The sequence below is a fragment of the Aedes albopictus genome, chromosome 3 (assembly GCF_035046485.1).
Source record: "Aedes albopictus strain Foshan chromosome 3, AalbF5, whole genome shotgun sequence".
Lineage (NCBI taxonomy): Eukaryota > Metazoa > Arthropoda > Insecta > Diptera > Culicidae > Aedes > Aedes albopictus.
Genome location: NC_085138.1, coordinates 387,607,085 through 387,668,051, shown reverse-complemented (window position 1 = coordinate 387,668,051; position 60,967 = coordinate 387,607,085). Strand labels below are relative to the sequence as shown.

Genomic DNA, 60,967 nt, shown 5'->3' with positions numbered 1-60,967 from the left:
TGGAGCAAGAGGGTAGATGTCTGTCTTGTTATTAGCCATCTACGGTAGAAGCTTCAGTTTTGGCCAGTCCGGAGTTTTGGCCATAGTACGGTATGCAGCATGTTGTGATCTGAATCGGCCTAAATTTATTTTTCACTAGTTGATCCTAATATAACACAGACAAACAGACATACTACTTAGAAGAAAATTGCTTCAAAAACATCGTTAGGCATCTCACTAGCACCCTCTATAATGCTCAATCCGAAGCATTAATTTGCAGGTGTTGTTTCCCTCGGCTCGATGTAACAATTTAGCAGGTGACCACTCCCCCGTGGCGTCATCCATTCATAAAATATGAATGAAGGTTCATGATTGAGTCATTTTATGTAAACATTGATCGGCGTCGCGTTCATTTCTCTCCAAAATTGAGAGGTGATGTAGGCACAGCAGCGCCACCATGACACATGCGAGCACAGTCCGAACCACACGTTATTTTCAAAATGACCGTTAAATCGTGCGATGATTTCGATTTGAGTAGTATGTCTGTTTGTCTGTGAATATAATATGATGATCACACATTTTGATCAAAAACTGAAAGAAAAACATCATTTTCCTTAAAAAATCAGCTCCCATATGTCAATTTTGGCCAGGGTGCTTCTAATTTGGCCACTCCCATAAGAAATACACGTAATTGGTTAAAATAGAAACCAAAGTTGAAAATATGGCCAAAACTGAGCTTCTATTTTCGCCAGTGGCACTTTTAATTCAAAAACCATGTATTATCTTGATTTCTGCATTTTTCCAACAAAATATAGACTGAATCCTTTCATTTGGCACATTGGTAGTTTTCATAGAATTATTAATTATTTTTATAAAAATTGTTTTCCTTAGACTGGCCAAAACCGGTGCTCGTACCCTACGATTCGCCCGATTAAAATTGAGAATCCATAGAATCGGCTAGTTGGTATGTTGTTGTAGGTCAATTTAGTTTGTGTAAATCTTATCAACCGACAAATCCGTCAACTTGACCTGGTTTCATCGGAACACCCTAGTAAATCTGGCGATTAATCGATTGATCCCTGTGTTAAGCTCCCATGAGCGTCGGTGCAAAAATCGACCAATGTTTCAACAGACTTTATCGGGAAAATGTTTAATGGGTTACTTTAATACCGAAGCAGTACCTCATTAATATTTTTTATTACAGAAAACGGCACTCGATCAACAAACAAAAATCGGCGTTTACTACGAGCCTTTTGTTGGGCAACGTGGTGTTAAAAAAGCAATAACTGTAAACGGATACATATTTCACCTCGACAAATCAGTAGGTGAAAAAAAATTTTATAAATGTGCTGATACGCCCGGATGTCGGGCAAGATTCAAAATAAGGTAAGTCTATTTTCTATAGCGTATCCGGTATAGTTTTTTTTTTATCTGTATTAACGAGATTTTTAGCCCTAGGCTAGTTCATCTCGGGACCCACGCTTTACTTCCCCTCCGAAGGAAGAACTCACATTTTGCAAGTTTGTCGGAAGTGAGATTCGATCAGGTACATTTTCTCCAGTGTCACTCAATTGCCGCATCACTCAATGAGAAAGTATTCATTTTTCAACGATGGTTCCACTCTTCACATATACATTGTCGTCGCGCAAAGTTTTCTCACGCACGACAATCAATTTTTCTCCAAATCCATAACTGAAACCTAACGTTGGACATCAGGGCAAAGTCATATACTTCTGTTCGGATAGCCAGGCAGCTATTAAAGCACTTGCTTCGGCCAACTCTAGGTCAAAGTTTTGCCATTTTTCTTTTTGAACCTGGGTTGGAACTGGATTGGCGGAAAATGTGTAAGCAAACAAACTCAAATAAACTTTAGTACAGTCCGGATTCGCTGGTTGGGTCACGACTGCGCCCCGATTAGCGAATCGTGTTCGTTCGTTGGGGCAACTGACAACTGATCAAAATGCTCTAGACACACGCAAGTGACGAGAAATACGTCACGGAACACTCACATACTTGCGTAAACGTTCTGTAATGACCTATCCAAATTCCTGTGTGGTAGTGGTTTGTGTTCAGATTTCCCGTGTTAATCTATTGTATGTTGCTTTCATAACAAAACGCGCTGCCACCTTCCAGTCGGTATTTCTGAATCATCGCAACGAATCAAGCATCATCTCTGCTGCTGTTTGTGTTAGTGAGATCGGAGAAACGTCAGACTCCCGCCTGCTGATTGGCTGCGACGACTCTGGCGACGGTTTCATCCGCGACGGATTCAAATCGTCGCGTTCGATAAGGGGGGAAACCGTCAATATCTGTAAGAACTTTGTAAACATCTTTTGTTCCCACGTATATGGATAGGCTTGCATTAGGTTTCGTGAGACATTTTTTGGACAACTCAATACTGTGATGCGACGGCGGTCAGACGTCAAACTCATTTTGACATCTATTTTGACATTAACAGTGCTTTTTAGTTGGGTTTTGCCCCAACCAGTGAACATTCAACCATCGAGACAGCCCATCTAACGAGCTCTCAACGAACGAATCGTCACTATACAAGCGAAACCGAAGTCGGGTTGGGGCTGAAACTGTGATCTCATCCAGTTCCAACCCAGGTTGGAACTGGTTCAAAAAGAAAAACGGCATTTGTTATCGCTTGTCGAACTCAAATCGAGGAGCTGAATTCAGCAAATGCTTTTCACCTTGTATGGGCACCTTGCCTTTCAGCTGGATATGAAATGGTTGATGAGTTAGCTCGCACTGGAGCATCACATGACTTCATTGGCCCTAAGCCAGCTATTCCGATATCGAAGTGTTGGGTTAAGCTTCAGATTGACACCTGGGCTGCCAATCAGCACAAACAATATTGGAATAGTTTGGAGTCATATCGTCAAAAAAAATTGTATTGTACTGAGCCATCTCCAGGGGTGGCGAAGTACAGTCCAGATTCGCTGGTTGGGTCACGACTGCGCCCCGATTAGCGAATCGTGTTCGTTCGTTGGGGCAACTGACAACTGATCAAAATGCTCTAGACACACGCAAGTGACGAGAAATACGTCACGGAACACTCACATACTTGCGTAAACGTTCTGTATACAGGAGCTGTGATGCGACGGCGGTCAGACGTCAAACTCGTTTTGACATCTATTTTGACATTGACAGTGCTTTTTAGTTGGGTTTTGCCCCAACCAGTGAACATTCAACCATCGAGACAGCCCATCTAACGAGCTCTCAACGAACGAATCGTCACTGTATCTAACAAATCTGTCCAAGCAGAATTGCAGCATGCTGGTCAATGCATTGACTGGTCCCTGCCAACTCAGCTATCACATGGCATATTCAGCAAGCTGATTCATTTGTATGCGATAGCTGTGAATCCTATTATGGAACTTACACTCAGCGAACTAAACTACCGAAATTCATCAAAATACCTTATGAAATTTAGCCATGAGTGTGAAGTATGGACATAGACTTAATACTAAGACATAAATGTCAGGAACAAATTCAGTTCGATTTCTGACGCCAGTTTTTCCCCCAGTAAAATCGCCCAATACTGGTTTTTTTAAAGCGACGCTTTCAATGTCAGTTGGCTCGGCCCGTTTTCATCAAAGCAAGACTGAGGGGCCAATGTTAACAAGAAAAGTCTGCAGCGCAATAAGCCCCAATAAAAATGTCAAATCCACACTCACACACCACACTAAGAGTTTAATAAATGTTTGAGAATATGAACCATCTTAGTAGTATGTAGGCCGAGATGCTGGCCATGAGTTCGAAAGCTCTGATGTTACTGAGCTTGCCCCGGGAGTAATTGGGAGCCGCTGTGGCTAAGAAGCAGCCTTGTAAATTTCGGGATCGATAGTGGTCTAATCATTTTGGGGCAACGGGATTTTCCTCTAGGATAAAGTGTTTCACGAGAACTTCCGGGGGTAGCGGTAGATCGGGATTGAACTTTAGGAACCAGGGTTGCCACATTTAAATCTGTATTTTGCCTTTCAAAAATCTTTTCCATCTGTATCAGCATTTTTTTCTGAAAATCTGTATGAAATCTGTATTAATTTATGGAAAATCTGTATGAAATTCTGTAAGTTTTTGGGAAAATCTGTATAATCTGTATCCTTTTTAAAAATCTGTAATATTGGTATACAGAATTCTGCATAAAAATCAACGAAAAAATCTGTATGATTACAGAAAAATCTGTATATGTGGCATCCCTGTTAGGAACTCACTTATATGTGATGCCCAAAGGAAAAAAAATAACAAAACCCGCAGCAGCAAGTTTCTTATAAAAAAAAAACAAAAGAAGATGAATGTTGTTTTTTTTTTCTTTCCTGGAGTGTGTCAATAAATAATCGTTTTTTCTTGTAGTCATGGTCACTAGATTTGTGGACTCAGTCTTGCTTCGATAAAGATGGGCGGAGCAAACTGACATTGAAAGCGTGGCGTCAGAAACATCAGTATTGGGCGAACTTACTGGGGGAACGACTGGCGTCACAACAAATTCTCCAGTTTCATATTGATTGTTGTTGATTGTACACACCAAAATTTTTGAAATGCTTCCAGCACGCCAAAAATCAGCAACAGAAATTGCTGAATTTCAGCAACATTTTTGCTGAATTTCAGCACAATTTTGCTGATCAACTGTCAAAATTGCTGGATGGTTCAGCAAGTTGAAAAATAATTGCTGATACTCAGTAATTTGTATTGCTGAATGCAATCAGCACGCCAAAAATCAGCAAAGTTTGCTGATTACCAGCAAAAATATTTTGCAGTGTATGGACATAGATTTATGGATGCCATGAGAATACCTTATGAAAATTGATGATTCTCGATATGACCTAATTACATAAGATAAACTTATGAAAAGAATAGAAAAATGGTAAAATGATGCACACTGGAATTGATTTATGAACGTCGAGATCACTGAGCTCGTGCCCAACACACACGGCTATCGACGCTTGAGAATATGGTGTTGCTGAACGCGTATAAGAGCCAAGCTGTGAGTCGATTCTGCGCAATAAAGCGACCTTATGAAGTTCATTCTAACCGAAATGAATTCTTTAAAGGCCATTAAATGGCCATTAAAGGCCATTAAATTTTCATAAGTTAGACCTTATGATAATCTTAGGTTTATTTGGCTGAGTGTAACTGTCCAGTTTTTTGCGCAACTGTGTTTCCGAGTACTCGGTAAATAAACACATATTAAGTGAAACTGACTTCAGAAACCTGAATCTTCAGGACGTTCTGTTGTTCTTGACCCGCTGTGGTAAAGAATATACGATGCGAACTGAGTTCCACGGGTTAATTCCATTAACTTTGGCAGCTGTTGGTCTGCCCAATACGTTGACAGCTGCATTGTTCTCAAATACAGATCTGCTTTATTTTCAGCGGTCAAACTGGCACATATACAAATGCTAACCATTCACATCCCGATCACAGTGTCACCATCGCCAAGGCGGAGCTGAGGAGCGCCCTGAAAGAGGCGAGCACCCGCAGCTTTGAAGGGTATAGGGCGATTTTCGATGCTGTGTGTAATTTGCCAGAGTAAGTAATAAAATATAGTTATAGTAAGGCACGCTCGATAGAGTACTATATTTGTAGTAATGAGCTGAGTTTGTGTATGATGATATGATAAATCCTTTATTTATGCAATGAAATAGTACAAACAGCGTATGGATATTAAGATTCATACTCTAAGTTGATGCCGTTAAGCCACAGACAAACAGACGTTTCACTCTACTCACTTCCCATTGTTTCCCTTTTTAACCTATTATTCAAATATTCTTTAGTTCGCAAATCGCTCACTCATGGCGATGGTACAACAAAAAAGAACAACTTTTATTATTGTAACATCAATAAATAATGTACATTTATTGTTGAAAATGGTCCGATGCTCTTTCAATGTTTGTATGTCCATGAGCATGCAGCGTGCTTCATATGAGGGAAGTGGAAATGAAGTCCAACCTAATTTACAAAGAGCATACAATAGAAATTGTTTTTGTACTGATTCCATTGGCGTAAATAAGGGGTGGCTAGAGGGGGCTTAGACCCCCCTAGAAACACATAAGCCCCCCCTAGAAAATCTTCAAATTACATTGTAGAGCTTATTTGGATACTGAAAATGACACTGTAGCCCCCTCTAGGATTTTCACCAAGTGACGCCAATGACTGATTCTAATATTTCTTCGTGTGTGGTTGAATAAGGAGACCATACAATGCTGCAGTATTCCAGTATTGATCTGATGTATGAAATATAAAGAGTTTTTATAGTGTACGGGTCGTGAAAGTTGAAGCAGAAACGCTTTATAAACCCTAGCATGTTATAAGCTTTATGAATAATGGTGTTATAGTGGTCTGCGAAAGTAAATTTAGAGTCTAAGATTACTCCCAAGTCTCTAACTCTTACACATCTTTCCACATTCTGATGCTGTTCTTTTTCTGCTAAATGTTATTAAGTTGCATTTTTTCACATTCAATTCTAACAAGCTTTTTTACACCATAGATAGAATATATTAATTTCATTGTGGAATACATCGAAGTCTTCATCATTTCTAATTTCTAATTAAAGTAAATTTAGAGTCTAAGATTACTCCTAAGTCTCTAACTCTTACACATCTTTCCACATTCTGATCACATAATGCAATTGTTATGTTCGATGCTGTTCTTTTTCTGCTAAATGTTTTTTTTTTTTTTTTTTTTTTTGTTGTTTATTTAACTTATAATTTTGAAAGAGGGAAAAGCCCCTTTGAGTGATTTCCTTGCATTTCGAAATCGTTCTCAAAAAGGCATAAAACCTCTTTATCTTTTCAAAAAAAAAAAACAATAATTACAAAACCAAAACTTAATACTAAAGGCTCATCCGGAATCGATCCATATCAGAGCCGACAACATCCAAGGGACCACCATATGTATGAAAATCAGGATTCAAACGCTTGAATGGCACCAGCGTAGCCTAGGCAAGAGGTTTCTGAAAATAAAAATAACAAAGAGAAGAAAAACAACGAGTATCAAATTTGACAAGAGATTTCATTCAAATATTTTAAAAGTATTTTTAGAATGGGAAGACATTTTATGGCCAAAATATCTCGAACAGAGACTGGAATTTCGTTACTCAGGAAAGTCATTCTATCCATGAATTTTTGTCTCGCTAAGATATAATTAGGACATTTAAAAACAATATGATCTATATCTTCATAAGATTTATTACATTCACAGAGATTAGAATCATTCATTTTCATACGATACAAATAATCATTACAAATATAATGATTTGACATTAATCTTGAAATAGTACAAATGAAATAACGTCCAACATCTAAGTTTTTAAACCAAGGATGACCTTTAATTCTCGGACAAATGGAATAACAATATCGTCCCTGTTGACTTTCATTCCAAGATATTTGCCAATTGCTCAATGATTTTTTCTTCAATTTGGAGAAATATTCATAGGAAAAAATATCACGATTATAAACTATTCCGCAAAAAACACCCAATTTCGCCAAATAATCAGCTTGTTCATTGCCAAAAATATTACAATGAGCTGGAACCCAAACTAATTTTATCAAATATCCTTGAGAATGTAATTCAAGTAATAGCCCTTTTATTGTCAAAATAATATGATTTGTTTTTGAATGAAAGGTAATTGAATTCAAAGCCTGGAGACAACTTAAGCTATCAGAACATACCAAGTATATGTTAGGAGCACAATTTTTTATCAAATTACATGCAAAATATATGGCCAATAATTCAGCTGTGTAAATAGAACAAGGTGCTTCTAATTTATAATAATGGGCCAAACTATTATTATATACTCCAAACCCTGCTACATTATCAGTCACGGAACCATCTGTATAAAAAATATTATCATATTCAATCCCAACTATTTTTTGTTTAAATAACAAATTGGCGAAACGAGAATATGCCTGATGAGGAATAAATTTCAACTCTGCAAGTAATGAGAAGTCAATATTAGGTCGATATGAATGCACACACATGCTATATTCATAAAAACCGGGTGAAGAATTTTTAATTATATTTTCTGTGGAACAGTCAATATAAGAACATAAAATTCTGCTAGAGGGATTGATTTCAAAGAGTGATTTTAATATATCTACTAGTGGATGGTTAATTGATAAACAATGTATCAAAAATTTGCAGTTTAATTCATGAAAACGATTTTTGAGTGGAACAACACCTGCTAAAACTTCTACAGATTTAGTGTGAGTAGAATTCATTAATTTCAAACAAATTCTCAAACATCGAAACTGAATTTTTTCAAGTTTGGAAAAATGTGTTTGAACAGCACTTCCAAAAGCAAAACAACCATATTCCATAACAGAACGAATAGTTGTTTTATAAAGTGTTATCATATCAATGGGATGAGCTCCCCACCAGGTTCCAGTAATTATTCGAAGAAAATTAATTCTTTTTGTGCAAATTTTTTGAATATATTGAATATGTTTATTCCACTTCAATTTCGAATCAAACCATATGCCAAGATATTTATAATCAAAAACTTGTTCAATTAGGTTATTACCCAAATATAAATCAATGGCTACCGGAGTATGTTTACGAGAAAATATTATAAATTTGGTTTTCGATGCAGAAAACGTGAAACCATTATTATTCGCCCATGAGTTTAAATTATCTAAAGAAATCTGCATGAAATGACGAATAATTTCTCTATTTTTGCCACTAATAGATATAACATTATCATCAGCAAACTGAATCAAATAACATCCATTTGGAATAATGGAAATCATGTCCCTTGTAAATAAATTATACAAAAAGGGACTCAAACAGGAACCCTGAGGAAGTCCAAAATAACTATAACGAATCATTTTTGATGATCCATTATGGAAAAAGTGCATAATTTTGAAAGAAAACAAATTGCACAGGAAATTTGAAAAAATATAAGGAATTTTACAATCATTCATTTTTTCAAATAATAAATCTATCAAAACAGAATCATATGCACCAGAAACATCAAGGAATGTAGAAACAACATCTTGTTTCTTATTGAGCGATAGCTCAATATGTGAAGTTAAAATGCCAACACAATCCCGAGTACCACGACCTTTTCTGAAACCATATTGGGATGATGAAAAAATGTTATTTTTTTCAGCCCATAGTTCAAGGCGATTTAAAATCATTCTTTCCATTAGTTTCCTCAGACATGATAATAAACTAATAGGTCTTCTACTGTCAACTGATGAAGGGTTTTTATCAGGTTTCAGAATACTTATTACTTTAATGGAACGCCATTCAGAAGGCAAAGTATTCTGAAATAGAAATGAATTATACAAAGAAAGTAAATACATCTTTCCTTCAAGTGGTAAATTTTTCAATACAATAAATTTTATGTTGTCAATACCTGGAGCAGTATTCTTGGTAATAGAAAGGGCCAAATCCATTTCCTCAATGGAAAACTCATTGCAAAGGTCTGGGAAATAATTGTAACATTGATGTTTTCTAAATGTTATTGGGGTAGGAACAAAATCAGGACAAATTTTAGAACCAAACTGTTCAATCCAATCTTCTGAATACCCCAATACAGATGATGGCGGATTTCTATAATTTCTCAAATTTCGAGCAACGGACCACAATTTAGACAATGATGTCTGTGAATCAAGATTTTCAACAAAATTTTTCCAATAATTTCGTTTTTTGAATTTACAAACTCGAGTAAACTGAGCTTCAGTTTTACAATATAAAACATAATGATCTCTACATCCAGAATGTCTAAATTTTTTGAAAGCATCTGATTTGTTTTTTAAGGCAATGGAGCAGTCATGATCCCACCAAAACGAAGGATTTTTTCTTTTGGAAAAATTAGAAGTAATTTTTTTCGTTTGAGATTTATACAAACATTGAATCAATATTTTTGAAAAGTAATTATAATTTTGAATGGGGGAAAGCGAGTCATCAGAACCAATTAGAGCTAAAGAAATTAGATCAGAAAATTTAACCCAGTCAACATTTTTTGTTAAATCGGGAACAAAAGGTTCTTGAGTAAATTTATCACTAATATGATTCTCAATGGATATTATAATAGGTAAATGATCACTACCATTTGGATCATTTGTAATTTTCCAAAACGATTTCAAGGCTAAATTATTTGAACAAATGGATAAATCTATACACGAATGACGTGCAGGAGGAACAGCAACTCTAGTGAAAGACCCATCATTGAGAACATTTAAATTTAATTCATCAATTAAATCCAAGATTAATGATCCTCTGCCATCAGTAAAATCACTACCCCAAGCTAAATTATGAGCATTCAAATCACCAAGAATATAAAAAGGTGAAGGAACGTTATTCAAAAGTGCTTTTAATTCTGGCAATGTAAACCTTGCTTGGGGCGGAATGTAAATACAAACAATTGAAAATTCCAAACCATTATGTTTGACAGAAATAATAATATATTCAATTTGAGAATCAAATGAAAAATCTAAATATTTAAATTCAATGTTTTCACGAATACCGATCATTACACCTCCAAATGAAACATTCCGATCCTTTCGAATTATATTGAAAGATGGAATTCGAAAATGTTTAGTATCCACTAGCCACGTTTCATTTAAACAGAAAATATCAATGTCATAATTTGTTATCAATGCTTTAAGTCTGTCGATTTTTGGAATAATACTTCGACAGTTCCATTGAAGAATATTCAAATCTCTATTTTTGAATCCCGCCATTTTTAACAAAACAAAGAACTAATGAGGGGTCCAAAAGAGTTTAACTTTTCAAGAATAGTAGCCAAAAACGGTAACAATTTTTTGATTAATTTCTTCCAAAAATCATTTAATCCCAAAAATTCTACTAAATCCTCCAAAATATTTAAAATGGAATTACTATCATTAGTATTACCATTGTTTTGAGATGTGTCATTAGTGTTTTGATTATTTTTGTTTTCAGAAAAAGTAAAACTATCTCTCTGAAAACCAGGAATGTTTCGAGGTGGGGTTTTCATAGGAGGAAAATTTACATCATATGATGTTGATGGCTGAGGATTTGAACTACCGTCATGAGTGTTAGATTTTTTACTATTTCTTTTTCTTTTTATAGGTGGTTTATAAACAAAAGTGTTATTATCCCCATTTGAATCCTGAGAAACAACATCATGAGATAATGGTGCAAAAATGTTATCAGAAGTTATGTTGTCAGTGGATTTAACAATTTGAGAATATGAAAATTTATTTCTATTTTTTATTTTTAAATTGAATTGTTTTTGATGATCAATGTATACTGAACATTCTTTCAAAAGATTATGTTTTTTACCACAATGAATACAGACATCAGAATGTTTATTGCATTCTGATGAAGAGTGCATTCCACCACATTTGGAACATTTTGATTTATTGGAACAAAATTGCGATGTGTGTCCAAAAAGAAGACAACGATCGCAGTGCATAATTTTTGGATAGAAAAGCCTAACATCAAATTCAACATTATCAACAACAACATAATCAGGAAGCACAGTTCCTTCAAATGTTATTTTGATACAGTTTGAATGTGAATATGAGGATTCCTTATCAGTGAAAATTAGTTTAGATAAGCGAACGCAATCTAAAACTTTCACTGGAGCAATGGCTTTATTTTTGAATACTCCAGAACCACGATTTAAAATTTTATCGCATTCCAGAGATTCGTCATAAATTATTCCGTTAATTTCACACGAGTCGCACGGAGCATAAACTCGATATGAATTGAAAAACAACTTGGACTCTAGCAATGCATTGGCATCGTCACGTGATCCAAAAACAATCCTCAATTTGTCAAGTGAAATCTTTTTGATCTCCTTGACCGATTTGTATATTTTGTAAACTTCAGAAGCAATCAAAAGAACATTTATAGGCTTTTCTTTTTTACGGAAAAATACTACAAAAGGTCCCAAATATGTTGACGGATATGTTTTCACACGAAAGGGTTTAACTTTGGAAGTAGTTTCATCAGAAACAACAGGAGCTACTTCCCCGTCAGTCTCCATGACGGAAAAATGACGGGGATTGCTTTAAATTATCAATACCAAAGTACACTACACTACTAAACTAAATAATAAAAAGAAAAGTAATACTTAACAAACACGAATAAACTTCAGTAACTCGAACAATGAAACTTGAACTTCAAATTGTGGAAACGGCCAAAGCAAACTTCCTCTCCTCCTCAAATTTATCTTCTCGTTTGAATGGACTGCAAAGCTTCAGGGGGGTTCAGAATGAACAACACAACGACAGCAGGGCAAAACAAAACTTGATCAGCGTCCAAAACCAAATATCCGGAAAACAGCTTGAATCTTGAAAAATGAAACTATTCTGGTTCACTCCAATCGTTGTTCAATCAATACAGCATACGAAAGCTCGCCACAGTGGTCCAACTCGTCAAAGTAGAAATTCGCCTGAAAAACAGAAAAAACTTGACAGCGCAGAAAAAAAGACCTGTAACCCGGTCAAGGCCTACTTACCGAGTTTTTGATCTGCTAAATGTTATTAAGTTGCATTTTTTCACATTCAATTCTAACAAGCTTTTTTACACCATAGATAGAATATATTAATTTCATTGTGGAATACATCGAAGTCTTCATCATTTCTAATTTCCAGAAAGAGTTTCATGTCGTCGGCATATATTAATACTCTCATTTTTTTTTTCAGAATGAAAGAAATGTCATTAACATACAAAATAAAAAGAAGAGGCCCTAAATGCGAGCCTTGGGGACACCTGAAGTGACTTGAATTGGATTTGAATGATGTGTTTGAACTCAGCAAACGACTCGAACGGGCACTTGAATGCTCTTGAATGCATCTCAGTTGAAGCAAGTGTTTACATTGTTCAACTCGTGCGGTTCGTACACTGAAATAAATTTTGTTGTGGAAACTACCGATTCCATAGTAAAATTACTAACCGTACCTATGATTCCTTTCCTGGACACGCATTTCAAAACTCAGTGTGGTTAAAAATACAATGCTCAGTTGTTAAATTCAGATTATTTTTAGTAATGTTAACTGCACTGCTAGTTATGTTGACAGTGTTTTAGTAGAATTAACATGAAATTGTTGTCGATTGAGAATCATAGGTACGGTTAGTAATTTTACTATGGAATCGGTAGTTTCCACAACAAAATTTATTTCAGTGTACGTAACTGTAACTGTGTGTATGTAATTGAATTGAATTCACCTCACTTGGCAGATGCCTTGTATTCAACTCAAATGAATCGCGAGTTTAGACGGGGCAATTGAGATGATTTAGTTTGACTTGAATGAAAAAGTTCAACATGTTGAACTTTCATTCAAGTCAAGTCAGTTGCTCTAGTGAGATGAATGGTGGTGTTTACACGTTCAATTCGCATTCAATTGGACATTTTCAACTGACTGGAATCAAGTCACTTGCACTGTCTGAACCAGGCTTAAAAATGAGAGTTTTTATTTTAGAGTTTAGAAGATACCATTTTACATTTGCTGATGTTGGTGGTAAAAATAGAAGTAGAAGAGAAAAATAGCTCGGAAGTTTATTTAGTGATTAGAAAGGAATTTGCAATAGAAATAGTTTCATGAGTGATCAGTTGCCGAAATACGGATCAGGTTTCGTTGGACGATCACATATAAATATCACGGAGAAAAATCAATGTAGTTTGAATCAACAAACATGTTTGTTGAACTGCAAACTGGAAAAATAGTCGTTCCAAACTGTAATTTTGTTGCATTAAATTCACCATTTCAGTTTGAAACAAACTGGATAATTTGTTGTTTTAACTACGGCGTCCTACTATGAGACAACAACAAAATTAGTTGTTTTAAACCAATCAGTTTGTTGTTTCTACAAAACCTACAGTTTATATTTACTAACACACGGGTTGTTCTCTTTCGGCATAACAAATCAAACTATGAGGTTGATTTTACTACCGAAACGGTTGAAGCGAACTAAAATTTTTGTTGGAGAAGTAATAACTAACATCTTGGTTTGAAACCTGTGAGAAACAAACTAACTTTTTAGTTTGTTTCATGTTTCCTCATCGTCATTGCATGCTTCGATGCAAACATGAATTTGTCGGGATATAGCAATCACCGACTCCCACCGAGTTCAACCCTGAGCAGCGGGCGAGAGCGAAACTCGCCACATCATCTGGCAACATCCCTTCGCTTGCCGCTACACACCAACACATGCAAGTCGGGCTCTCTACCGACGGTGCCAGCAGAGTGTGAATCATTCCAGTTTCAACCGTGTATCGAGTAGCATAATAAAGTATCCTTTTCCTTTCGTTTGTAGTAAAACCGCGTTTAGTTATTCCCGAGTGAAAAGCATTCCCACTGCCTTGCTTGTTCGCCAACAGAATTGCATCCACTCGAATTTAGCCCACGTTGTGTGATTGCTGAAACGCAGTCATTTAAGATAAATTAAAGTGCAGTATTATTTATTCTGAAGTCCTTAAGGTAGGTAAATGCATTTTCATCTCATTTCTCAGTGTCCTCACATGCAGTAAACGCAATAAAGTGCATTACATCCTAATCCACTTAGATCACAATGGCTGATGAAGCTGAATTGTTTCCAGTAACAACATCACAGCCACCGCCCGCCATGGCCGCAAGCTTGGCTGCCAACGAAAGCTCCAAAAAGGACAAGGCTGCCGACTACCCCCGGAACCCACATGGACAGCTGCTATGGGAATCCAGACCGTATCCATCGAAAGTGTGATTTATGTTGTCATCGTGGAAGCTACTTATTTCAACCTTAAAGTTCACCACAATGCCGAACAATAATCGGCCGTAAAGGTGCCCTTCAATACAACAATCGCCGCATCGCTATACGTGAGGAGTCCATACATTTGTCTGGACATTTTTCTACATTGTTTACTTTTATCATAAGTTTTATGTATGATTTCATTATCCAGATATGAAGAATGTAAATAAGAGACATTTCAATAAAATCTACGAATACTCCAACAAACAGTTATTTATCAGATTTTGTTCATAATATTAGCCCAATAACAGCTGGGGATAAATAAAACATGCTGGTTATTTTAACCGGCATCGTTAGTATTTATTACAAACCAAACGGTTTGTTTCAAACGGCAAATTCATTGGAGCAATCTACGAGCGTTAGTTGAAACAACTAACGGAAACGGTTGTTATCTCAAATGTCAAAATCGAACAACCGGCTTATTAGTAAATTCAAACCGATATTTGTTGTTTCAACCCACGCTGAAATGAACTAATGTCGTTTTCGTTTTTGATTCAGTTCCAACCTGGGTTGGAACTGGATGAGATCACAGTTTCAACCCCAACCCGACTTCGGTTTCGCTTGTACTAAAGTTTGTTTGAGTTTGTTTGTTTACACATTTTCCGCCAATCCAGTTCCAACCCAGGTTCAAAAACGAATTCGACATAAGGTGTCAATTAAATACAACTACCGGGGGTAGTCAAATCAAACCGAAATTTCGTTCGTGCCGATTTCAACCTGAAATGCCGGTTAAATTAAACTGAAATTTGATTGTATTTACTAATAATTTTTCTCCGTGATTGTAAATAGCAAATTTGATATGCTATTAGAGTGGAAAGTAACGAAGTGAAATAATCCGTGATATTTTCCGAGCCGCGGATGTTGGTTGGACAGTTGAGCCCCGACGGAAGAAGACAGGTTGGACAGCAGACTCTGAAACTAGGTAAATTATTGCTTTTTTCACTGAAAATTTTCCTTGCTTAGATGAACAGCATGACGTTTTCTTCCAGCGAAGGCTTACGCGATACAGAAAATCGCTGAAATTCACACCAACACTGCAGAAAATCTGTCAACAATAACTCAATACACATGCATTTTCAGCGAAAAGATCTATTTGCGTGACAACAATCCACTCCCATGACTACCGGGCGGCCGCCGTCAAATATCAGGATTGCCAACTGTCCGGCGACTTCTGTCAGTTTTCTTTGTCGCCGAATTTGGCGCTGGGTCTTCGGCGCGGAAACCCAAAGGTGGGAATAAAATTTTAGGGTTTGCGCGCAATATTTGAAAAATCAAATAAAGTAGATGTAAACATAATATTGATAACAAAAATCGGACACGCACGACGAGGACGAGACCGTCTACACAGTAGTTCTAAACTGAATTTAAAAAGAGGACATAATTCGTAAATTAGTTTTCTTATATTTGTTATTGATATGGCCTAAAACACAAATATTTATAACGATTCAATATTGCGTCGCCTGAAAAGAAAGGTGGAAGGAAAGCCGTTAGAGGAGGAAAAACAAACTAAAATTGTAAGTGTATACTCATTCGAATTAAGAAAATGCTAAATTGCATGATTATTGGCGATACGGTTAATTAATTATTTGCAGTTTGATTTTTTTTTATTTCTTTTTATTTGTGAATTTTAACTTAAGCTAATTCTTCACAAAACAAAGTTTGATTTGCCACAATAAAAGGCCGATTCATAAAAATTGTTTGGGGGCCATCCATTAAGTACGTTCCGGTCTTGGGGGGGGGAGGGTGGGGGTTTGTGAAAGTGTGACAAGCAATGTATTATGTATAGGAAAAACACGTACGAAGGGGGGAGGGGGGTTAAATTTTCCCAATTTTAGCGTGACGTACTTAATCGATGCTCCCTTGCGCCGATTTGATCCGAACACCAAAGTTTTGCTCAAACATCATCAAATTCGACAAGGAATCATTTCATTGCAGAAACGAAGAATTTATCATGTCGCCAGAAATTCAGCTCAAATATAGTACTCCACCAAATGTATTTCATCGATTGTTTCGTTCACTATTTGTTCGTTTGTTAAGTTGGAGTTAAACTCTTGTTTTTTACAGACATCGTGATGCAGCTTCGAAACTCTCGTATTCAGAAGTTCAACATATGATGCGGAAGGCGAGAAGTACATGCTTCCCCCCAGTTCCGTCAACAGTGAGCGAATTCAGCGAGATTATGACATCTGACAAAGCCGCCGGGTTCCGTTCAATTGACGGGGATCCGTTTTACTACGGTTCTACAGGAGAAGCGGGGAATCAAACGATGTTCTTCATTGTTCCAGCCACAAAGAATGCCCTCCGTGTGGCAGCGGAGACAACTTTATCCTTCGACGGAACTTTTAAAACAAAGCCTGCGATGTTTGGGCAGCTGTTTATGGCATACGCCAAAGTGAACGAAAAGGTATGTTAGCTATCCAGCATTTTACGAGCCCTAATAGCCGCCAAAATATGCTCGTTTTTTGGTAGGGATCAAGTGATTTCATTTTCGTTTATTTAGTATTAAAACTGAGTATATAAAACTGAATCAACAATATTTCTCCATACACGGTTCGTGGCTGCCGTTCTCCATCCTCGGTCGCGCCCAATGCTCGCCAAGTCACGCTCCACCTGATCCGCCCATTGTGGTCTCTGCGCTCCACGCCTTCTTGTGCCAATCGGATCTGTCGCGAACACCAACTTTGCAGGGTTGTTGTCCGGCATTCTTGCAACATGCCCTATCCATCGTATCCTTCCGGCTTTGGCCACCTTCTGGATGCTGGGTTTGCTGTAAAGTGCAGCGAGCTCGTGGTTCATTCTACTCCGCCACACACCGTTCTTCTGCACACCACCGAAGATCGCTCTTAGCACGCGTCGCTCGAAAACTCCGAGTGCTTGCAGGTCCTCCTCGAGGATGGTCCATGTCTCGTGTCCATAGAGGACCACTGGTCTTATTGGGGTTTTGTACATGGTGCATTTGGTGCGTGGGTGATTCGTTTTAGACCGCAGCTTCTTCTGGAGCCCGTAGTAAGCCCGACTTCCGCTGATGATGCGCCTTCGAATTTCACGACTCACGTTGTTGTCAGCCATCAGTAAGGATCCGAGGTAGACGAGGTTGATATTTAGTCTAATTCGTGCAATGATATAATGCTTGTGGTTACTGGGAGTCCATCACCTTGTCGCAGTTCCCGGCGAGATTCTAATGAACTGGATAGTTCACCCGAAATGCTTACGCAGTTTTACACACCGTCCATCGTTGCTTTAATCAATCTAGTCAGCTTCCCAGGAAAGCCGTTTTCGTCCATGATTTTCCATAGCTCTGTGCGGTCGATACTGTCGTATGCCGCTTTGAAGTCGATGAACAGGTGATACGTTGGGACCTGGTATTCATGGCATTTCTGGAGGATTTGCCGTACAGTGAAGATCTGGTCCGTTGTCGACCGGCCGTCGATGAAATCAGCTTGATAACTTCCCACGAACTCATTCGTTTTATGTGACAGACGACGGAAGATGATCTGGGATAGCATTTTGTAGGCAGCATTCAAAATAGTGATCGCTCTGAAGTTCTCACATTGCAAATGGTCGCCTTTCTTGTGAATGGGGCAGATTTCCCCTTCATTCCACTCCTCCGGTAGCTGTTCGGTTTCCTAGATCCTGACTATCAGCCGGTGCAGACAGGTGGCCAACTTTTCTAGGCCCATCTTGATGAGTTCAGCTGCGATACCATTCTTTCTAGCTGCTTTGGTGGTTTTGAGCTGGTGAATGGCTTAACTTTCCTCAGCGTGGGAGTTGGTTCATTCCCGTCCTCCGCTGCACTGGTGCCGTCGTTTTCTCCGTTGCCGTGGTCTCCCGTGCCTACGTTCTCCACGCAATCAGGTGCTGATCGAAGTGCTGCTTCCACCTTTCGATCACCTCGCGTCGTTCGTCAAGAGGCCTCCGTCTTAATCCCTGCACGAAGCCGTTGCGGGATGCGTTGAGCTTCTGATAGAACTTCCGTATTTTTGGGAACGGCACAGCAGTTACATTTCTTCGCACTCCACTTCTTCCAGGCGGCGCTTTTTATCCCGAAAGATGCGAGTCAGCTGTTTCTGCTTCTGCTTGTAACGTTCCACGTTCTGTCGGGTCCCGTGCTGCAGCATTACCGCCCGCGCTGCGTTCTTCTCCAAAACCGTTCTGCACTCCTCGTCGAACCATTCGGTCGGAGGTTGAAAGTGGACTGTTGTGCGGCGGCGGTGTCGAGCGATGGAGATGAGATGGGAGGAAAAGGATGCATGACGGAGACGGTCTGGGTGATGGACGAAACTTCCATGCACATAGGATGTGGTGGTTCGATTATCGTCGGCTGATGGCAGATACTCTCTAAAATAAAAGCTCTCATTTTTGAGTAGCGCCCATGCCGCACAGGGACTGTGCAAAATACACCCAAGTAACCACAGTGCTGAAGCTTTATTGCATGCAGATATACGGTGTATTTAGTGCAATCATTACTTTACATGCAAACTTAAGGTTGATTTAAAGTGGAAGTGGGCAATTATAGAATCAAATTAGGATTATACTGGTATAATCTTGAAGCAGTCGCATAATTGCCCATTTCCACTTTAAATCAACTTTAAGTTTGCATGTAAAGTAATGATTGCTCTAAGTACACCGTATATCTGCATGCAATAAGGCTTCAGCACCGTGGTTACTTGGGCATGCTCATATGAGCGTACGAGCAATTTAAAAAAAATGTGTGTTTCGAACACAGTCATGTGCGGCATGGATGTTTACTAAAAATGTGCAGGCCGAACACATTTTTGAGCGTAGCCGTTTTTGCGTGTACGATCACGCTGTGGATGGGCGGTTTGTCTGTTGATCCTTTCGTGCATGCTCGTCCACGTTGTTGTTGAATGGGCAGTAGAACGGCGTGGAGTGTGGTAGAAAAAATAGGGGCAAAATATTCGCGGGTTGCCACTTCGCGTTGGCGCGAACAATACTGTATCTTTCACAAAATAAAGCTATACTTTTAATTTTACAGATCCATCCTCTAGCGTTCATGCCTGCAGAGAATGAACACCCGACAACCGAACAATATAAGAACATATTACAGAGGGTTAAGGCCGAGCTTGGTACGGTGAAAGTTACAGTTACGGTGAGCGATTTCGAGAAGCCCCTCATAAACGCTTGTCGGGAAGTGTTTTCGCAGGCAACTCACCAGGGATGTTTATTTCACTTTAAGCAGGTAATTATATAATTAAACATTAATCATTTTATGGCTATATCGGTCTTTTTCTACTCAGTATAAGGGAGTAGAGTTCGAAGTGGATAATGAAATGATAGGTATGATAGTATTCGCTAGGTTGCGAACATGTGTGAAAATTTATAGAAAGTGAAATTAGGCAAGTAGGTCATGTATTGAACGAATTCATCGAATGCGTGAAACTTCTGCCGTACGACCAGTACTTTTAAACAGATCGGCTTGGTTGGTAGTTCATACCACCAATACCAAGACTGGCAAAAGTTTCAGACACCCGACTGCCTGTATTGTTCTGTTTTCATCACAAGTTCTATCGATCGGTAGCTTTTTCGGAATTCGCACTCCGTTCATAGCGGTATGCCTATATCGCGGCGTGTTCTTCCTAGCTTAGCTTTATTGTAATGAATACATCATCGTTTCTGCTCCTGTTTGACGTTTGCTCACTACCGCCATCTTGTGACGGCTTGTCCAGACACGGCATGATTCGCATTGGGCGATTACGATTTCGTGACGATGATTTTTATATAGATTGCTCTAGGTGTTACGTCTGTTTCTTTATGAATACTTGTTGATAAAGGATAACATTAAATAGTATCTTCATCTTGGAAAGCGATGAGCTTGATGTAGCGAAAGTTTAGAAATTTATTAAGAAAGGGTGCTATTACTTTTTAACAAGGATCAGAAATTCGTACCTAAACCCAGGTAGATAATAGGTACATTTTTTCTGCACAGACTAACAGACGTATCACATGGAAAAAAAATGTGATTAAAATCATCGTCACGAAAACCTAATCGTCCAATGTTACAGAGTATTTGAACTAATCAATATAAAGAGGAACGATGTGAAGATAGTAGAAAGACGTCTGTTTGTCTGTGCTAATTCTAGATTGAGTTTAAATAAGGGCGAAAGTAACATGAGAGAGTTCTCTTCATCGACTCTCTCTTCTGCAAATTAAAGTGACAAGATGCAAATTCAATCGAACTTTTTACACTTAGACGCAAGATTGCATCGCAACCTAGCGATTTATGACCATAAAGTGCAATCAAACTTGCATCTTGTCACTTTAATTTGAGGAAGAGAGAGTCGATGAAGAGAACTCTCTCATGTTACTTTCGCCCTTATTTAAACTCAATCTAGAATTGTATAATGTACACCAAGAAAGTTTTCTACTCAGTAACTGAGTTGGTCTTACTCAGAAATCGAAAAATCCTTTGTATTCTTACTCAGAATCAGCTAAAAGTGGGACAACCCATTGCCAATGGGTTGTCCCACTTTTAACGGAAACTGAGTAAGAATACAAATCTCGCGCTTAGTATCATACGGGCGTAACTACAATGATCAATTTCTCTTCATCGACTTTCTCTTTGGTTAATAACTTGGCCGGCAAATCATTTTCGGATGTTTTTGTTGTTTTAGTAACTAGATCCAGTCGCCATATACCGAAATACACCGAGAGATAATCCAAATATTGGTAGTATTTCCCGGAATAATCCGAAGAGAAAGTCGATGAAGAGAAATCGATCATTGTAGATGCGCCTGTATGATACTAAACGCGAGAAATGATTTTTCGATTTCTGAGTAAGACCAACTCAGTCACTGAGTAGAAAATTTCCTCGGTGTATCGATTTCTACGTACATCCAAAATATCTAAGGTGGAAAGGATTCTAATATGAATTTAATTACAGGCCGTGAAACGATACATTGTGGTTAAGGTCGGCGTACACCCAACATCAAAAGATTATAACGTTTATCGGATGGCTTTACAACTCCCACACCTACCGGCAAATAAAATGATGGAGGGTGTGAAAGTTGTAACTGAATATATAAAGAAACATACCGAGGATGTCGAGAAGGCCGAAGATTTTGGCCGATATCTGCGGCTGCAGTGGCTACGGAACATCAGCCCATTAATCTACTCTACCTATCGTTCCGATATAACAACCAACAACGTAGCCGAGAGTTACCACTCCTTGCTGTTGCGCGAAGTGGGAGTGTCGCCGTCTCCGTGGGTGTTTGTAGGTTTGTATAATACACAATGTACCTACAAACAGACGTAACACTTGAACATTTATAAATTCTAAACATAGTCACTGGAAAACTAGCGCAAATTTATGTAAACATTAGTGTTTCGCCAACCGTGAACTAGATGGCTGTAAAACGCCACTGGTGATTTGTTTTCCAACTATGGGAGCTTGCACAGTGACGTCACTTTTTATCTCCTTCTTTTTCTCTACTACGACGTCGAAATTTTGAGGGCAATGTTTACTTTTTGTATGAGAATTTGCGAGGTTATGTAAGCCTCTATAAACTATAGGAATCGCCCGCTAAATGAGTGTACGATGTATGTAATTAGAGTGCCACGTCTGTTTGTCTGTGGTATAAGCCTATATTCAAACTACGTTTTCTAAAAGGAATGTGGTGTAGAACAAAGCCAGTGAAAACAGAAATCACTTCAGTGATAAATAATTTTGTTTTACAGAAAAAATAATTGGATTATCTAAAACAGTGGCACTAGAGATTAGCAGAGGAGATCAGGCGCTAATGTACAGACGGCAGCAGAGTGAACGGCAAAAAGTGGTCCAACTGTGTACGGCGGCATTCGATGAGGACGGTGATGTGCAAAAATTTTTGCTATCTTTAAATGATAGCAAGAAAAATATCGAATGTTGCAGCATGCAGATGGCAGACAATGATCTCATCATTGCTTTAGATGGTAAAGCCTGGAACGCAATGGTTGCGTTGCGGATGCTTTTACATTTCTCTAACATGTTTCCCTACTAACCAACTACCTGCCCTCTTTTCTTCTCGCCCTTATAGTATGCGTATCATGCACGAAGTATGCAGCGATAACCTTACAACCTTGCATGCACAAACCTTATTGTGGAACCTGCGTCTGGCCGGCCCTTGCATCTAACAAGCTATGTCCTCTTTGTTCGGCGCCATGGTCCGGTATCCTGAAAGACACCGAATAGCATTGCCCTCTGTTCCCATCATCTTTATGTCAGCGTTCTTAGTACATCAATTGCTACAGATTTTTTTAATACATACCTAATAACAGCAGATTATTAACAAAAAATAACACGGTAACCCATGTCACCTTACTCATAACCTTAATGGTATTAATCAAATCTAATTTATTTTTTTCCATAATCCACAGCGGAGGAAGATGGATTGGATGAGACGGTTGATAACTCCGAAGACAATAGACTAAAATCACTAAAATAGTCCAACTCAGGACGACGACGATGACCATCCAAACATGGTCAACTTCGAAAGACCGAAACGTAGAACATGCCGTCGATCGAGGAAGTTTGAAGTACGATAGAAGACTACGAGAACTTGGTCACTAACAAGAATCAGCGCGTCTGGGCTATCCTGCAGAAGGAGGACGCCAAAGTTTCGATGTTTATGATGATGGTGCCGTTCAAATGGTGAGTGTTTACTGAAGATAATCTCAATCTTGAGACAGAAGAACGGGAAGAGAAGGAACCTCCACCATCTCCAAAATACAAGCCGAGTCGCTCACGGATAAAGACTCAAAAGCGAGACAATGACATGAACAACAATGAAAACAATGAACAACAATGACGATGATAGTACGAATTAGAGCAGATAGAGTTCTTGCAGCGCGAAGAAGAAACTGAAAGTTCCGATGCTGAAGATCAAGTTCGAAGGACTGAAGAAGAACCTCAGCCACACTGGTCTCCTCCGAAGCCAGTCTACGGACCACCGGTATGTTACTTTATCATAGCTTATTTTATAAAATTATAAACTAATCTACCAATTCACAGAAACCTACCTACGTCATTCAACCAACATAGCCTTCCCTCCGAAACCAGTCAATGGATCTTCGAAGCCCGTCTACGGACCACCGAAACCGATCTTCACCGCTCAGCAGACCTTCGGACATCACTCCTCTGCTCACGTTCCCCAACCCCAGCAGAGATCGAATGCGACGGATGGAATTCGATTGCCGGCCCAGTTGACCAGGATCCACCCAACCAGGTAGAAATCCACGCTCCGGAATTCTCGTATGGACCTCCTCCCAGCGATGACTTCCTTGGTGACGGTCATCAACAAATCTCTGGTGGCGACATTGGTCTTCAACTGCCTCGTTTGAATCCGGGACCGTCGTTCAACAGCGACCTCAACCTGTACGGCGGACTAGAACAGCGAAAGGGAAACAGCTGAAGTAGGTGTTGGGTACTCTAGGGTCAAGTGGATTTTCAACCATTTTCGTTCGTTTTCAGAGTTATTCGAGCTTCATCTCTGACTCTTATGGAGCACCACCGCTCGATTTGTACGCCCCAGGTAGCTACAAGCCATCGTTCGTGAAGCCACTACCTCTACGGACCACCGGTATGTTACTTTATCATAGCTTATTTTATAAAATTATAAACTAATCTACCAATTCACAGAAACCTACCTACGTCATTCAACCAACATAGCCTTCCCTCCGAAACCAGTCAATGGATCTTCGAAGCCCGTCTACGGACCACCGAAACCGATCTTCACCGCTCAGCAGACCTTCGGACATCACTCCTCTGCTCACGTTCCCCAACCCCAGCAGAGATCGAATGCGACGGATGGAATTCGATTGCCGGCCCAGTTTACCAGGATCCACCCAACCAGGTAGAAATCCACGCTCCGGAATTCTCGTATGGACCTCCTCCCAGCGATGACTTCCTTGGTGACGGTCATCAACAAATCTCTGGTGGCATTGGTCTTCAACTGCCTCGTTTGAATCCGGGACCGTCGTTCAACAGCGACCTCAACCTGTACGGCGGACTAGAACAGCGAAAGGGAAACAGCTGAAGTAGGTGTTGGGTACTCTAGGGTCAAGTGGATTTTCAACCATTTTCGTTCGTTTTCAGAGTTATTCGAGCTTCATCTCTGACTCTTATGGAGCACCACCGCTCGATTTGTACGCCCCAGGTAGCTACAAGCCATCGTTCGTGAAGCCACTACCTCCTCCTCCATCAAAACCTTAGTTCCCACCATCGCCAATCTACGGAATTTCTCACCGGCCAGCCCTCTACCAACACGGTTTCGCCATTTCCAACGGATCTATCAGCGGTAACTTGAAATGATGGTCCGGACCAATTGCCAATGACTGAAACGTGTTATAGGCCATTCCAGCTAATTGCCGATCACCCACCCATACCATCCTGCCTCATTAAATCCAATGGACACACCGTCGAACAGCTGGATTCGCATCCAAGCCACACTACTCCCGCCGCCAGCCAGTGACATCGCAACTGCTCCGGTCGCCAGCACACTCCCATCCGAACCGCCCAAGCCGTTCCTGACACCGCATCAGTACACGGAAGCTCTCACCATTCCGTGCCATTCTGGCCTCAACGTCCTTCCGACCTTTTCCACCGGCTGCGGTCACCATCCGGAGCTGTTGGGGACGCTGCCCGGAGTTCTCGGGACACGGTAATGACCAGTAGTACTTTGGAGCATTGGGCGCCCAGGCCTACATCTGCGAAGAATCCAACAGCATCGACTCCAGCTATGGATCACCACCTTTGGGAGTCGTCATTGATGATTTCCGCACCGCTCTTCAATTGTCCGGAAGTGAATCCGTTTCTGCATCGAGCCTGTCTAGTCTTAGTGCGGACTCGGTGATCTCGAACTTGTTTCCTCCCAGAAATCGCGCTGCCTGGCCTGACCATCCCGGTGTAAGGCCAGGTTTCTGGCTGACGATCGTGTCGGTCATGGTGGATCAAGTGGAGCTGCACCAACCACTCTTGTCCGTCATCGAACAACCGCAGTCGAACTTCCAACAGTCATCCTTGTACGATCCGAACATCGACCACAGCGAGGTGTCCGTGTTCTTAAAAAGTCCCGAAGGCCAAAAAACCATAACCGATCAACCAAGGGCACCCTCCGGATCCATTCACAAGCGATAAGCGGCCATATCCGAAGGGCAATAGTCAACCATTTCGAGTGAGTGTCAAGAGAGCGAGTTGAGAGATCCTCGGGGATACGTTAGTTGTTTTACGCAATTCAGTATTATAATTTCTATTTTATAATACTCATTTCAGTTTCATAATGGCCTAGTTTTCCGCACTGGTTCCGCACTCAAATGAGTTGCGTAATGTTCACTATGCAACTCATTTGAATTGCATTATAAACATTATGCAACTCAGATGATTTGTATAATGAAAAAATCATAGCATAATTTCTGTTTTGCATTACTTAATAATAATAAGCTAGTTTACTCCACGTGCTAGCATGGATGTTTTCGATCACCTGGCAATCATTTTGACTCATTTATCCATAATCAGTTCAGAAGCATAATACTGAAATGAGATGTTCGGCAAACTTGTAGATAAGTCACACACAATACGCGACGCGACACAAGACAACACTTATCGTTCTTACAATCGTTGTCTTGTGTCGCGTTGCGTATTGTGTGTGTCGTGTAGTTCGTTAGTGCAACTGTAAAGTATATTGTTGTAGATAAGTGTTTTTCCTACAATTATCACCAAGGACGCTATATCCTAAATCTCATATATGCGGCGTGAGTGCGCTAGTACCACCTACTCATACTAAACGATCGAAATATCCGATCGTTTAGTATGAGTAGGTGGTACTAACACTTTCACGCCGTAAATATAAGAGTTAGAATTTGGCGTCCTTGGTGATAATTGTAGGAAAAACAATAATCTACAAGTTTGTCGAACATCACATTTTAATATAAGGCTTCTGAACTGAGTTATAGACAAATGAGTCAAATGATTGCCAGATGATCAAAAACATCCTTGCGTGCTAGTGTGTCATTAAGGCCTACTTTTCCTCATTTCATTATGCAACAATTTGCTTCTTAAGCAAATTTTCAAATACAGGTCGGGCTCGATTATCCGGAGTATTGATTTTTATTTCGCTCCGGATAATCGAATTCTCCGGACAATCGAATCACGAAAAAATATTTATGCAATTCAGTATCATAATTTATATTTTATATAACTCATTTTGGTATCATAATGGCCATTTTTTCCGAACTGGTTCATTATGCAACTGAAATGAGTTGCATAATGAAAAATAGTTGTATATTGTTCATAATGCAACTTATTTGAATTGCATTATGAACATTATGCAACTCAAATGGGTTGCATTATGAAAAAAATCATTGCATATAATTGTGTATGGAACTCGTTGCAAAACTCGATTTTTTAGCACTCTTCGTATTTATCCAACTCGACAAGCCTCGTTGGATAAATGTACGGCTCGTGCTGAAAAAATCAACTTTTTGCAACTCGTTACATAAATAACTAATTTAATTTTAATTTTAAAACGCATGGAAAAGTATATGTTTTTGTCGAGTTATGTGCATGAAGCAGTGACGTAGTAAGAAATTTGAATTAGGGGCCTCCATAAATTACGTGACACATTTTTTTTCTTTCCTCCTAGGCATACCGCTTTAATGAGACCCCTGAAGTTTTTGTATTGGTTTTCACACTATGTTGAATTCCCCCTCTCCTCGTAAAGCGTGACGTAAGTTATAGGCGTTCCTTTACAGTGGGGCCTTGATTGTATTTTAGGCTGACAAAATCGGCTTATTTTTTTTTGTGCATTTTGAACTCCATAAAAAGGTTCTGATTCTATCAACGGAAACAATATAGTTAAAGTGGGATGGTGAAGGGGTGTGGTTTATGTTGATTTTTGTCAGTTTTGATGAACGAGAAAAAAATGTAATGAATAGGGCTGTAGGGTAGGGCGGGGCAAGATGAGCACCCTAAGGATAACGTAGAGTTTATTCAAAGAATAAGGATATCAAGAACGCCCACTCCGCTGATGCTCGGGGACACTAGGGGTAGGCGGGGCAATATGGACACCCTGGGCAGAATGGACTTGGACACCCTGAATATTTTGAAATATGCGAACTTTTTTGAACTTTTAATGAATAGAGAATATAGTCCATTTGTCTAAAACGTAGTTTCAGGAAAGAAACATTCGAAATTAAAATTATACTTGATTTTACACGAAAAAGTTGCGTTCTCCGTTTTTTGTGCATGGAAATTATAATTTTCACACCATCTAAAAGAAGATTTAGTGATTAATTTATTGCAAGTCGATTAAAAGCTGATATTTCTAGAACACATGCAAGTAGTTTTGCGGTATCTACATGCTTAATCAAGTTTGGAAATATCTTCTGCTGCCGGGGCAAAATGAACACTCACCTTTTTGAAAGAAGCGGCAAGGGAAAAATATAACCTAAATCACAAACCAACCAAATTCTTCGATTTCAGTATATTTTCGGTTGGATGTTCACTATAGTAGACATAGGGTGAAACAAATTGGTCAAAAAACGACAGCAGTGGAAAATAGTTGTTCTAGGCACAGCTGTACATGCCGACAAAAACGAAGCTTTATCCAAAACAGCCTGAATTTAAATTGACTGAACAAAACTGAACTACTTCGGCGTATTATTCATCCATAATAGTTGTTTTGTAATGAAATGACTTTATAGGTGTAAATAATGTACGAAATTTGTAAAAGTCCCATGGTGTCCATATTGCCCCGTATGCTTGAAGACGGTCATGAAAAACTAACATTTTTCAAAACAGTATTTGAAGTGGATAAATAATTTTTCTTCGTGAGCATTCTTATGCAATAGATGCTAAATAGACTTTAAAAGGATACATGTAAGGTTTCGGGAATTTTAACCTTATCAATTACGGACTACGCGATCGAAACGAATTCAACTCTTTATTTCACCATCTGTTATCAGCCTGGTATCTCGATCAAAACTAAACCGAATTCACACAATACATTTCAGAGCTATTTATCGTTGACTTGCAGTTGTCATACTAGGGATGATCATTTTAGTCCTAACATTCGGCAACCCTGACCACCATCGGACTCCGATGGTGAATTGTCGTTGGAGACAGAGAAAATAGGTAGAGAAGCGAATAGTGTGAAACCAAAAATACCTTATCGAACCGTCAAACTGGTATCCTAATGAACAAAATCAACAAACCTTGACGATTGCCGCATAAGTAAAGATAAGTATTGCATTCGTTTCAAACATATTTTCACCAAAGTTTCCAAATATCATGGATGACAGTGCAAACAACATTGATTCCTTGAATTAATGAAAATTGTTCCATTTTGGAACATCAGTTTGACAATATCTAGTTAATAAAACAACAGTATAAATAGTTTTCAAATGCGGTATGCAAGATAGGCACTACCTTCGATGGGTGGATTAATCAGCTTTACTGCAGTTGCCAGCATCCGAGTGATGAAATCAAAACAGAAAAAGTGTTGCCGTTCAGGCGGCTGTTCACTCTTCGCTTCTCTACCTATTTTCTCTGGTTGGAGATATCGTCCATGTCGCTTCCATAACTTTCACGGCTATGGTTTACGGTTCGCCAATCGCATTTCTTCATCATCCTGGGAAACTTTCGCATGACATCGCATTGAGTTGGCCCGTAATAGAAATTATGAAGAAACGTTGAACATCATTGCTGTTGATTTTTCTGGTCACGTTTACCCTTAGAATGATGCTGTCGTCGATGTGGGCCAACCGAGCACATTATTTGTTGGAAGCAGCCTGGACATGATGAATTTTGTTGCAACCCTAGCTTTAATTCATTTTGTCTGTTGGCTGGAACCGACACACATTGCTGCTTATGCGTGTCTTCTTTGCTGGGTTGAAACACACAATCTCCATTCACTTTTTCACTGCTTTGTGTATTGTTCAAATAACTCGCTTGTTGGATGGTATTGTTCTGAACATGATCGTTCTTATTTTGCATATTAGCAACTTTAACATGCAAATCGTGAATCTCGCGCACAGCCTCACGAAATTCGTCCTTCACTACTAGCTTGTGATACTAATTCTGCGATATTTTGATTCAAACGTATTAACTGCACTTCCAAATACTCGTAAATGTTGGTTTGTTCATATGGAGCACACACTTCCCATTGGAAGCTTGGGTCCGTTTGACCCCGTGTAACCGCATCCATTTCACCAACCTTCTAACTGTTTTCACGTATTCGGCCACGTATCCTGAAGCTATTGGTTCCCGGACGAGCCCCCAATTTGTAAGGTTTCGGCAATTTTAACCAAGTAAGCCTCATCAATTACAGACTACGCGATCGAAACGAATTCAACTCTTTATTTCACCGTCTGTTATCAGCCTGGTACCTCGATCAAAACTAAACCGAATTCACACAATACATTTCAGAGCTATTTATCGTTGACTTGCAGTTGCCATACTAGGGATGATCATTTTAGTTCTAACATACATGTAGGTATCAAAAAACTAAACTTTTTTGACATCTTGCCAGGTAAAGTTGGCAAAAACCTTAGGGTGTCCATATTGCCCCGCCTACCCCTACCGCAGCGCTATCTGCGGATGAAAGCTCAACCTTCATGCGATAGTGCGCGTTACTGATTGTATGCAGATACCAAAACATACGCACACCATCTTCCCTTATGACAAATCACGAACACTGTTACATAGAGCCAAGGCTGCGACCATTCATTTGCAAAGATTTAGGCTCAGTGTACTAGTTATGGCTATATACTTCAAATTCGCCATAGTTGATTTTCAACCTTTAAAGATACAAATCAACAAGAAAAAAATCGTGAACAACAGATCACGAACACAAAAGATGATTGCAATCATTCAAACTTCACAATTTGCTCAAATTATGGTAGAAATAAATCATTTTCCTTAACTTTTCGGCCTCCTTGCACCCTATTTCGCCATAGTGTACCAGTTATGGCAACTCCCATAAGGGATGCATGTAAATAGTGCGAAGTGAAACCTAAATTAACAAATGTGTCCATAACTGGTACAGGGTTCCTATCATTGGCACACGCCGTAATAAATACTAAAAGTAGTTTTGGCTCCGTTTCTACATTTTTCCTGTAAAGTATTAAAACAAATCAATCATTTGACTTATTGTTTACATTCGTCGGTCTTCTTCTTATTTTTGTAGAAATAGTTTTTCTTAGGTGGTGCGATAACTGGTACAGGCACCCTACATTCATTTGTTATTATCTCAGTTCAGAAGCATGCTATCGAAAAACAATGTATGGATGAATTTAACCTTGTAGTTTTTTTTTGAAAATTTGCCGAATAACATTGGGGTCGCAAACGTACTACAGATAAAACTACAAGGTTAAATTCATCCATACATTGATTTTCGATAGCATGCTTCTAAACTGAGATAATAGCAAATGAACGTAAATCTTTGCAAATGAATGGTCGCAACCTTGCATAGAGCTTCCACATTGAAACGCTTAGAGAGCACCACTTGTTTTGTCGCTTGACGTTTTCATAGAAAAAGACAAGAGAGGGCATTCTTTCTATTTTTATTCTTTGGTTTATTGAAAGTTATCACAATTTTTCAAAGTACCTTTCAGTAGTTCTTTTCGATAACATGTTTTCTATCACCCATAAACATGGCAGGGTTCAAAATTCACAATAAGGATGATTTATTTGACTAAACAAAAATATGTTTTATGGTCAGTTCAAACATGCTGCGGGGCAAGAAGAGCACTTCATTAAAATCAAAATATACAGTGGTTGAAATGGTAAATCTTCTTTATTGCTATGGTATCACGTTCTAAAATGATCAGTTTTTTTTTCGATTATTAAAAAAATGACGAGTTTAACTTTATACAAAATGACCCGAAAAGCAATGAACGATTATTAAGTGACTTATTTTTAGAAATTAACGCAACCAAATAGTTGCAGAGAATACGGAAACCTATGTTCGGCACTATTGAGTGGATTACAATCAATAATTTTTTTTTTCTATACTCCCATCAGGGGTGCTCATCTTGCCCCACAGTAGGAAAATAACTAAGATTGAATAAATTTTAACGTTTGTTTTAAGAAAATATTTCCTAATGCAAGTTAAAATGCTTTACAGTAAGCTAGTAATGGTCGCTGATAATCAAAATTCTGGAGCAACATTTGAAAAGGGCCCAAGAGGTCTTGTGTCTTTTTTCGAAAACGCTCCGTAGGGCATAACAGCAGCCCGCCCACGCAAATGAACACCGTTATCCGAAAGATCGAAGTTTGCTCTATCTGATAACGGTCTTAGTTTTTGTAAATAAGCTGAGGGGGGCTCAGGAGCGACGTGTGAAGTCATTGTTTACCAATGCTTGTATGCCCTTTTCAAATGTTGCTCCAGAATTATGGTAAAAATTTGATTCTAACATAAAAATCATATTTTATTCTGATTATAAGAAAATGCTAAACATTTAACGATGTTGTGATAATTTGATATTCTGAATCTGCACGTCAAACAGAACCAAAATTCTAATTTTCATGTATTTTGGTGCCCGTGAACCTATTAAAAAATCAATTTGATGTTTGTCTGGAAGTGATTTTTCATATCACCCCTCGTCGCAGTTTGTACGGCGCGAATCTGTCAAACAGTCATTTATTACGTAATCGACTATTTTTGAACCCCCCTCCGTAACGCTTTTTTGTATGAAAATCCTATTTTTGTTTTGTATAAACCGTAACGCTCGGCAATATTCTCCCCCTCCCCCTAGAGCGTTATGTAATTTGTGGACAACGCCTTAGCGGGGGGGGGGGGGGGGGGTGGGGGGGGGGGTTCAAAAATTGTAGATTATAGCGTTACGTAATAAATGGATGCTGCCATATTTCTAGTTTTTTTCCGGTAATTATGAATTCTCGGCTTTTTCCCGGTTCGCTGGTCACTCTGGTTTATCGACCTACACCACACATCGGGCGCATGCCCCCAATTAGACCCAAGATTAATCGTTCAATTTCTATGTTCTTTTGCTTTTCGTTTCATCGGATCAGCTGCGACCGTCAGCATTATTAATTTATGCACTGGTGCTCACGATCAATATCGATGCCCAACATCGTGAGGTACCCATCGCCGATACCTAAAGACTGCCACCCTCGTGCTTATTCATTGGAAGTACCGGCTTCAGTATATGGAGCACCTACAGTAGCATAGTATCCAGCAACTCTACCAAACCCTCGATCGAGCCGAACAAGGAGTACGGCGTACCGGTACAAAACTTTGGACCGCCCAATATCAACATCGAGTACGGACAATCAGCTCCAGCCCCAAAACTCATCTCTTATCCACCGAAACCCAATCTCCACCCCAACCTTAATCACATCATCCACCGAAGAAGCAGTCTTCCTTCCTTGGTTTTTTTTTTCTCGACGTTTGGATTCGCAGGCTAAGAGGAGCGCCACCAGCTAGTACCATCACCACCAACTACCTCAACCACAATATGAACCTCCTCCGAAGCCAATCTACGGACCACCGGTATGTCACTTTATCCACAGAGAACAGACATCCAAGTCCAGTTCCGAAACTGTGTAAGGAATTTAACGGCCATTTGAAATCGGCAACACAAGTGGCAATAGCGTGGCGCTGCAATCGGTTAAGTTCCCATACTAATTTAATTCACCACTTGAAATGTTTCAATTCACCACTGACTGTGGCAATATGGTGTTTGGTGGCGTTAGTGTTGTCATCGTGTATTGGTTTGCAACCTTACTCAAGTAAAGATTCAAATCCTTACACAACTTTCCGAATGAAATTTGTTATAGCCTGGATGTCTGTTCTCTGTGCTTTATCATAGCTTGTTTCACAAAATTTAAACTACCCACCAATTCACAGAAACCTACGTACGTCATTCATCCAACCTGTCCCTCCGAAACCAGTATATGGACCCCGAAGCTTAAGGCTTAAGCTCATCTACGACCCACCGAATCACCGATCTTTACCGCTCAGCAGACCTTCGGACATCACTCCTTTGCTCACGTTCTCCCACCCAACCAAACCAGAGATCAAGTGCGATGGATGGAAACCGATTGCCAGGATCCACCCAGCCAGGTAGAAATCGACGCTCCGGATCCTCGTATGGACCTCCTCCCAGCGGTGATTTCCTTGAAGGCTCTGGTTCGACCTCAACCTAGACCGGAAAAAGGAAACAGCTGAAGTAGGTGTTGGACATTCTAGGGTCAAGTGGATTTTCAACCAATTTCATTCAAACTTTATATCGAATCATCTCTGACTCTTATGGAGGACCACCGCTCGATTCGTATGCCCAGGTACCTACAAGCCATCGTTTGGGAAGACACTGCCTCTACCTCCACCACTATATCCACCAAAACGTCAGTTCTCACCATCGCCAATTTACGGAGTTCCTCACCAGCCAGTCCTCTCCCAACACGGTCTCGCCATCTCCCACGACTCTATCAGTGGTAACATGAAACCATAGTTCGAACCAATTGTACCATCATACCAGCCAATTGCCTACCGCCCACCCGTACAATTCATTATGAATCCATTGGACACACCGTCGAAAAACTAAATAAATTCGTATCCAAGCCACACTACTCCGGAGATGTTTACCTCCCGCCGCCAAACAGTAACATCACAACTGCTCCGACTGCCAGCAACCGCGCCATTCCAACCTCCAGGGATGGCATTGCGCTCTGAAAATGTGCACAGTGCAGCACATTTCCATATTAAAACTGCGCACACTTGCACTCAAACTGAGGAGCAGGCAATCCCTGCCAACCTCAAAGTCCTTCCGATCTCTTCCATCGACTGCGGTCTCAGAACACGGTTAAGACCAGTCGTTCTTTGTAGCATCGGGAGCTCAGGCCTACACCAGCGAAGAATCCAACAGCATCGACTCCAGCTACGGACCAGGAAAGGCAGCACATAAGCGTATCATACTTGCTGGATAGTTTAATGAATAATTGAATAAAAACTACTTTATTAAATGCCTTCATGTGCTTTATTTGATGACGTCCGTGAAGTCCTTTAACCTTTTCCCGGAGAAAATCAACTGAAGGTCCATGAATATCAATGAATAGGACGCAGCCAACCATACCTTGACCTTCCGATGAAGCGGTATTTTCAATGTCACTATTTTCATCATTGGCACCGTATTTAAACCTGCAAAATGTGAGCATCAGCTGCTCAACTAACTGAAACCAAGTCATCGCATTTCAACTAGGTACGTGTGTAGTTTGAGCCAAACCGCACCAACAGGACGTTCCCTCTGGCCCTCTGGTAGACGACGCTAAGCGTTGTGTACGGTTTCGGACTATGGAATTTAGAAAAAATGGGCTGTACATATTTAATAACGAAAAATAACAAAATCCATTCTGTACCGCACGATCCGCATGTTCTCGTGTTGCGAAGAACATTCGATTTCAAAATTGTGTTTGTGTTATTAAGTTGTCGAACTAATAAAAAAATCGCATCAACACATAAAATGCAAATCAATTCAAATTAGGATAGTGGACCCCTTGCAATTATGCTCAAATTACCTGCTCAAATCGGTTTCTACCGGTAAACTTACACCGACTGTAAAATTTCAACCAATTCTTCAAAATTCAACCCATTTTTTCACTAGAAACCGGGCACCATATCGTGAAACAGCTCTAGTTTGTATGAAAAAACGGCTGGCGGTTTTATTGTTTTGTCCGACACTATGCAATACGTACTACAGCTCAAACGGTTTGTTTTACTTGGGTAGTTCTTCAATGTCTGATTAAGAATGAAAAAAATAATTGCTTTAATATTTCAGTTCCATTGTTGTATATTTGCATTTGTCTAGAATAAAAGTACAGTTGTTTCTACTTGATTGGTTGTGTTTTATTTTCTCCGTTCCATATCCCAATACCCTGAATGTACCAGTAGCCGCTCGTGTTCCAATAGCCGCTCACGAGCGTAGAAATGAAGTTTTCCTGTAAAAATTTCATTCATTTATTTAGTATTACATCAAATTCAAGATAAAACTGAATCAACAATATTTCTCCATGATACACGGTTCGTGGCTGCCGCTCTCCATCCTCGGTCGCGCCCGATGCTCGCCAAGTCACGCTCCACCTGATCCGCCCATTGTGGTCTCTGCGCTCCACGCCTTCTTGTGCCAACCGGATCAGTTGCAAACACCAGCTTTGCAGGGTTGTTGTCCGGCATTCTTTCAACAAGCCCTGCCCACCGTATATAATAAACGACAATGTTAAGCTCAGATCGAGTCTGAAATAAAATTTCACCTGAGCTTCAGAGAAGCCTAGCTGACATCATATAATGAACGACAATGTTAAGCTCAGATCGAGTCTGAAATAACATTTGGAGCACACCTGAGCATCAAAGAAGCCTAGCTGACATCATATAATGAACGACAGAACTAAGCTCAGATCGAGTCTGAAATAAAATTTGGAGCACACCTGAGCATCAAAGAAGCCTAGCTGACATCATATAATGAACGACAATGTTAAGCTCAGATCGAGTCTGAAATAAAATTTGGAGCACACCTGAGCATCAAAGAAGCCTAGCTGACATCATATAATGAACGACAATGTTAAGCTCAGATCGAGTCTGAAATAAAATTTGGAGCACACCTGAGCATCAAAGAAGCCTAGCTGACATCATATAATGAACGACAGAAGTAAGCTCAGATCGAGTCTGAAATAAAATTTGGAGCACACCTGAGCATCAAAGAAGCCTAGCTGACATCATATAATGAACGACAATATTAAGCTCAGATCGAGTCTGAAATAAAATTTGGAGCACACCTGAGCACCAAAGAAGCCTAGCTGACATCATATAATGAACGACAGAAGTAAGCTCAGATCGAGTCTGAAATAAAATTTGGAGCACACCTGAGCATCAAAGAAGCCTAGCTGACATCATATAATGAACGACAATGTTAAGCTCAGATCGAGTCTGAAATAAAATTTGGAGCACACCTGAGCACCAAAGAAGCCTAGCTGACATCATATAATGAACGACAGAACTAAGCTCAGATCGAGTCTGAAATAAAATTTGGAGCGCACCTGAGCACCAAAGAAGCCTAGCTGACATCGCATAATGAACGACAATGATAAGCTCAGATCGAGTCTGAAATAAAATTTGGAGCGCACAAAATGCATTCAGGTTACATTGCACATCATATGGTATCTAGAGCAATCCTAAGCCTGAGCTAAGCTTAGGAAGCGCAACATCACCCGAAAATGCATTCAGGTTACATTGCACATCATATGGTATCTAGAGCAATCCTAAATATTCTACAATGGTTCAAACGTTTAATTACCATTGTACACAGTTGCATGTTGATCTTTAAACCTATCTTGAAAGTTTACAAACTGTTAGTTGCGTTGCTATAAAATGTTTTGTTTGTGAAAATTGTGCAGCACTTGTTTTACGATGAATAACGTTTTAAAAGTGATGTGCAAAATTTACAGAGAAAACGCATATTCTTCTGATGTTGTTCAGTGTACAAGATACTAAAGACTCAACTGACCACGTTTTTCTTTGCAAACGGTTGGAAGGATCCATCCCAATGGCTGTTCCTAATTATTCGCTTCAAAGGCTCTTCATTCATGCGGTATGAGAAGGGCTTTCATCATTATTCCAATACTATGGAATGGCATAGAAAAAGTGAACATATAAACAGTTTTAATGCCAACAATTCTAAATATTTTTAATGAAGAAGGGAAAAAGTATCATTGTTTTCCTTTTGGCATTCAAAAACCCAACAATGTTCCTTCTTTTTAAACAATATTCTTCTTAAAATAAGGCAATTAGTATTTTTTTTAAATTATAACTGCTTACATTTTCAACATAGATTCTCCCTTCTTTTCTACATAGGCTGTTCTTTCGAATTGCTTTTTTCAGGAAATTATGGGCATTATTACAACCACCGGTGTTAAATTGCTGTTATATTTATTATATATTTTTTCAAATTTCTTAACACCTGTGCTTGTGGTGCCGATTGTAACTAGCCTAAACATTGTAACTCGAAAGAACAGCCTTTGTAGAAAAGAAGGGAAAATCTATGTTGAAAAAGTAAGCAGTTGTGATGCCGATAAGGCTGATACAAATTTCGATTTTCTCTTATGTCACCGCCCCCTCGGAAAATTTTGGTCGAAATTCAATATTTTGAGGGGGGACACCAATAAATAATTCAAGAAATTTTAAAATTTTAAGGTAAAATTAGAGTTGCACAGAAAATTTCTTAACAAATCCGATGAGTTATAGATTTTATCGAATTGTTTAGGTATTTCTTCGTCAAATACATTTATTATTTATTGTCCTCCCCCTTAGCGCGCCAACAAGTATTGTGACATAAGAAGAAAATGAGATTTGTTCCGGCCTAATTTCCTGAAAAGTGCAATTCGAAAGAACAGCCTATGCAGCAAAGAAGGAAAAGTCTATGTTGAAAATGAAAACAGTTATAATTCCAATAATTGTACCAATTGCCTCAATTCTAAAAAAAGCTTGTTTAAAAAAAGGAACACTGTTGGGTTTTTGAATATCGCAAGGAAAACAAAGTCACCACAGACAAACAGACGTAACACTTCGAACATTTTTCGATTTAAATTTTAGTCTCGGAAATAGGTTTGCTTAATTCTAAAAGGACTGAATTTGGTCAATCATCAACTAGGTGGCAGTAGTGAGCAAACGTCAAACTCAAGCAAAAACTATGCGAGCGCCGCGAATTGGCGAGCTCTCAAATTTTCAAATAAACCGTTAAATCGATGTACGATGGCAATTATCAGAGTGTTACGTTTCCTTCTTCGTTAAAAAATGTTGTCGTTATAAGAATTGTTGGCATTACAACTGCTTATATGTTTATCAAAATTTTTCCCTTCTTTTGCATAGGCTGTTCTTTCCAGTTGCACTTTTCAAGAAATTATCGGCATTGCAACTGCTTACTTTTTTAACATAGATTCTCCCTTCTTTTTTGCATAGGCTGTTCTTTCGAATTGCACTTTTCGGGAAATTATGGGCATTACAGCCTCCACCGGTGTTAAAATTGCTGTTATATTTATTTCATATTTTTTTCTAAATTTCTAAACACCTGTGCTTGTGGTGCCGATAATTACCTGAATAGTGTAACTTGAAAGAATAGCCTATGCAGAAAAGAAGGAAAAAACTACGTAGAAAATGTAAGAAGTTTTGATGCCGATAATTTACTGAAAAGTATAATTCGAAAGAACAGCCTATGCAGAAAAGAAGGAAAAATGTATGTTGAAAAAGTAAGCAGTTGCGATGCCAATAATACCAATAGCCTAAATTGTAAAGGCAAATTATGCTTATTTCCGAAGTTTTTCTTGTCAAATAAGAATTTTTGGCAGGATGTTTCTTCCGGTGATTTTTTACGAATAAATATTTGATTTTTAGCTATTAATATAAACCATTCAGAATTAAAGCAATAGTTTTATTATTTTCTGGGGAATGGTACATTCTGGGTAACGGAATTCTGGGGAATGGTACATTCTGGGGAATGGAATTCTGGGGAATGGTACATTCTGGGGAATGGGTTTCTGGGAAATGGTTTTCTGGGGAATGGTACATTCTGGGGAACGGAATTCTGGGGATTGGTTTTCTGGGGAATGGTTTTCTGGGGAATGTTATAGAATCTGCACATCATATGGTATCTAGAGCAATCCTAAGCCTGAGCTAAGCTTAGGAAGCGCAACATCACCCGAAAATGCATTCAGGTTACATTGCACATCATATGGTATCTAGAGCAATCCTAAGCCTGAGCTAAGCTTAGGAAGCGCAACATCACCCGAAAATGCATTCAGGTTACATTGCACATCATATGGTATCTAGAGCAATCCTAAGCCTGAGCTAAGCTTAGGAAGCGCAACATCACCCGAAAATGCATTCAGGTTACATTGCACATCATATGGTATCTAGAGCAATCCTAAGCCTGAGCTAAGCTTAGGAAGCGCAACATCACCCGAAAATGCATTCAGGTTACATTGCACATCATATGGTATCTAGAGCAATCCTAAGCCTGAGCTAAGCTTAGGAAGCGCAACATCACCCGAAAATGCATTCAGGTTACATTGCACATCATATGGTATCTGGTGTTTTCCTAAGCCTGAGCTAAGCTTAGGAAGCGCAACATCACCCGAAAATGCATTCAGGTTACATTGCACATCATATGGTATCTAGAGCAATCCTAAGCCTGAGCTAAGCTTAGGAAGCGCAACATCACCCGAAAATGCATTCAGGTTACATTGCACATCATATGGTATCTAGAGCAATCCTAAGCCTGAGCTAAGCTTAGGAAGCGCAACATCACCCGAAAATGCATTCAGGTTACATTGCACATCATATGGTATCTAGAGCAATCCTAAGCCTGAGCTAAGCTTAGGAAGCGCAACATCACCCGAAAATGCATTCAGGTTACATTGCACATCATATGGTATCTAGAGCAATCCTAAGCCTGAGCTAAGCTTAGGAAGCGCAACATCACCCGAAAATGCATTCAGGTTACATTGCACATCATATGGTATCTAGAGCAATCCTAAGCCTGAGCTAAGCTTAGGAAGCGCAACATCACCCGAAAATGCATTCAGGTTACATTGCACATCATATGGTATCTAGAGCAATCCTAAGCCTGAGCTAAGCTTAGGAAGCGCAACATCACCCGAAAATGCATTCAGGTTACATTGCACATCATATGGTATCTAGAGCAATCCTAAGCCTGAGCTAAGCTTAGGAAGCGCAACATCACCCGAAAATGCATTCAGGTTGCATTGCACATCATATGGTATCTAGAGCAATCCTAAGCCTGAGCTAAGGTTAGGAAGCGCAAAATCACCCGAAAATGCATTCAGGTTACATTGCACATCATATGGTATCTACAGCAATCCTAAGCCTGAGCTAAGCTTAGGAAGCGCAAAATCACCCGAAAATGCATTCAGGTTACATTGCACATCATATGGTATCTAGAGCAATCCTAAGCCTGAGCTAAGCTTAGGAAGCGCAAAATCACCCGAAAATGCATTCAGGTTACATTGCACATCATATGGTATCTAGAGCAATCCTAAGCCTGAGCTAAGCTTAGGAAGCGCAAAATCATCAGAAAATGCATTCAGGTTACATTGCACATCATATGGTATCTAGAGCAATCCTAAGCCTGAGCTAAGCTTAGGAAGCGCAACATCACCCGAAAATGCATTCAGGTTACATTGCACATCATATGGTATCTGGTGTTTTCCTAAGCCTGAGCTAACCTTAGGAAGCGCAAAATCATCCGAAAATGCATTCAGGTTACATTGCACATCATATGGTATCTAGAGCAATCCTAAACCTGAGCTAAGCTTAGGAAGCGCAAAATCACCCGAAAATGCATTCAGGTTACATTGCACATCATATGGTATCTAGAGCAATCCTAAGCCTGAGCTAAGCTTAGGAAGCGCAACATCACCCGAAAATGCATTCAGGTTACATTGCACATCATATGGTATCTAGAGCAATCCTAAGCCTGAGCTAAGCTTAGGAAGCGCAACATCACCCGAAAATGCATTTAGGTTACATTGCACATCATATGGTATCTGGTGTTTTCCTAAGCCTGAGCTAACCTTAGGAAGCGCAAAATCATCCGAAAATGCATTCAGGTTACATTGCACATCATATGGTATCTAGAGCAATCCTAAGCCTGAGCTAAGCTTAGGAAGCGCAACATCACCCGAAAATGCATTCAGGTTACATTGCACATCATATGGTATCTAGAGCAATCCTAAGCCTGAGCTAAGCTTAGGAAGCGCAACATCACCCGAAAATGCATTCAGGTTACATTGCACATCATATGGTATCTAGAGCAATCCTAAGCCTGAGCTAAGCTTAGGAAGCGCAACATCACCCGAAAATGCATTTAGGTTACATTGCACATCATATGGTATCTGGTGTTTTCCTAAGCCTGAGCTAACCTTAGGAAGCGCAAAATCATCCGAAAATGCATTCAGGTTACATTGCACATCATATGGTATCTAGAGCAATCCTAAGCCTGAGCTAAGCTTAGGAAGCGCAAAATCACCCGAAAATGCATTCAGGTTACATTGCACATCATATGGTATCTAGAGCAATCCTAAGCCTGAGCTAAGCTTAGGAAGCGCAAAATCACCCGAAAATGCATTCAGGTTACATTGCACATCATATGGTATCTAGAGCAATCCTAAGCCTGAGCTAAGCTTAGGAAGTGCAAAATCACCCGAAAATGCATTCAGGTTACATTGCACATCATATGGTATCTAGAGCAATCCTAAGCCTGAGCTAAGCTTAGGAAGCGCAACATCACCCGAAAATGCATTCAGGTTACATTGCACATCATATGGTATCTAGAGCAATCCTAAGCCTGAGCTAAGCTTAGGAAGTGCAAAATCACCCGAAAATGCATTCAGGTTACATTGCACATCATATGGTATCTAGAGCAATCCTAAGCCTGAGCTAAGCTTAGGAAGTGCAAAATCACCCGAAAATGCATTCAGGTTACATTGCACATCATATGGTATCTAGAGCAATCCTAAGCCTGAGCTAAGCTTAGGAAGTGCAAAATCACCCGAAAATGCATTCAGGTTACATTGCACATCATATGGTATCTGGTGTTTTCCTAAGCCTGAGCTAAGCTTAGGAAGCGCAAAATCACCCGAAAATGCATTCAGGTTACATTGCACATCATATGGTATCTAGAGCAATCCTAAGCCTGAGCTAAGCTTAGGAAGCGCAACATCACCCGAAAATGCATTCAGGTTACATTGCACATCATATGGTATCTGGTGTTTTCCTAAGCCTGAGCTAAGCTTAGGAAGCGCAAAATCACCCGAAAATGCATTCAGGTTACATTGCACATCATATGGTATCTAGAGCAATCCTAAGCCTGAGCTAAGCTTAGGAAGCGCAACATCACCCGAAAATGCATTCAGGTTATATTGCACATCATATGGTATCTGGTGTTTTCCTAAGCCTGAGCTAAGCTTAGGAAGCGCAACATCACCCGAAAATGCATTCAGGTTACATTGCACATCATATGGTATCTAGAGCAATCCTAAGCCTGAGCTAAGCTTAGGAAGCGCAACATCACCCGAAAATGCATTCAGGTTACATTGCACATCATATGGTATCTAGAGCAATCCTAAGCCTGAGCTAAGCTTAGGAAGCGCAACATCACCCGAAAATGCATTCAGGTTACATTGCACATCATATGGTATCTAGAGCAATCCTAAGCCTGAGCTAAGCTTAGGAAGCGCAACATCACCCGAAAATGCATTCAGGTTACATTGCACATCATATGGTATCTGGTATTTTCCTAAGCCTGAGCTAAGCTTAGGAAGCGCAACATCACCCGAAAATGCATTCAGGTTACATTGCACATCATATGGTATCTGGTGTTTTCCTAAGCCTGAGCTAAGCTTAGGAAGCGCCACATCACCCGAAAATGCATTCAGGTTACATTGCACATCATATGGTATCTAGAGCAATCCTAAGCCTGAGCTAAGCTTAGGAAGCGCAACATCACCCGAAAATGCATTCAGGTTACATTGCACATCATATGGTATCTAGAGCAATCCTAAGCCTGAGCTAAGCTTAGGAAGCGCAAAATCACCCGAAAATGCATTCAGGTTATATTGCACATCATATGGTATCTGGTATTTTCCTAAGCCTGAGCTAAGCTTAGGAAGCGCAACATCACCCGAAAATGCATTCAGGTTACATTGCACATCATATGGTATCTGGTGTTTTCCTAAGCCTGAGCTAAGCTTAGGAAGCGCCACATCACCCGAAAATGCATTCAGGTTACATTGCACATCATATGGTATCTAGAGCAATCCTAAGCCTGAGCTAAGCTTAGGAAGCAAAATCACCCGAAAATGCATTCAGGTTACATTGCACATCATATGGTATCTAGAGCAATCCTAAGCCTGAGCTAAGCTTAGGAAGCGCAACATCACCCGAAAATGCATTCAGGTTATATTGCACATCATATGGTATCTGGTGTTTTCCTAAGCCTGAGCTAAGCTTAGGAAGCGCAACATCACCCGAAAATGCATTCAGGTTACATTGCACATCATATGGTATCTAGAGCAATCCTAAGCCTGAGCTAAGCTTAGGAAGCGCAACATCACCCGAAAATGCATTCAGGTTACATTGCACATCATATGGTATCTAGAGCAATCCTAAGCCTGAGCTAAGCTTAGGAAGCGCAACATCACCCGAAAATGCATTCAGGTTACATTGCACATCATATGGTATCTAGAGCAATCCTAAGCCTGAGCTAAGCTTAGGAAGCGCAACATCACCCGAAAATGCATTCAGGTTACATTGCACATCATATGGTATCTAGAGCAATCCTAAGCCTGAGCTAAGCTTAGGAAGCGCAACATCACCCGAAAATGCATTCAGGTTACATTGCACATCATATGGTATCTGGTGTTTTCCTAAGCCTGAGCTAAGCTTAGGAAGCGCAACATCACCCGAAAATGCATTCAGGTTACATTGCACATCATATGGTATCTGGTGTTTTCCTAAGCCTGAGCTAAGCTTAGGAAGCGCAACATCACCCGAAAATGCATTCAGGTTACATTGCACATCATATGGTATCTGGTGTTTTCCTAAGCCTGAGCTAAGCTTAGGAAGCGCAAAATCACCCGAAAATGCATTCAGGTTACATTGCACATCATATGGTATCTAGAGCAATCCTAAGCCTGAGCTAAGCTTAGGAAGCGCAACATCACCCGAAAATGCATTCAGGTTACATTGCACATCATATGGTATCTAGAGCAATCCTAAGCCTGAGCTAAGCTTAGGAAGCGCAACATCACCCGAAAATGCATTCAGGTTACATTGCACATCATATGGTATCTGGTGTTTTCCTAAGCCTGAGCTAAGCTTAGGAAGCGCAAAATCACCCGAAAATGCATTCAGGTTACATTGCACATCATATGGTATCTAGAGCAATCCTAAGCCTGAGCTAAGCTTAGGAAGCAAAATCACCCGAAAATGCATTCAGGTTACATTGCACATCATATCGTATCTAGAGCAATCCTAAGCCTGAGCTAAGCTTAGGAAGCGCAACATCACCCGAAAATGCATTCAGGTTACATTGCACATCATATGGTATCTAGAGCAATCCTAAGCCTGAGCTAAGCTTAGGAAGCGCAACATCACCCGAAAATGCATTCAGGTTATATTGCACATCATATGGTATCTGGTGTTTTCCTAAGCCTGAGCTAAGCTTAGGAAGCGCAACATCACCCGAAAATGCATTCAGGTTATATTGCACATCATATGGTATCTGGTGTTTTCCTAAGCCTGAGCTAAGCTTAGGAAGCGCAACATCACCCGAAAATGCATTCAGGTTACATTGCACATCATATGGTATCTAGAGCAATCCTAAGCCTGAGCTAAGCTTAGGAAGCGCAAAATCACCCGAAAATGCATTCAGGTTACATTGCACATCATATGGTATCTAGAGCAATCCTAAGCCTGAGCTAAGCTTAGGAAGCGCAACATCACCCGAAAATGCATTCAGGTTACATTGCACATCATATGGTATCTGGTGTTTTCCTAAGCCTGAGCTAAGCTTAGGAAGCGCAAAATCACCCGAAAATGCATTCAGGTTACATTGCACATCATATGGTATCTAGAGCAATCCTAAGCCTGAGCTAAGCTTAGGAAGCAAAATCACCCGAAAATGCATTCAGGTTACATTGCACATCATATCGTATCTAGAGCAATCCTAAGCCTGAGCTAAGCTTAGGAAGCGCAACATCACCCGAAAATGCATTCAGGTTACATTGCACATCATATGGTATCTAGAGCAATCCTAAGCCTGAGCTAAGCTTAGGAAGCGCAACATCACCCGAAAATGCATTCAGGTTATATTGCACATCATATGGTATCTGGTGTTTTCCTAAGCCTGAGCTAAGCTTAGGAAGCGCAACATCACCCGAAAATGCATTCAGGTTATATTGCACATCATATGGTATCTGGTGTTTTCCTAAGCCTGAGCTAAGCTTAGGAAGCGCAACATCACCCGAAAATGCATTCAGGTTATATTGCACATCATATGGTATCTGGTGTTTTCCTAAGCCTGAGCTAAGCTTAGGAAGCGCAACATCACCCGAAAATGCATTCAGGTTACATTGCACATCATATGGTATCTAGAGCAATCCTAAGCCTGAGCTAAGCTTAGGAAGCGCAACATCACCCGAAAATGCATTCAGGTTACATTGCACATCATATGGTATCTAGAGCAATCCTAAGCCTGAGCTAAGCTTAGGAAGCGCAACATCACCCGAAAATGCATTCAGGTTACATTGCACATCATATGGTATCTAGAGCAATCCTAAGCCTGAGCTAAGCTTAGGAAGCGCAACATCACCCGAAAATGCATTCAGGTTATATTGCACATCATATGGTATCTGGTGTTTTCCTAAGCCTGAGCTAAGCTTAGGAAGCGCAACATCACCCGAAAATGCATTCAGGTTACATTGCACATCATATGGTATCTAGAGCAATCCTAAGCCTGAGCTAAGCTTAGGAAGCGCAACATCACCCGAAAATGCATTCAGGTTACATTGCACATCATATGGTATCTAGAGCAATCCTAAGCCTGAGCTAAGCTTAGGAAGCGCAACATCACCCGAAAATGCATTCAGGTTACATTGCACATCATATGGTATCTAGAGCAATCCTAAGCCTGAGCTAAGCTTAGGAAGCGCAACATCACCCGAAAATGCATTCAGGTTATATTGCACATCATATGGTATCTGGTGTTTTCCTAAGCCTGAGCTAAGCTTAGGAAGCGCAAAATCACCCGAAAATGCATTCAGGTTACATTGCACATCATATGGTATCTAGAGCAATCCTAAGCCTGAGCTAAGCTTAGGAAGCGCAAAATCACCCGAAAATGCATTCAGGTTACATTGCACATCATATGGTATCTAGAGCAATCCTAAGCCTGAGCTAAGCTTAGGAAGCGCAACATCACCCGAAAATGCATTCAGGTTACATTGCACATCATATGGTATCTGGTGTTTTCCTAAGCCTGAGCTAAGCTTAGGAAGCGCAACATCACCCGAAAATGCATTCAGGTTACATTGCACATCATATGGTATCTGGTGTTTTCCTAAGCCTGAGCTAAGCTTAGGAAGCGCAAAATCACCCGAAAATGCATTCAGGTTACATTGCACATCATATGGTATCTAGAGCAATCCTAAGCCTGAGCTAAGCTTAGGAAGCGCAACATCACCCGAAAATGCATTCAGGTTACATTGCACATCATATGGTATCTAGAGCAATCCTAAGCCTGAGCTAAGCTTAGGAAGCGCAACATCACCCGAAAATGCATTCAGGTTACATTGCACATCATATGGTATCTGGTGTTTTCCTAAGCCTGAGCTAAGCTTAGGAAGCGCAAAATCACCCGAAAATGCATTCAGGTTACATTGCACATCATATGGTATCTAGAGCAATCCTAAGCCTGAGCTAAGCTTAGGAAGCAAAATCACCCGAAAATGCATTCAGGTTACATTGCACATCATATCGTATCTAGAGCAATCCTAAGCCTGAGCTAAGCTTAGGAAGCGCAACATCACCCGAAAATGCATTCAGGTTACATTGCACATCATATGGTATCTAGAGCAATCCTAAGCCTGAGCTAAGCTTAGGAAGCGCAACATCACCCGAAAATGCATTCAGGTTATATTGCACATCATATGGTATCTGGTGTTTTCCTAAGCCTGAGCTAAGCTTAGGAAGCGCAACATCACCCGAAAATGCATTCAGGTTATATTGCACATCATATGGTATCTGGTGTTTTCCTAAGCCTGAGCTAAGCTTAGGAAGCGCAACATCACCCGAAAATGCATTCAGGTTACATTGCACATCATATGGTATCTAGAGCAATCCTAAGCCTGAGCTAAGCTTAGGAAGCGCAAAATCACCCGAAAATGCATTCAGGTTACATTGCACATCATATGGTATCTAGAGCAATCCTAAGCCTGAGCTAAGCTTAGGAAGCGCAACATCACCCGAAAATGCATTCAGGTTACATTGCACATCATATGGTATCTGGTGTTTTCCTAAGCCTGAGCTAAGCTTAGGAAGCGCAAAATCACCCGAAAATGCATTCAGGTTACATTGCACATCATATGGTATCTAGAGCAATCCTAAGCCTGAGCTAAGCTTAGGAAGCAAAATCACCCGAAAATGCATTCAGGTTACATTGCACATCATATCGTATCTAGAGCAATCCTAAGCCTGAGCTAAGCTTAGGAAGCGCAACATCACCCGAAAATGCATTCAGGTTACATTGCACATCATATGGTATCTAGAGCAATCCTAAGCCTGAGCTAAGCTTAGGAAGCGCAACATCACCCGAAAATGCATTCAGGTTATATTGCACATCATATGGTATCTGGTGTTTTCCTAAGCCTGAGCTAAGCTTAGGAAGCGCAACATCACCCGAAAATGCATTCAGGTTATATTGCACATCATATGGTATCTGGTGTTTTCCTAAGCCTGAGCTAAGCTTAGGAAGCGCAACATCACCCGAAAATGCATTCAGGTTATATTGCACATCATATGGTATCTGGTGTTTTCCTAAGCCTGAGCTAAGCTTAGGAAGCGCAACATCACCCGAAAATGCATTCAGGTTACATTGCACATCATATGGTATCTAGAGCAATCCTAAGCCTGAGCTAAGCTTAGGAAGCGCAACATCACCCGAAAATGCATTCAGGTTACATTGCACATCATATGGTATCTAGAGCAATCCTAAGCCTGAGCTAAGCTTAGGAAGCGCAACATCACCCGAAAATGCATTCAGGTTACATTGCACATCATATGGTATCTAGAGCAATCCTAAGCCTGAGCTAAGCTTAGGAAGCGCAACATCACCCGAAAATGCATTCAGGTTATATTGCACATCATATGGTATCTGGTGTTTTCCTAAGCCTGAGCTAAGCTTAGGAAGCGCAACATCACCCGAAAATGCATTCAGGTTACATTGCACATCATATGGTATCTAGAGCAATCCTAAGCCTGAGCTAAGCTTAGGAAGCGCAACATCACCCGAAAATGCATTCAGGTTACATTGCACATCATATGGTATCTAGAGCAATCCTAAGCCTGAGCTAAGCTTAGGAAGCGCAACATCACCCGAAAATGCATTCAGGTTACATTGCACATCATATGGTATCTAGAGCAATCCTAAGCCTGAGCTAAGCTTAGGAAGCGCAACATCACCCGAAAATGCATTCAGGTTATATTGCACATCATATGGTATCTGGTGTTTTCCTAAGCCTGAGCTAAGCTTAGGAAGCGCAAAATCACCCGAAAATGCATTCAGGTTACATTGCACATCATATGGTATCTAGAGCAATCCTAAGCCTGAGCTAAGCTTAGGAAGCGCAACATCACCCGAAAATGCATTCAGGTTACATTGCACATCATATGGTATCTGGTGTTTTCCTAAGCCTGAGCTAAGCTTAGGAAGCGCAAAATCACCCGAAAATGCATTCAGGTTACATTGCACATCATATGGTATCTAGAGCAATCCTAAGCCTGAGCTAAGCTTAGGAAGCGCAACATCACCCGAAAATGCATTCAGGTTATATTGCACATCATATGGTATCTGGTGTTTTCCTAAGCCTGAGCTAAGCTTAGGAAGCGCAACATCACCCGAAAATGCATTCAGGTTACATTGCACATCATATGGTATCTAGAGCAATCCTAAGCCTGAGCTAAGCTTAGGAAGCGCAACATCACCCGAAAATGCATTCAGGTTACATTGCACATCATATGGTATCTAGAGCAATCCTAAGCCTGAGCTAAGCTTAGGAAGCGCAACATCACCCGAAAATGCATTCAGGTTACATTGCACATCATATGGTATCTAGAGCAATCCTAAGCCTGAGCTAAGCTTAGGAAGCGCAACATCACCCGAAAATGCATTCAGGTTACATTGCACATCATATGGTATCTAGAGCAATCCTAAGCCTGAGCTAAGCTTAGGAAGCGCAAAATCACCCGAAAATGCATTCAGGTTATATTGCACATCATATGGTATCTGGTATTTTCCTAAGCCTGAGCTAAGCTTAGGAAGCGCAACATCACCCGAAAATGCATTCAGGTTACATTGCACATCATATGGTATCTGGTGTTTTCCTAAGCCTGAGCTAAGCTTAGGAAGCGCAACATCACCCGAAAATGCATTCAGGTTACATTGCACATCATATGGTATCTAGAGCAATCCTAAGCCTGAGCTAAGCTTAGGAAGCGCAACATCACCCGAAAATGCATTCAGGTTACATTGCACATCATATGGTATCTAGAGCAATCCTAAGCCTGAGCTAAGCTTAGGAAGCGCAACATCACCCGAAAATGCATTCAGGTTACATTGCACATCATATGGTATCTAGAGCAATCCTAAGCCTGAGCTAAGCTTAGGAAGCGCAACATCACCCGAAAATGCATTCAGGTTACATTGCACATCATATGGTATCTGGTGTTTTCCTAAGCCTGAGCTAAGCTTAGGAAGCGCAAAATCACCCGAAAATGCATTCAGGTTACATTGCACATCATATGGTATCTAGAGCAATCCTAAGCCTGAGCTAAGCTTAGGAAGTGCAAAATCACCCGAAAATGCATTCAGGTTACATTGCACATCATATGGTATCTAGAGCAATCCTAAGCCTGAGCTAAGCTTAGGAAGCGCAACATCACCCGAAAATGCATTCAGGTTATATTGCACATCATATGGTATCTGGTGTTTTCCTAAGCCTGAGCTAAGCTTAGGAAGCGCAACATCACCCGAAAATGCATTCAGGTTATATTGCACATCATATGGTATCTGGTGTTTTCCTAAGCCTGAGCTAAGCTTAGGAAGCGCAACATCACCCGAAAATGCATTCAGGTTACATTGCACATCATATGGTATCTAGAGCAATCCTAAGCCTGAGCTAAGCTTAGGAAGCGCAACATCACCCGAAAATGCATTCAGGTTACATTGCACATCATATGGTATCTAGAGCAATCCTAAGCCTGAGCTAAGCTTAGGAAGCGCAACATCACCCGAAAATGCATTCAGGTTACATTGCACATCATATGGTATCTAGAGCAATCCTAAGCCTGAGCTAAGCTTAGGAAGCGCAACATCACCCGAAAATGCATTCAGGTTACATTGCACATCATATGGTATCTAGAGCAATCCTAAGCCTGAGCTAAGCTTAGGAAGCGCAAAATCACCCGAAAATGCATTCAGGTTATATTGCACATCATATGGTATCTGGTATTTTCCTAAGCCTGAGCTAAGCTTAGGAAGCGCAACATCACCCGAAAATGCATTCAGGTTACATTGCACATCATATGGTATCTGGTGTTTTCCTAAGCCTGAGCTAAGCTTAGGAAGCGCAACATCACCCGAAAATGCATTCAGGTTACATTGCACATCATATGGTATCTAGAGCAATCCTAAGCCTGAGCTAAGCTTAGGAAGCGCAACATCACCCGAAAATGCATTCAGGTTACATTGCACATCATATGGTATCTAGAGCAATCCTAAGCCTGAGCTAAGCTTAGGAAGCGCAACATCACCCGAAAATGCATTCAGGTTACATTGCACATCATATGGTATCTAGAGCAATCCTAAGCCTGAGCTAAGCTTAGGAAGCGCAACATCACCCGAAAATGCATTCAGGTTACATTGCACATCATATGGTATCTGGTGTTTTCCTAAGCCTGAGCTAAGCTTAGGAAGCGCAAAATCACCCGAAAATGCATTCAGGTTACATTGCACATCATATGGTATCTAGAGCAATCCTAAGCCTGAGCTAAGCTTAGGAAGTGCAAAATCACCCGAAAATGCATTCAGGTTACATTGCACATCATATGGTATCTAGAGCAATCCTAAGCCTGAGCTAAGCTTAGGAAGCGCAACATCACCCGAAAATGCATTCAGGTTATATTGCACATCATATGGTATCTGGTGTTTTCCTAAGCCTGAGCTAAGCTTAGGAAGCGCAACATCACCCGAAAATGCATTCAGGTTATATTGCACATCATATGGTATCTGGTGTTTTCCTAAGCCTGAGCTAAGCTTAGGAAGCGCAACATCACCCGAAAATGCATTCAGGTTACATTGCACATCATATGGTATCTGGTGTTTTCCTAAGCCTGAGCTAAGCTTAGGAAGCGCAAAATCACCCGAAAATGCATTCAGGTTACATTGCACATCATATGGTATCTAGAGCAATCCTAAGCCTGAGCTAAGCTTAGGAAGCGCAACATCACCCGAAAATGCATTCAGGTTACATTGCACATCATATGGTATCTGGTGTTTTCCTAAGCCTGAGCTAAGCTTAGGAAGCGCAACATCACCCGAAAATGCATTCAGGTTACATTGCACATCATATGGTATCTAGAGCAATCCTAAGCCTGAGCTAAGCTTAGGAAGTGCAAAATCACCCGAAAATGCATTCAGGTTACATTGCACATCATATGGTATCTAGAGCAATCCTAAGCCTGAGCTAAGCTTAGGAAGCGCAACATCACCCGAAAATGCATTCAGGTTACATTGCACATCATATGGTATCTGGTGTTTTCCTAAGCCTGAGCTAAGCTTAGGAAGCGCAAAATCACCCGAAAATGCATTCAGGTTACATTGCACATCATATGGTATCTAGAGCAATCATAAGCCTGAGCTAAGCTTAGGAAGCGCAACATCACCCGAAAATGCATTCAGGTTACATTGCACATCATATGGTATCTGGTGTTTTCCTAAGCCTGAGCTAAGCTTAGGAAGCGCAACATCACCCGAAAATGCATTCAGGTTACATTGCACATCATATGGTATCTAGAGCAATCCTAAGCCTGAGCTAAGCTTAGGAAGTGCAAAATCACCCGAAAATGCATTCAGGTTACATTGCACATCATATGGTATCTAGAGCAATCCTAAGCCTGAGCTAAGCTTAGGAAGCGCAACATCACCCGAAAATGCATTCAGGTTATATTGCACATCATATGGTATCTGGTGTTTTCCTAAGCCTGAGCTAAGCTTAGGAAGCGCAACATCACCCGAAAATGCATTCAGGTTATATTGCACATCATATGGTATCTGGTGTTTTCCTAAGCCTGAGCTAAGCTTAGGAAGCGCAACATCACCCGAAAATGCATTCAGGTTACATTGCACATCATATGGTATCTAGAGCAATCCTAAGCCTGAGCTAAGCTTAGGAAGCGCAACATCACCCGAAAATGCATTCAGGTTACATTGCACATCATATGGTATCTAGAGCAATCCTAAGCCTGAGCTAAGCTTAGGAAGCGCAAAATCACCCGAAAATGCATTCAGGTTATATTGCACATCATATGGTATCTGGTATTTTCCTAAGCCTGAGCTAAGCTTAGGAAGCGCAACATCACCCGAAAATGCATTCAGGTTACATTGCACATCATATGGTATCTGGTGTTTTCCTAAGCCTGAGCTAAGCTTAGGAAGCGCCACATCACCCGAAAATGCATTCAGGTTACATTGCACATCATATGGTATCTAGAGCAATCCTAAGCCTGAGCTAAGCTTAGGAAGCGCAACATCACCCGAAAATGCATTCAGGTTATATTGCACATCATATGGTATCTGGTGTTTTCCTAAGCCTGAGCTAAGCTTAGGAAGCGCAACATCACCCGAAAATGCATTCAGGTTATATTGCACATCATATGGTATCTGGTGTTTTCCTAAGCCTGAGCTAAGCTTAGGAAGCGCAACATCACCCGAAAATGCATTCAGGTTACATTGCACATCATATGGTATCTAGAGCAATCCTAAGCCTGAGCTAAGCTTAGGAAGCGCAACATCACCCGAAAATGCATTCAGGTTACATTGCACATCATATGGTATCTAGAGCAATCCTAAGCCTGAGCTAAGCTTAGGAAGCGCAAAATCACCCGAAAATGCATTCAGGTTATATTGCACATCATATGGTATCTGGTATTTTCCTAAGCCTGAGCTAAGCTTAGGAAGCGCAACATCACCCGAAAATGCATTCAGGTTACATTGCACATCATATGGTATCTGGTGTTTTCCTAAGCCTGAGCTAAGCTTAGGAAGCGCCACATCACCCGAAAATGCATTCAGGTTACATTGCACATCATATGGTATCTAGAGCAATCCTAAGCCTGAGCTAAGCTTAGGAAGCGCAACATCACCCGAAAATGCATTCAGGTTATATTGCACATCATATGGTATCTGGTGTTTTCCTAAGCCTGAGCTAAGCTTAGGAAGCGCAACATCACCCGAAAATGCATTCAGGTTATATTGCACATCATATGGTATCTGGTGTTTTCCTAAGCCTGAGCTAAGCTTAGGAAGCGCAACATCACCCGAAAATGCATTCAGGTTATATTGCACATCATATGGTATCTGGTGTTTTCCTAAGCCTGAGCTAAGCTTAGGAAGCGCAACATCACCCGAAAATGCATTCAGGTTATATTGCACATCATATGGTATCTGGTGTTTTCCTAAGCCTGAGCTAAGCTTAGGAAGCGCAACATCACCCGAAAATGCATTCAGGTTACATTGCACATCATATGGTATCTGGTGTTTTCCTAAGCCTGAGCTAAGCTTAGGAAGCGCAAAATCACCCGAAAATGCATTCAGGTTACATTGCACATCATATGGTATCTAGAGCAATCCTAAGCCTGAGCTAAGCTTAGGAAGCGCAACATCACCCGAAAATGCATTCAGGTTACATTGCACATCATATGGTATCTAGAGCAATCCTAAGCCTGAGCTAAGCTTAGGAAGTGCAAAATCACCCGAAAATGCATTCAGGTTACATTGCACATCATATGGTATCTAGAGCAATCCTAAGCCTGAGCTAAGCTTAGGAAGCGCAACATCACCCGAAAATGCATTCAGGTTACATTGCACATCATATGGTATCTGGTGTTTTCCTAAGCCTGAGCTAAGCTTAGGAAGCGCAAAATCACCCGAAAATGCATTCAGGTTACATTGCACATCATATGGTATCTAGAGCAATCCTAAGCCTGAGCTAAGCTTAGGAAGCGCAACATCACCCGAAAATGCATTCAGGTTACATTGCACATCATATGGTATCTGGTGTTTTCCTAAGCCTGAGCTTAGCTTAGGAAGCGCAACATCACCCGAAAATGCATTCAGGTTACATTGCACATCATATGGTATCTAGAGCAATCCTAAGCCTGAGCTAAGCTTAGGAAGTGCAAAATCACCCGAAAATGCATTCAGGTTACATTGCACATCATATGGTATCTAGAGCAATCCTAAGCCTGAGCTAAGCTTAGGAAGCGCAACATCACCCGAAAATGCATTCAGGTTATATTGCACATCATATGGTATCTGGTGTTTTCCTAAGCCTGAGCTAAGCTTAGGAAGCGCAACATCACCCGAAAATGCATTCAGGTTATATTGCACATCATATGGTATCTGGTGTTTTCCTAAGCCTGAGCTAAGCTTAGGAAGCGCAACATCACCCGAAAATGCATTCAGGTTACATTGCACATCATATGGTATCTAGAGCAATCCTAAGCCTGAGCTAAGCTTAGGAAGCGCAACATCACCCGAAAATGCATTCAGGTTACATTGCACATCATATGGTATCTAGAGCAATCCTAAGCCTGAGCTAAGCTTAGGAAGCGCAACATCACCCGAAAATGCATTCAGGTTACATTGCACATCATATGGTATCTAGAGCAATCCTAAGCCTGAGCTAAGCTTAGGAAGCGCAAAATCACCCGAAAATGCATTCAGGTTATATTGCACATCATATGGTATCTGGTATTTTCCTAAGCCTGAGCTAAGCTTAGGAAGCGCAACATCACCCGAAAATGCATTCAGGTTACATTGCACATCATATGGTATCTGGTGTTTTCCTAAGCCTGAGCTAAGCTTAGGAAGCGCCACATCACCCGAAAATGCATTCAGGTTACATTGCACATCATATGGTATCTAGAGCAATCCTAAGCCTGAGCTAAGCTTAGGAAGCGCAACATCACCCGAAAATGCATTCAGGTTACATTGCACATCATATGGTATCTGGTGTTTTCCTAAGCCTGAGCTAAGCTTAGAAAGCGCAAAATCACCCGAAAATGCATTCAGGTTACATTGCACATCATATGGTATCTAGAGCAATCCTAAGCCTGAGCTAAGCTTAGGAAGCGCAACATCACCCGAAAATGCATTCAGGTTACATTGCACATCATATGGTATCTAGAGCAATCCTAAGCCTGAGCTAAGCTTAGGAAGCGCAAAATCACCCGAAAATGCATTCAGGTTACATTGCACATCATATGGTATCTAGAGCAATCCTAAGCCTGAGCTAAGCTTAGGAAGCGCAACATCACCCGAAAATGCATTCAGGTTACATTGCACATCATATGGTATCTGGTGTTTTCCTAAGCCTGAGCTAAGCTTAGGAAGCGCAACATCACCCGAAAATGCATTCAGGTTACATTGCACATCATATGGTATCTGGTGTTTTCCTAAGCCTGAGCTAAGCTTAGGAAGCGCAAAATCACCCGAAAATGCATTCAGGTTACATTGCACATCATATGGTATCTAGAGCAATCCTAAGCCTGAGCTAAGCTTAGGAAGCGCAACATCACCCGAAAATGCATTCGGGTTACATTGCACATCATATGGAATTTGTTGTTTTCCTTAGCCTGAGCTTAGCTTAGAAAATATATATTTAATAAGCTATGTAAGCTATATAAGCCTATAGGAAGCGCAAAATCACCAGAGTGCAGTAGACACTACATACTATAAATTACAGTCTCGATATGAGCTGAATGTTGTCGTGCATTCAGTTTGCATTGTTCATAATGTCGAATCTAGCGTACATTTAAACCTGGGATCAGGGATGGCATGTTCCTCAGTGTAAGTGCAAGTGTGCACGGTTTTAATATGAAAATGAGCTGCACTGTGCACATTTTCAGTACGGAATGCCATCCTTGCCTGGGATTAGTTTGTCTTATGAAATTTAGATTTGAGGTCTGATTTCCAAAATCATTTCTATTGAAAAAAAAAGTTTAATTGTCGAGGAACAAGATTCATAAGATATCTTTTTGAAAGAGCCTTGAATGAGATTTGTCATAAGACCGGTCTAACCAGTAGCACGCTGTTGTATTTTGTACGTTGAAAAAAAAAAAGCCGACCGCACGAGTTACGGATGGTCAAGACATTTTTGCCTCAGTGCATGCACACAATCATCCCGAGAATTTTATTTGCCAAACTGAAAAAAATAATCTCAAAAATAGTTACTTACAATTGGTCAACAGCAGCATAGCCTCACATCACCCATCATGGGACATCCAAGAAAGGTTCCGGATTCCTCTACGTTGTCGTCGCGTCACTTTATTCCATGGCATCCGACATCTTGTGGGTTATCAGCGCGCGAGCAAGTATTGAAATCAATTACGGGTTGCAGGATTACATGAAACCGGAGCAGTGTTTGACGACGGCGGACGGTTCGCTCGCTCGGCGCTGCTGCTATTTTTATTTTCGCCCTCCCTGATGGGTGTAATTCCGTCGTCAGGAGTGCTTCTTTGATGGTTACGGCAGTAGTTTTCCACGGTCCTCTCTTAGAACTGGAACTGCTGGATCAATTAGGTACGGGCTGCAGGATTACACGAAACCGTAGTGGTTGATGACGGCGGACGGTTGGCTCGCCCGGCGCTGCTGCTATTTTTATCCTCGGCCTCTCTGGCGAGTGGAATTCCATCGTCAGGAGTGCTGAATTCCTTGGCGGTTGATCTTAAAAGCGATTCAGCTACAATTGTACTGGATTTCTTATTAAAATTTGAACAATTTCACAATTTTTTCACTTTTTCTTGGTAGGATAAGAAAAACCGTTGACAAATAAACTTACGTCTAAATACGCAGCCAGAAATCACCGTGCCAGCTTTGCTGACACGAATACCAACACGAGCCGTCAAATGACAACTTGAAAATTCATTTTCGGAGAGTTTCGCGGCGGAGCAACTACGGCGGCCCCCGACCGCTGGCTGACTGTGTGTGGCTTTCTAGGTAAACCTGCAGATTGTGACTCTAGTCGGTATGTAATTCCAACCGTGGCCATGAAAATATCGATTATCGATGCCAGACAAAACATATTATTATCGTTTTGCAGATTCCTGCTGAGCTTGTTCTTCGTCCGTCGTTGCCCACCGCCCGGAAAGCGGCAGCAGTAGCTGGTAGCTAATCGTACCCACACCCGGCACGCAAAACATCCGACGATTGCGGCGGTGACAGTAGTGCAGTGGTGCATAGGTGTGCGTGCGCAAAGAGAATCGAACTGAACCGGTCTGGCTCGGCCCGCGCGAGCATAGTAGCTGCCAGTAGCTTCCACGACAAACGTAAACATTACGTCCTCAAACCGGAAGCTATCGGACCTGGTGATGGCGAAGCGTGCCGCCGGATTTCTCATATTCCGTCGACTGCGGGAACGGATCGAGTACCTGATGCTGCAGGCGTCCTACGGGCAGCACCATTGGTCCCCACCGAAGGGACACGTCGACCCCGGCGAGGACGACTTCAAGACGGCCCTCCGCGAGACTACCGAGGAGTCCGGGTATGTTGAAGAAATGGTTACATTGGCGAATTTTTGGAAGAGGCCGCTCATAAAACCACGGACAGGGGATGATATTGATCCGCTTGATCGATCCATCTTGCATGCTGCGCACCACGTCGTCTTGTACCGGTCGAATTGCCCTCGAGAACCATATTTACCGGGTTGTTATCCGACATCCTGGTGACGTGTCCCGCCCACCGTAGCCTCCCGATTTTCGCGGGTAGGACGGTGGTTGGTTCTCTCAACAGATGATGCAGCTCGTGATCCATTCGCCTGCTCCACGTTCCGTCTTCCATCTGCACTCTGCCGTAGATGGCACGTAACACATTCCGTTCGAAAACTCCAAGAGCGCGTTGGTCCTCTGCACGTAGGGTCCATGCTTCGTGCGCATAGAGGACTATCGGTCTATTCAACGTTTTGTAGATAGTTAACTTCGTGTGACGGCGAACTTTGTTCGATCGTTTGTTCGAAGTACACGAATTCTTCAACCGCCTCGATTTCATCACCGTTGATAGAAATCCGGGGTGGCGGGTGCAGTGACTCCCTGGAGCCCTTTGCTATCATGTACTTTGTCTTCGACACATTAGATAATGACTAATCCGATTCGGCTGGCTTAATTTTTTAGTCGGATATACGTTTTCGCCATCGTCTCAAATTTACGAGCTATAATATAATATCAATATCATCAGCGAAACCAAGCAGCTTCGTGAAGATCGTTCCACTCGTGTTTATTCCCACTCTACTTATTACACCCTCTAAAGCAATGTTGAACAGCAAGCACGAAAGACCATCACCTGGCCGTAACCCTCTGCGAGATTCGAAGGGACTTTAGAGTATCCCTGATACTCGAACTACGCACATCACTCGATCCATCGCCGGTTTGATCAATATTGCCATAGCTGATCTCGATCGATTGTTTCATACGCTGATTTGAAAACAACGATGAACAGGTGATTTGTGGGCACAACATATTCACGACATTTCTGCAACAAATGACGGATAGAGAACATCTGCCATGATTTCAGCCTGATATTGCCTCACGGATGCTCTTGCAACAGGTGATAGACGGCGGCACAAAATTTGAGAGAATACCCTGTAGGCAGTACTCAATAGTGTGATCGCGCGATAGTTCCCGCAATCTAACTTATCGCCCTTTTTGTAGATGGAACACACGATGCCTTCCATTCACTCCTCCGATAATATCTCCTCCTTCCTCCTCTCCTCTTCTTGGCGTAACGTCCTCACTGGGACAAAGCCTGCTTCTCAGCTTAGTGTTCTATGAGCACTTCCACAGTTATTAACTGAGAGCTTCCTCTGCCAATGACCATTTTGCATGTGTATATCGTGTGGCAGGCACGAAGATACTCTATGCCCAAGGAAGTCAAGGAAATTTCCTTTACGAAAAAATCCTGGACCGACCGGGAATCGAACCCGTCACCCTCAGCATGGTCATGCTGAATACCCGTGCGTTTACCGCCTGGCTATATGGGCCTCCTTCCAAATCTTGGTAATGATCCAGTGTATTGCCAACACAAGAACTTCTTCATCGTATTTTAGAAGCTCCGCTTGGTAGTTGATCTGATCCAGCGGATTCGTTGGTTTCCTTAACTTCCACCTCAATCTCTTGGAGGGCAGGGGTCGGGAGTCTTCCATCCTCTGAACGTACTCCTAGATCAGAGTCACCTCGCCCCTTTCGGTGCCTGCAATGTCGCCATTGAGGTGCTCATCCTAATGTTGTCGCCACCTCTCGACCACGTCACGCTCGTGTCGTGAGAAAATTCCTGTGATTGTTGGCTTGTGGCACGAAGTTTCTGCGCGAGCGGTTCAGCTTCTCGAAGAACTTCCATGTGTCCTTAGCGCGGTACAACTCTTTCATCGCTTCGCGATTTCGTTCTTCCTGCTGGCGCTTCTTCCTCCGGAAGACCGAGTTCTGCCTGCCTCATTCGCCCTCGTACGGTGTTGCACGGTAGCCATAGTTGCATCGGTTGAGTTCTCTGCTGAGGGGGTTCATCGCAAGGCAGAACCATAGCGGACTAAGGGGCTGTCCATTAATTACGTAAGGGTTTATGGGGGGAGGGGGAGTTTAAGAAATCTTACGCGCCATACAATTTTTTTTGGGTTTTCATACAAAAAATCTTACAAGGGGGGGGGGTCTCGGTGTCGAAAAATCGTAAAAATTCCCTTACGTAATAAATGGACAGCCCCTAAACGTATCGCCTTGAAATATCCCCCTCCTGATGCAGAGAGTTCTGAACCGCAACACAACTGTTCCGTCGGTGATTTGTAGAGACGTGCTTGAGTCGTACGCCTTCTTGCAGTCGATGTACGCCATGCTCAGGTTCTGCTTTTCGGTGGCTTGGCCCACAATGACTGCATCTATGAGGATCTGTTCTTTGCAGCCTTGCGTGTTTTTGCGACACCCTTTTTGTTCCTCGGTCATCACGTTGTTGGCATCGCAGTGGGCTTGTATCCTCCTCGCTATTACAATAGACGTTCGGTCGGTGCAAACGGTTTAACTGCAATGCTTTTTAACTGCAAGTTCGGTAAGTCCAACAAATTTGTAGTTATCGCACCGCCAAACGTCAAAATCGTGCGCCATGTTAGCCCTAATGAACAGTCGAATGAATTTTTCGTTCATTTTAC

The 60,967-nt window shown here is 40.9% G+C and overlaps 2 protein-coding genes and 2 pseudogenes across 6 annotated transcripts in view; all 4 read left to right on the top strand.

The window, feature by feature from the left end:
- The first annotated feature begins 690 nt into the window (after positions 1-690).
- Positions 691-24,616, top strand: LOC109418354 (uncharacterized). Of its 5 annotated transcripts, none has more exons than XM_062855928.1 (11): positions 691-1,365; positions 5,359-5,514; positions 16,774-17,113; positions 19,706-19,909; positions 21,611-21,944; positions 22,405-22,638; positions 22,743-23,008; positions 23,083-23,657; positions 23,717-24,117; positions 24,176-24,284; positions 24,344-24,616. In XM_062855928.1, exons 3-7 carry the CDS (start codon positions 16,820-16,822, stop codon positions 22,895-22,897), a joined length of 1,221 nt encoding a protein of 406 aa, XP_062711912.1. In that variant the 5' UTR covers positions 691-1,365; positions 5,359-5,514; positions 16,774-16,819; the 3' UTR covers positions 22,898-23,008; positions 23,083-23,657; positions 23,717-24,117; positions 24,176-24,284; positions 24,344-24,616. The 5 variants fall into 5 exon arrangements, with proteins under 5 accessions (XP_062711912.1, XP_062711910.1, XP_062711911.1 ...); XM_062855926.1 differs by lacking the exon at positions 691-1,365 and adding an exon at positions 4,810-5,270; XM_062855927.1 differs by lacking the exons at positions 691-1,365; positions 22,743-23,008 and adding an exon at positions 4,812-5,270.
- LOC115253711 (uncharacterized) lies at positions 24,604-34,013 on the top strand (annotated as a pseudogene).
- On the top strand, positions 26,017-34,394 carry LOC115253877 (uncharacterized; annotated as a pseudogene).
- Positions 34,395-57,707: 23,313 nt separating this feature from the next.
- The window catches only part of LOC109621853 (bis(5'-nucleosyl)-tetraphosphatase [asymmetrical]), a 6,424-nt gene continuing 3,164 nt past the window's right edge, over positions 57,708-60,967 (top strand). The window contains exons 1-2 of the mRNA XM_062855931.1: positions 57,708-57,808; positions 57,884-58,324. Of these exons, the coding sequence (XP_062711915.1) occupies positions 58,152-58,324 (173 nt within the window). The 5' untranslated portion in view covers positions 57,708-57,808; positions 57,884-58,151. The remainder of the gene's footprint in view (positions 57,809-57,883; positions 58,325-60,967) is intronic.

Coding starts and splice junctions, on each gene's coding strand:
- LOC109418354 (XM_062855926.1), top strand. CDS start 5,251: ATGCGAACTGAGTTCCACGG. Junction 5,515..16,773: donor GCTGTGTGTAATTTGCCAGA/GTAAGTAATAAA, acceptor TGTTTTTTACAG/ACATCGTGATGCAGCTTCGA. Junction 21,945..22,404: donor GTCTCCGTGGGTGTTTGTAG/GTTTGTATAATA, acceptor TTTGTTTTACAG/AAAAAATAATTGGATTATCT.